The sequence below is a fragment of the Helianthus annuus genome, chromosome 12 (assembly GCF_002127325.2).
Source record: "Helianthus annuus cultivar XRQ/B chromosome 12, HanXRQr2.0-SUNRISE, whole genome shotgun sequence".
In the NCBI taxonomy this organism is placed as follows: domain Eukaryota; kingdom Viridiplantae; phylum Streptophyta; class Magnoliopsida; order Asterales; family Asteraceae; genus Helianthus; species Helianthus annuus.
Window position 1 is genome coordinate 57,677,559 of NC_035444.2, and position 72,089 is coordinate 57,749,647.

The following is a 72,089-nucleotide window of genomic DNA, read 5'->3' on the forward strand; positions in this document are numbered from 1 at the left end:
AAATACGTCAGTTTACACTGGTAAATACAACTTAACTGACTCATTTTGAAAAGAGTTTGAAAATTGATTTGAATGCACTTCGGCAAAAATATTCTTATAACTTGGGACAATTATTTAAAAATAAACTTGTACACAGTTTTACTTATTTGTCGTCCATCAGGGCCGGTTTGTAGGGCCGGTCTAGATTAACTGACACGCCACAGGTATAATACCCACAAGGCTGATTCCTCTAAGTGGGCTACCAGTTTTTACATAATGCATCTGTCAGGTGTACACCTACACCCCGTGCTTAGGTCGTGGCCATTTCTTTGAATGATGCCAAGGATATCCGGGACATGGTCATTTAACCCCCAAAGGCCATACACCAAATAATACATATTAAACGGGTCATGCAAATACATTAATCACAATCCGATTTAAATGACTACACACACCCGACCAAGCGGTACTTTTATAGTACCGTATCCCAAGCCCGTATAGGGAAAATAAGTTAAGAGTATTTACCTGAGCAAAGTATAAATCAAATACAGCAAGTGCAAGTATCTTTTACTGGGCTCCTAATCTGGAACGAAGGTTTTTAATAACCTATTAGAATCCTAACGGGTCTTTAATTAAGCTTAGACTTAGACCGGTTAGTTTTCAAAAAGGGAGACACGGTTCAAACGCATGATAAAGCGAAGACCGGTTTAGAATGTGGTTTTGACCCGACAAGTTTGTATACTTGTTTAATATGGGTAACTTAATGATATTCTGGATTTTGAGACAAAAATGATATGGTTTGACCCGTTTCGGCTATTATATGCAAACTAGTTACATAAACCAATCTGAACGCGAAACATGCGTAACGGGTAACCATAAGAGTCATGAACATGTTCCACAAGTTAATATGTCTTTTATATGCTGTGATATCAGTAGGATATCTTCCATTATGCCCAAAACGAGTTTAAAACCAATTTATGCCCCTATGCCCCATAGGGGTATTTTGGTCAATTTTAAAGGTTATAAAAGAGGTTAAATAGTAATCTGAGTTATAGGTCTGATTAAATCAGTAATTATACTTAATTTAATAAGTCATAACAGTAGGGTATCATATATATGTGAAATTTATTAATTATAACCATACTATGCACCGTAGGGGCATTTTGGTAATTTCACATAAGCCTAAAAGGTCAAAACTGGAAATCTGAGTTTAAAACTTTGGCTTACTGTTAAAATATAAAATTTTACTGAAAATATCGGTAGACATCAACCCTTATATATTTAAACTAGTTTTGATACATACTATGCGTTAAAAACGCTTAAAAAGGCGATTGGGAGCCATTTCCGGGTTTTTAAAGGAAAGCTGATATTTTTATAATTCCAGAAGGCTCAAAATAATTTATTTATCATATTAAACCAGTAGAAAAAGGTTCGGTATCAAAAGGATTTGTAAAACTCATTTTATAGCCCAAAAGGGCAAAACCGGCAATAACCGAATTAAGCTTAGAACTCTAAGTTATGCTCAGCCTAAAAATAATTAAAAATCTCCATAAATCCCAAAATATTATATTACATCAGTGGGTAAGAGTTTGATATCAAAAATTGGGTTATATGCTAATTATGCTATTTAATTACCAAAAAGCTTCTTATTTACGCTAATGAGCATAACTCCTAATCTAAACCTCAAACTGCTGTGAAATTTTATGGAGATGTTTATAAATCAGTAATAAAGGTTTTAGTCTTTTCACATTTTCAAAAATCTTGTTTTAATATCAAAAGGGCATTATGGTCAACATTTAGGCATTATGGAAACATGGAATGAACTCTAATTCTAAAGGACCAAGTAGTATAACTTTAGGAGGTTATACTAACATATAACATGGTCACAAAGGAACCCTAAGGCATAAATAAACTAAGCTAATTCGGTTCAGAACTGAAAGTCAAAGCAAAGGGTCAAACTTTGCGACTTTCGGTTGTGAATCGAGCCTATACTTAGAATTGTCAGGTTGAACATGCTTAGACATGTTCAACTAATATTTACCAAGTTATTAAAGTGACAAAACTGATTTTATAGTTTCTTTATTATTAGTTATGAATTTTATTTAAATACTAACCCGTTTGACTTTTATTTTAATTACTTTGACCCGACAATTAACTATGTAAACGTGGTAATTAGGAGGTGCCCTTTTGAGGATTTAACACCTACCTAATTACGGTCACGTAGCCATGTTCGTTGCAAACCATGGCTCAACCGTTTAAAAGTCAAAGCGTTTATCGAATACGCTTGACTTTTCGGTTTAAAACGCTAAATAATTAAACTAAGCATGAAGGGATACTTACAAAAGGTTTAAGGGCAGAAGATCACTCAAAAGGAGGTTCCCTTGATCAGACTCCTCAAATTTGAGTGTTAGAGAGCAAGAATGAAAGTGAATGAGCAAGGAAGGCCATGAACAAGGGGGTATTTATAGATTTTTGAGAGCCGTTAGGATCGTTCCTTGATAAACGGGATTCGATCTCAGCCCTACAAGTATGCCCCTTGTTTTAGAAAACTATGGGTGCTCCAAAACCAGCCCCTAGAATCAAGTGTGAGAGACAAGAAGCAAAACCAGAGTTGGTTTTCAAATTCTGTTGCTGGGCATTGGCATACGAACCATAAGGGTCTGTATACGGTCCGTAAGGACCATGCCAGCATACAGCATCTTTCACTAATTGTCAATTTTGGCCCCTGCACCTCCAAATGCCATTTCCGACACATCTAAGGCTCGTTAAACCATTTTTAAGGCTCTACAATGATGCCTAAGCATGGGGAACATGAAACATGCCCAAAAACATGCTGGATGTCGGTTCGTTTGGTGGTACGGTCACGTTGTTTGGCTAATTACGACGTAACACGGACGGACGCGAAAAACGATCCAAATTACGCGACGAATGGAATTTTATCAAGACAAACACTAAAATAAAATATTTTAGTGGTTACATAAATTTTTAGGTGTCCAGATATATTCAGAATGCAAGATATGCGCGAAAATGCAAACTTGTGTACTTTTTGACACTTTTAGTCCCTGCATGACGTAAAAGTTTATTTTTGTGCACCAAACACCTCTAAGCCTATATCTAAGCTATATAAAGGTTAAATAGAGTATGTTTAACTCATGGTCATATTCCGGAAGGTCCGATACCCTACGAATTGACATACTTTTGCAGTTTGACGCTTTTAACCCCTCGTATACGAATACTGTCATAACTTTCTCATACTTAATCGAAATCTTGTGAAATTTTTATCACATATTCTAGTGAGCATAATTAATCATTACAAAGCTTCGGATTTGCTAGAAGGTCACTCAGAGGTATACTTTAAATATGTTGACACTTTTAACCCCTGTAGTTTGTAATCTCTCACTTTCTTTCACAATTAGCTTCGTATGATCCATGATTTATTCGTTTAAGGGTACAAACATCATGTAGGGTTATTGAAAGATATATATATTCATTGTTGACACTTTGAATCCTTTCACACACGTAGATTCCTTGTTTGTCAACTTTAATCCCTCTAAATCAATCCTTTACACGTTTTAGGTCCATGACACGTGTTGATATATTATTGGACATGAATTTTCGAGGTGTTACAACTTTACATCTAAGCGTTGCGCTTTAGCCAAAACGCAACGCATATGTGTGTGTAAAAAGCCAACTGGCGTGTGTGAATAACCAAGTCCTTTATATATCCTTCAACTTCTGCTTTTGGCTTAACTTTATTAAATTGGTTTTTTTTTTCACTTAGATGCTTTGTGAAAAGCTTTTTAAATAAAATTTTATCTAAAGTAATAAATTATGAGAAAGATGAAAGATTTTTATCTTTGTTTAATGATGTGCGTGAAGTGTGTTATATTTTTAGATATATATTTAAGCCCTTTTTACACTTTTAGCCAAGTTTTAAATTTATAAAACACGATATTTACTAACACTAAACACACATATGGGCAAGTGCACCCATCGTGGACGTAGTATAGTGTTGGTAAGATACCGAGGTCGTCCAAGGACACAAGAGCTTTTAATACCGGTTTATCCTCAACGTCTAATCAAATCAAAAGGTTAGAAAAAATGATTTAAACTAAGAAAAATAAAAACTAACTAAATGCTGAAAAAATAAAATAAAATAAAAAACAGATAGACAAGATGAATCACTTGGATCCGACACGTGTATTAGTATAACCTTTGATTATTTTCGCACTTTTGCACTTGTTTAAGAGATTATCTTAGTTATTGTAGTAGGCCCCTCTTTTGAAGGCGACGTTACCCTCAACCCAGTAGTTTGAGTCAGCAAGGATACAATCCTAAAGGGTCGGATTATTGAAAGATAATGAATTAAGTTATTAATGCAAATTATGGTAGGCCCCGCTTTTGGCGGTGACGTTACCCTCGGCTAAGTAGTCTGAGTCAGCAGGGATACAGTCCTAAATAGCCGGGTTATAGTATTAATAGTAGTTAACTTATGAGGGGGTCAAAGAGTTTGGATCCCCGCCATCCAATACCTATGGGCATTGAAGGAGATCCTACTAAATTTGACCCAGGTCCCAAGCAGGACCTCTAAACGCTGAACAAGGGCAAGACCCTTACCAAACCGTTCCCTTAACCCCCGACCAGGTAGCCAACATACCTCCATATAGACCGTGGAGATATGAATGGTGAAAATCTTTTATTTTATATAGACAGTAAAATAATGCCAAGACACCACGGACAAACGATAAGGAAAGATCACCTTCAACATAAGTAACTAGTTATTAAAGTCATTAATACAAAACCAAATAAAAAGTGCAAAAGATTAAAAATAAAAAGTATTATACTAAACACTTGTCTTCACCAAGTGATGTAAGAGACTTAGGCAAACATGGCCTTGATTGTCAAGAACTCTTACGATCAATCTTGGATCCCGAGACGACTCACACACTCTATGATGGACAATGGATGATGGTGGTGGATGATGGTGTTATGGTGGTGGTGGGTGGTGGATGAGGTGTGAGAGAGGTGGTGTGCCAAGGGATGAGGGAGAATGAAACCAAGCTCCTCTATTTATAGGCTGGACAGAACGCTGGACACGGCCCCGTGTCCGCTGGACACGGCCCCGTGCCCGTCTGACACTATCTCTCTTCATTAATTGTAATTGCGAATTACAATTAATGCGCCTGCTGTACTTTCAACACGCCCCCGTGCCCGCTGGGCACGGCCCCGTGGTGAGCAATGGAAGCTTCTACTGGTTTGTCTTTTCTGCTGCTTCCTGGGCACGCCCCCGTGTTCGCTGGACACGGGGCGTGTTCAGACTCTGTTTTCTTCTCTTTGTTTTGGGAGGTGCCATTGAGGGTCGGGGCAGTCCACTTTTGTTCCTTTTCTTGTATTTATGGTAGAATTAGTGGTCTTTTTGCTTCTTTTGTGATTTTGAGCTCATTTCATCCTGAAAATACAAAAGGAAGACAAAAACACTCTTTTTCCAACATTAGTACTTAAAAAGGGTTAGTTTTATGCCTTAATTGATGTGTTTTATATGTTGCATTTTACACACATCAAATACCCCCACACTTGAACTTTTGCTTGTCCTCAAGCAAAACTCTTTTAATGTGGCTTACACTCCCAAATGGAATAGGTAGAAGAGAAGTTTTTTTGCTTGTCCTAGAGTGTCGGGAATCCAAGGTTTTTATAGGTTTTATTTTTATTTTATTTACAATCCTATTCGTTATGATTTATTTTGAACTTTTCATAAGATAAACTACTTATTTTGGCATAACATGCCTTATTAAAATTCCATTTATATACACGTTCACATACCTCACGGGAGATCACTCAACACTCGGCCGAAGGTGTATTTTTAAGTGAATCACTCGAGAGCGGCACGGACTTACATTTTCCATAGGCTTGCCAAGCGATCAATCCTCCTCCTTTTTAACTTTTTACCTTTGTAAATATCAAGAGGACTTTTGGGGTGAAGGCTTGGGTTTAAAGGTGGGTGGTTGGTTAGTGGTTAGTAAAAAGGGCGAAAATCGTAACAAGTGTCGGTTTTCATAAAATACTTTATTTTTAGTGACATTTATTTTTGAAGTATTTCTCCAAACAAGCTTTTGTAGCTTTTGTTTGTTTTTGACTTCATTATTCATATATATATATATATATATATATATATATATATATATATATATATATATATATATATATATATATATATTTTCGTCACGTAGAGGGTATGTTTATGAAAAACCGAGCTTGTTACTAAAATAAGGGTGAAAAAAAATGAAAAAGGTTTTTGGTGGGTAAAAAAAAAAATTGTTTTGGGGGTAATGAAATGAAAGGTTTAGGCTCAAAGGGGTTTTTCTAGGGGGATTTTGGGTAGGTAAAAAAAATGAAAAATAATGGTTTTGAAAGAAAAATAGTTAGTCCTAATGCCTCCATCATTTACTTACTTGGGTTTAAGTTGGTAAGGACCGGGAATGTATCGTCGTGGCAAGTTCTAGATTTGTAAAGACCGAGCGGCTATTCACACAAGAAACGAAAAATGAGCATTTAATCTAAATATGTATATTTTTATGCTCAATAAAGGCTCAAAACTCACTTTTGTGGGAATGGGTTTTTTTTTTTTATGTGACCAAGCATATATAATCGAATTTTAGCTAGACTTGTTATACCGTTTCATAATTTTCTTATGTTAGTTCTTTTTATCACGACGCTATCGGTTGTAAATTTGTAAAAATATAACCTTTTTAGAACTTGTTATTCCCAACTTAAACTAAGACAAGTAAATAAAAAATAAAAAAAAATGAAAAAGTTTTTGAAAAAATTTGGGGTGTTTAGCGGTTCCAATAGAGTTTTGTGTAAGGCTTGTTTTAGGATTTTGCAAAATTCCAAGGTTTTAGCATCCCCCCCACACTTAAATTACACATTGTCCTCAATGTGTCCAAAAATAAAGTTTTTGGTTGATTAGAATGTGAAAAAGTGTGCTTAAAAACAAAGATTTATGTTACTGGCACTCTGGACACGGCCCCGTGTTGACCGGGCACGGCCCCGTGGTCAAGTGCCAGTAACAAAAATTATAGAAGTGAAACAGAAGCCTGGACACGGGGGCGTGTCCGCTGAACACGGCCCGTGTCCAGTTACCTGAACTGGGTGATTTCCTGCAGGGGGCTCAGCACGGGGCCGTGTTGGTTGGGCACGGCCCGTGTGGAGCCTTCTGTTATGGAGATTTTTGTCGGTTTGTTCTGTTCTTCTGCATGGTTCCATTTTTTTCTCGTTCCCTTTTTCATCCATTACCACCATGAGTCCATTTTATTCTGCAAAAACTAAAAGATTAAACTAAACTAAGGATAGGTCCGCGGAATGCCTCCGTGGTGCGCCACGTTTATAAGGGTCCTTGGCTAGACCCGATTCCCGGTCACACGTCTTTTGATTGGGGTGCCTTGCCTCCCAAGTTACACCGTCGGAGAGCGGCATCCAAGCTTGAATCAATAACCTTCATGTAGTGGACCGGGTCGTCATCCTCTATTCTCTTCCCAACTCCAAATTTTACCTCATCGTCCCCATATCTCAAAGTTAGCGTCCCGTCATTCATGTCCACCACTGCTTGTGCGGTGGCAAGGAAGGGTCTCCCTAGAATAAGGGGGACCTCGGTGTCTTCTTCCATGTCGAGTATGACAAAGTCAACAGGATAAACAAATCTGCTTACCCTTACCAAGACATTTTCGATGACACCTTGCGGGAATTTGACCGATCGATCAGCGAGTTGTATGCTTATTTTTGTGGGGCTCGTGGTTCCCAAGCCAAGCCTTTTGAACATTGAAGAGGGCATGAGGTTAATGCTAGCTCCTAAGTCGGCCAAGGCATTGCGAACGGGTGATTCCCCTATTGAGCATGGAATTGTGAAACTTCCGGGATCGATCTTCTTTTGTGGTAGTTTATTGAGCACGAGGGCAGAGCATTCTTCGCCTAAATTAACTAATTGCAAATTTTCAATTTTCTTTTTATGTGTAAGGAAGTCCCTCATAAATTTAGAGTATTTGGGCATTTGGGTTAGGACTTCGATAAAAGGAATATTGACATGCAATTGTTTTAGCAAACTTTCGAATTTTGCGAATTGCTCATTGGTTTTTTGACGAATTAACCTACCGGGGTACGGAACTCGAGAGGCCTTGGTAGGCTCTGTTGATGGGGGAGTGTCCTTCTCCTGCAGATGTGTTGGCGTTGATTCTTCCATTGCTGGAGGTACTTCTGCAGGACCTACGGTGCGATTCCGTAGTGTGATGAGGTGAACTTGCGCCTTTGGGTTGGTTTCGGTATTGCTAGGTAATGCGCCTTGTGGTCTTTCGGAAAAATTTTGAGCTAGTTGATTTATTTGTTTTTCTATGTTTTGAATGCTAGCTTGTTGATTCCTAAAATTTGATTCTAATTGTAGGAATCTTTCCGAATTTTTCTTATCAGTGTCGGAGACAAGGCGAGATATGGTATCTTCGAGCCTCTCTCTTCCACTTTGTTGAGTGAAATTTTGCGACTCATTTCTTGATTGCTGAAAGTTTGTTCGTTGCGGTTGTTGGTTACTACTATTGCCGGGCTCCCTCCAACCAAGGTTTGGGTGGTTTCGCCATCCTTGGTTGTAGGTCCCCGTTGGAGGACCCGACGGCCTAGGTCTATTATCAATGTAGTTTACCATTTCTTGTTGATCGTCCGTTTCTTTCATGCAACTCCAATTTTCATGTGACCCACCACACCCTTCACAAGCCATGACCGAGACTGTTTTGGTCATTTCTAATTTTTTTATTTTTGAAGAAAGGGCCTCGATTTGGGCTTGTAAAGAGGTGTTTTCGTCTACCTTATGGGCGCCCGGGGCGATAGATTTATTTCCCCGGGGAGTGTGCCACTGAAAATTGGTTTGAGCAATTTCCTCAATCTGATTATATATTTCGTGTGGGCGACGATTACCTAAAAGTCCCCCGGAGCTAGAATCAAGTGTCTGCCTAGTATGTGGCAACAACCCATTGTAGAAAGTGGATACTTGTTGCCATATTGCGAGGCCGTGATGGGGACACTTGCGTAATAGCTCCTTGAACCTTTCCCAAGTTTCATATAAGGATTCCTCGTCCTCTTGTGAGTATGTGTTAATTTCAGCCATTAATTTAGCAGTTTTAGAAGGAGGGAAATACTTATATAGAAATTTTTGGGCTAGTTCATCCCAGGTGTTTACCGATCCAGCTGGGAGGGTGTTGAGCCAAGCTTTCGCTCGGTCTTTTAGTGAGAATGGAAACATACGAAGGCGGATGGCGTCGTTTGATGCTCCATTGATCCGAAAGGTATCACATATTTCTAAGAAATTAGTTATATGTAGATGGGGATCCTCGTCCGCGAGCCCGTGAAAGGTCGCGGAGTTTTGGAGCATTTGTATCAAGTGCGGTCGAAGTTCGAAGTTATTGGCTTCGACATTCGGTGCATTGATAGCGGCGCCTAGATTACCTACGGTGGGCCGTAAGTAATCCATGAGGGTACGTTGGTCCGCCATTGGGGTTGGATCACCCGAAACCTTCTCTTGGTTTTTGGCTTTTAACCGTTTTCTGAGAAAGCGTTCGGGTTCTTCTAATGGCTCCTTTATGTCTTTATTGGAACTGGAGCTCATACACTATGCGAGGTTGGCGTCGGGTTCCAAGTCCTGTAATAAAAACAGAAAAGAATATCGGTCAGAAGGTTCACCACGGCCCTGTGTCGAGCGAACACGGCCCCGTGGTCGTAGTTACAGTGATTGTTTTTCAGATCCCAGTTACTGGAAGTTGGACACGGCCCCGTGTTGCACCGACACGGCCCCGTGTTCAGCCTTTTGTAACTTGAAAAACAAAAAACTGCCAGTAATGAGGCTGAGCACGGCCCGTGTCCGACCAAGCACGGCCCCGTGCTGAGCTCTGCAGAAGCTGAAAAATCTAAAAAAAAATCCTAAAAATAAAAAAAAAATGATTAGGCCGTTGATTCCTAACTTTCTTAAAATCCTTGTGTCCCCGGCAGCGGCGCCAAAAACTTGATGTGCGTGAAGTGTGTTATATTTTTAGATATATATTTAAGCCCTTTTTACACTTTTAGCCAAGTTTTAAATTTATAAAACACGATATTTACTAACACTAAACACACATATGGGCAAGTGCACCCATCGTGGACGTAGTATAGTGTTGGTAAGATACCGAGGTCGTCCAAGGACACAAGAGCTTTTAATACCGGTTTATCCTCAACGTCTAATCAAATCAAAAGGTTAGAAAAAATGATTTAAACTAAGAAAAATAAAAACTAACTAAATGCTGAAAAAATAAAATAAAATAAAAAACAGATAGACAAGATGAATCACTTGGATCCGACACGTGTATTAGTATAACCTTTGATTATTTTCGCACTTTTGCACTTGTTTAAGAGATTATCTTAGTTATTGTAGTAGGCCCCTCTTTTGAAGGCGACGTTACCCTCAACCCAGTAGTTTGAGTCAGCAAGGATACAATCCTAAAGGGTCGGATTATTGAAAGATAATGAATTAAGTTATTAATGCAAATTATGGTAGGCCCCGCTTTTGGCGGTGACGTTACCCTCGGCTAAGTAGTCTGAGTCAGCAGGGATACAGTCCTAAATAGCCGGGTTATAGTATTAATAGTAGTTAACTTATGAGGGGGTCAAAGAGTTTGGATCCCCGCCATCCAATACCTATGGGCATTGAAGGAGATCCTACTAAATTTGACCCAGGTCCCAAGCAGGACCTCTAAACGCTGAACAAGGGCAAGACCCTTACCAAACCGTTCCCTTAACCCCCGACCAGGTAGCCAACATACCTCCATATAGACCGTGGAGATATGAATGGTGAAAATCTTTTATTTTATATAGACAGTAAAATAATGCCAAGACACCACGGACAAACGATAAGGAAAGATCACCTTCAACATAAGTAACTAGTTATTAAAGTCATTAATACAAAACCAAATAAAAAGTGCAAAAGATTAAAAATAAAAAGTATTATACTAAACACTTGTCTTCACCAAGTGATGTAAGAGACTTAGGCAAACATGGCCTTGATTGTCAAGAACTCTTACGATCAATCTTGGATCCCGAGACGACTCACACACTCTATGATGGACAATGGATGATGGTGGTGGATGATGGTGTTATGGTGGTGGTGGGTGGTGGATGAGGTGTGAGAGAGGTGGTGTGCCAAGGGATGAGGGAGAATGAAACCAAGCTCCTCTATTTATAGGCTGGACAGAACGCTGGACACGGCCCCGTGTCCGCTGGACACGGCCCCGTGCCCGTCTGACACTATCTCTCTTCATTAATTGTAATTGCGAATTACAATTAATGCGCCTGCTGTACTTTCAACACGCCCCCGTGCCCGCTGGGCACGGCCCCGTGGTGAGCAATGGAAGCTTCTACTGGTTTGTCTTTTCTGCTGCTTCCTGGGCACGCCCCCGTGTTCGCTGGACACGGGGCGTGTTCAGACTCTGTTTTCTTCTCTTTGTTTTGGGAGGTGCCATTGAGGGTCCGGGCAGTCCACTTTTGTTCCTTTTCTTGTATTTATGGTAGAATTAGTGGTCTTTTTGCTTCTTTTGTGATTTTGAGCTCATTTCATCCTGAAAATACAAAAGGAAGACAAAAACACTCTTTTTCCAACATTAGTACTTAAAAAGGGTTAGTTTTATGCCTTAATTGATGTGTTTTATATGTTGCATTTTACACACATCATTTAATCAACATAAAACCAATTATTTTAGCATTTAGACTACGTAGTATTACTTCAAATAAAACTCATTGCTATTAATTTAAACAAAACGAATATTTTGTAGTATTTGGACTAGAAAGTGAAAATGTATTTGTTTGTGAGTTGAAGATTTTAAATAAAATAAAATTTTAACCAAGTTATATGTACCGGTTCTAGTATTTTTTTTTCTGTTAAATCAATATATATCTTTTTAGGTTTTTCTTTCGGTTGTTATGAGAAGTGTCATTTCATAACAATCCAAATCAACACTAACTAATTTATGTACGCGTAGCGTGGGGTAATCCGACTAAGTGCTTACTAACAATAGGTAGTTTTTTTTAATTCGTGAAGACAATCATATTTATATTATGCATTTTTTAAATTCTCATAACAATGTTTTTTAATTATTTTATCGTATAGTTTTTTTATTATTAAGTAGTTAATATGTATTAGAAGTTTAGAACATTGAATTTTTGAATACTTATGAGTTATGAGTGAATATGTGATGATTTGATATTGAGATATTTTCTTGAGTTATTCACTTGAGTAAGAATCAGGTAAAAAACTTTGTCATCAACCTGACCCGACACGAATTGGACCGGAAAAAGATGTTATATACCAATAAATAAATGACCTTTAAAAAATTTCCTCCCCCATCAAAAAAAAAAATTCTAGATCCATCACTGGTACCACCTATAAAGTCTACCTTATAACATCGTGATGAACAAAAAGTCGGCTTGTACATTAGGTGCAAGCCTTACCTATGCCTTAAATCATTATTCGTATGTGTTTTGTGCCTCAACAGCATCTTTTGTACATATCACATCATACCTAAGCAAAAGCAAAAAGACTTGCACCTAAGGTCACCTTATGCTTAGACGTGCCTAAAGCGCGCTTTTTAAAACGAATGGTATATAGTACACTCAGAAAACTAGTTATTTTCATATATTTTTTCTATAATATATTTAATTTATATGCTACCTCACATCGCACTATGAATCGGGCCCTACGGATCATGGAGGTGCCAACATTTGCTTTTGTCAAATGATAACTCTTTTGTGACTGTTTATGTAGAAAGTACATTTTTTTGTATAATCTTATGAATTAATGCATGTGAGATAATAATGATAAAGAAATTCTATAAGTACTAGTAACTAAATAACTTAATGGTTTCAATGGCTTTTTTATAAATCTTAAATAATACATTTATTTTCTTATTAAGTAAAATGTCCGGATGTTCCTATAGTTTTGTAAAATAACACGTATGGTCTCCAACTTTTGTAAATTACATCAGTGGTCCATGTGATTTGACAGTATGTTACTCGGATAGTCCTTGGAACGGATGGAGATTAGTTTTCTCCGTTAGATCCATCTGAAATTACTTATTTACCTCTCACTATAAAAATAAAAAACCAATATAGATTATTAAAAGTGTGGGTCCCACCTTATTCACCCCTCCTTTATAAACAACCGGCCACCATCACCATAGCCACCCACCTCCACCTCCACCCTGAACCCTCCACCGGCACACCACCTCCAACATAAACCCACCACCACATTCATCTACAAACACCCTCACCACCGTCTTCATTCGACCACCACAACCACCTCCTTCACTCGACCACCACAACCACCGTATCAAACCCCCAAATTCAAACCCATATCAAATTAATTCTAATCAAACCCATATCAAAGTAATTCCGATCGTTGTAATTCCAAATCAAAGTATCAAATCCCACAAATTCAAACGCAAAATTGAAACCTTGAAACCCCCATATTCAAACCCGGTTTCAAATCTCGACAAACCAGTGGTGCGGGGTTGCCAAATTTGTATTGGTAGTGGTGATGACTAAGGCAGAGATGGTGATTGCCGGATTTAAAGCATGTGGTAGTGGTGGTGTCGTGGGGTAGGTGGGGTAGGTGGTGGCCGGTGGTGGTGTGGGGGTTTGCGTGTGAAAGAGGGTCAGATTGTCTGAGTTTTAGTGTGTGTGTGTGTGTGTGTGTGTGTGTGTGTGTGTGTGTGTGTGTGTTTATATGTTTATATGTATATATACGTGTGTGTGTGTGAGAGAGAGAGAGAGAATTTTTTCTTATATTTTAGGCCATGTTTGGCTTAGCTTTTCAAAACAGCTTATGACTTTATGGAAAAGTTAATAAGGTGATGTTTGTTTTTTTCTGAAAAGCTCTGCGCATGCTCTTCTGTCTGCGCCACGCAGACCAGCCGCAGACATTGCCACGCGCAGACTGTTTGTTTTCCGAAGATGTTTCATTAAAAAAACGTTTGCGCGAGCTGTTCTTGGTGCAGAATTTGCCCAACCACTTCTAAGATTTTCTAAGGTCTGCAGAGGGTTAAACACCACCATTCACCACCACCACCCATCACCATCACCATAGTTCACCACCCACTACCGTCCATCACCACCACCGTCCACCACCACCGCCCACCACCCACCACCGTCCACTACCCACTACCGTCCATCACCACCACCACTGTCTACCACCATCACCGTCCAACACCACCACTACCCACCACCGTCTGTACACCACCACCAGTTTTTTTCTAGAAGTCTGAGTACGATAAAAAACAAACAACCTTCTTCTTGCAGACTGCAGAGGTTTGGTCCACCTCTTCTTCTATAGATGTCTGTAGATGTGGTTCTCAGATTGCAGATATTTTACCTCTTAAAAAACAAACAAGACCTAAGTCACAATGGAGTGACTTATTGACTTTTCCCTTCACATAATAATTTCATGTCAAACACCTTTTAACTTTTCAAAAAGTCAATAAGCTAATAAGTTACTAAAATAGACAATCCCAAACACCTCCTTAATAAAAGGAAAGGATAGTTTTGTAATTTTACATGGACTTAACTGAGAAAATTAACCCTCATCCGCTCTAGGGACTATCCGAATAACAAATTGTCAAAGCACAGGAACCTCCGATGTAATTTCCAAAAGTTAAAGACTATAAGTATTATTTACAAAACTACAGAGAGCATGCAGACATTTTACTCTTTTTTTATATCAAAAGTTCCACTACATAATAGTTTATTTGACGTTTAAAAGAAGGTGAATTAGCGACGTTTAAAAGAAGGTAAATTAGCAATAAAGTGAAGAGTAAGAAAAGGTTTAGTTTGGTAAAACATAGAGTTTACTTAGTTAAAAACATATAATTTAAGATAACTAAAATTCTTATAAATTTTATATTATATCACATAGATTATCCATATTATAGATTTGATTTAGTATTAGATGTTTACATTTTTGTAAAGTGTTAATCCTTAACATTAATAGACGTTAAACATGTATGTTAAGTCAACATGAAGGGGGCATAATACGTTTATAATCACATATCATTTTCCCAAGAGTAAAATGTCGAGTTTAGGCCAGTTTTACCACTTCAATTTAAAAATAAAACGTTGTGTATCTGGGTCCATGAGGTTTCATTTTTTGTTGTCATTTTCGACCAATTGACAAACTGAGTTAGAATTTTCTCTTAACTAATTATACGGGATATAATCTAGTTATATGGGTCATACGAGGTGGTCACCAAATCATATGGCTCATAGCCTCATATGATGTTTTTTATGGATAAGAAAATGACTAACGTTACCATTGGAAGAGTTATATGGCCCGTATAATCATTTTCCGCTGCTATCATAAACCATAAGATGGGTCTGACACCTTAGTGTATACTATTTGGGAATTGGGGTGGTGTTACTAAGGCCGATGGGTATGGGGCTCGTCCCCGGTCCGGCGCCCTCAAAGTGGGTCGTCCTACACCGCCCCCCTAGGCACGTCGGCGGCACCTCCGTCCTCTCCAAGACGTTGGAGACGGACCAAGAGGATGATAATTGTGGGCCCCTCTTCATTAATCATTCCTGGTTTCTCTCTCTCCTCTTAATATATATATTGATTTTTTTATTAAAGTGGGTAGTCCTCCCACACCTTTGGGTAGTCCCCAAGGGGATGCTCCTCCTCCCGTGATGACGTGGCGCCCACGTGACGGGTAGTCTCTAAAAAGACTATCCTCCCCATACCCAATGGTACAAGTAACTAACACCCTAAAATAAACTATAAAGTTATTGATGTGATTGATGACTAATCAATTGAATGAGGTGAAAGTGAAAAAACATATTTAGAATTTGCTATCATTGAATGGTAGCCATGATGATGGGCCCTTTTCGTTTGACGTCTTTCAAAGCATTCATGGGTCCCAAAAGTCATGTCTTTTTTTTTTGGTACGAAACTACATCAATAAGTTGGCTACGATGGATGCTCTTAGAAAAAGAAATATGACCATGGAAGATTCCTCTTGTGTGCTTTGTGGTGAAGTGGACGAGACAGTAGAACATATGTTCATTTCTTGCGGATTTACGTCTACAATTTGGGCTTTAATTAGCATGTGGTGTAAAATCCCGAGTATTTTCGCCTTTACGATAAAAGACCTCCTCGATCTTCATGATCATGTGGGCGGTCCCGAGTGGAAAAGAGCGGCGATTCAAGGCATAATCAGGATCGGGTGTTGGTGTATTTGGAGGGCGAGGAACGATTATAAATTCAACAATAAGGAAATCAAAGTGGAAGGGATTATGAGGGATATAAAAGCGTTGGGTTTCTTTTGGTTTAACACTAGATATAAAAGGAATGTTGTTAGGTGGGAAGATTGGCGTTCTTTTGTAATTTTGTAATTATGTAATTGGTTGTTCTTTGTGGCCGGGCCCCTCGTTTTGAGGTTGGCGGCGTGTTTTAATGAAATTCTCCTTTCAAAAAAAAAACATCAATTTTTTACATGGTAGTATGTAGTACTCAAATGATTTGATACATTACAATTTACAACTTATGTTTCAAGTACTATACTATCACATGTTAAACTGTATTCGGTGCCAGTTGTAAAAACAAAAGCTCAAAACAGGTTGAATGAGCATGGGCGATGTTGTATTGTTGTATCGCATCGTATTGTACGAAAGATTATGCAAGGACCACGTGCCACTCGCGCCTTGTATTTACTTGCTGTGTCACCATCATTGTAGATTGTGACCATGCCCAATAATATCGTCCTTTCAATTTCAAGTCTAAAAAACAAAAGAAAATAATAATAAAAAAACTAGACTAGACAAGACAAAAAATGCTATTAGATCTTAGTGAAGTATATAATGTTTCTTTTTTTTCATAATAAAGCATCATAGGGTTTTTGTTCCACTAGTAGGTTCCAGTTACATGTGATAGAGACGAGTTTGTTATTTGTTAGGCAGTTAAAATCAGTTGCTAGTTGTTTAGACTTTGTGTACTGAAGTGCCACCAAGGGGCGTGATTCATCTCAATCAACACCAAATCGCAACACGTATACAGGATTTGGGTCATTATGCGGCGCTGGTGAGGCGTTACACGGGCACAAAGGGGTTAGGTGTTAGCCTAGTAACGCCTTAACACTGTGTTCCAGAGTTTACTAACGGGAGGAAAGGAAAGGAAACAAAAAGAAAGTAAAAATATTTTGTGTTCCAGAGTTTTATTTAAGGAAGGAAAAGAAAAAAAATAAAACATGTCGTGTTCCCGAGTTTCATTTAAGGAAGGAAAAGAAAGGAAATGACAGGAAAACTAGGCTAAATTCTTTAATTTTTTCTTTCCTTCCGATTTGGGAGGAAACGGTGGGAAAGGCATCTTTCTTTTTCCTTTCTCATCCTTTCCTTTCTCATTTTTGCTTTCTTTTCTTATCCCTTATTAAGTTAACTCGGGAACAGAGCGTAAGGGGCAAAGGGGGAGGCGTGAAGGTGAGTTGTCGGGTTCGGTGGTGGGTGGCGTTGCACACAGCCTTATATTTTGCTAGTTTTATCTTTCATTATTTGCATTTTCTCACCTCATTTCCTTATGGTATGAGGGTTGTTCCTAATCTAACATACTGTTCAAATCAATGTTTTTCAGTTGCACCATACTGTGATTAGCAGTTTTTTCTTAGAAGACGGAGTTTCTCTACTTGTTCATCATCTATCGACTATGTGTCCGAAAGATTCAACAAAATCAGTCTCCAAATCTAGGAAAGTGGCAATGTGGCATTCAATTCCAAGCCCAACAACTTGTATTACATGGCACACCGTTTTCTTTTAAGCCTGGTTTACTTTGGGCCTTCACACATATCTTCATGGTCCAGTTTTCACCATCTGGCACTAGATATGCCACAAAACATGTTCCTTGTTTTAAATTCCCTTTCCTTTTCGATTGAGCGTCCAATGACCAACACCCAAGTTTGTGGTATCCAAACACTGAACACGCTAAACATTAGGATCCCCTTGTTACAGTTTGTTACTTTTATATATATAGCCTAACATATCATTTCTTGTATTCATCAAAGAACTCAATACAAAATACATTTTCTCACTTCAGTTCTTTTAATTTCTTTACCATGGTACAAGTAAGCTCCATTGTATCTTCTAGCAAATGAACAAGTTATGATGTATGCCACTCATAAAGCAAGTAAAAAAAAAGATTCGTTATTCTCTAGGTGAAACTATATGTTGCAAAATTAAAACCCAGTTCTAACATATAAATACTCGATACCCAAATAAGATTATTAGAGAGATTGTGCTTTGTGGGCTGTCTCGAAATACTTTGTTACATGCTAATCGGAGATGTAACCCGTACAACTTTTGATCATTTAGATGTAAACGAACCAGGATTAACAGTCTATAGCCGTACCTTTGTTTCTAACCCTCTCTCCCTCCCTTTTAAGCTGCCTATCCTCAACTAGTTTCTCACCTTTACCACCTGCTTTAGCAACAACACTCAATAAGTTCTTACTTTGTTAACTATTCAAATTTGATCTAGGACAACCACAGATCTCATGGGAAAAAAAGAACACTTAATATACCTCCTCGCTTTTTCAGTTTCTTCCTAAAGCTTCGCTTCCTGCTAAACGCCTTTTCCTGCAAACCCATATGATACCCCTCAATTATAATAACATAAACAATCATGTAGACAGAAACCGGTGTTGTTAGTATTTTGTTGTGGTTATTATCATACACATTATTCCTAATTCAAACATCAAAGCCCAAAAGCATACTTACCACAGGCTGACATAGTTTTCCAGCTTGCCGAACTGCAGCGACAAGATCACGATTTGATTCATTGTACATACTTGTAACTAGTCCAATCTGACCCGCTCTGGCAGTCCGACCCACCCGGTGCAAGAAATCAACCGCAGATGTAGCAAATTCCGCCTGCAATCAAACATCAAGAATCAGAAATGAGAATCATGTCTTTTTTATTTTCCTTTTTAATCTTCAGTGAAATTGAAAATTAACTAACCTAAACTACTCCTAACCTAATCTAGAGAGAGAAAGTATGTTGTGGAAATTATTTGAGCATTCATCTTATTGATTAAATACAAATCACCGCTTATTTATATTGGTTATCTACGACTATTAACAACCTAACTAACTAACCCAATGTAACTTACTATTATTTATCCTAACAATATTCAACAAAGATATGAGAAAAACAAAAACTTCAAACAACCTGTATAACATGTGAAACATTGGGAATATCTGTTCCACGAGCAGCAGCATCGGTGCACACAAAGATTCCACCTTTTTGTTGAAAATCAATTAAATTTCTTGTACGGTCTTCTAAAGAGCTCTCACTGTGATAGCAGTAGCATTCAATACCTGCTCCCCGTAAAACCGTGGCAATAGCTTCAACTGCCTCAACCGTATTTGCAAATACCATTGTTCGACTCAACCCACTATCAGAACTTGATACGCTTGTTTCACATTTATGGTTTACAGCATCTATAAGTACATCCACTTGCGTATCAACTGTAACTTCGATCCACTTTTGCTCTAACCTTGGATTATGGCGATGAAGATAAAGCCCGCTAACCCATGTGGCGTCTGGAAACAACCGTTTCAGTTCACCGCCAGCTGTTCTCTTTCCATTTTCAGGAAGTGTTGCTGCTACAAAAATGTATTGTTTACTGCGTTCATATATCTCTCTCGTCCTTCTCCAGTCTCTTTTCTTCATAACAATTGCTTCAGTTTCTTCAACGGAATCCCCAGAATCAGCCTCGTCCACAATCTCGTCTTCATCTTCCATCTCTTGATGGTTTTCTATATCCACTGGGATACTGGATTCAGACTCCATATCCAATGACTTCTCAGGAGAAGCATTTTTAGCCCGTGACAACACTTTTTCATCAAAACGGAACATGTTTATGAGACGAATAACTTGGTTTTGAAAACTCCCACAAAGAAGCATGTCCGCTTCATCAAAAACCTATATATTATTTACAGACTTTAAAACACTTGTTTACAGTTACATGACATTGCAGCAGGTAGCTAGATGAATCATTACCACATGTTTAACATCACGAATAAACTCAGCACGACGCCGCCTCTCAGGATCAATTGCATGAAGGTAATTCAAAAGAGCAGCAGGCGTCGACACAATTATGTTTGGCTTATTAACCGGCCATCCCTACAATCAACGACAATCAAACAAGACCGATACTAGCTTAACGTATCGAACAACAGTAGCACAGATTACAATTACCTGTCGTCCGCAGACGGCTGCAACTCGAAGAAGTGGTTCTCCGTTATCATCGCAAATACAACTGGCCATCCGAACTACTTGCTCGCATAACATGACATTAGGGCAAAGAACCAGAGATATACGATGAGGTTGATTCACTTGTTCATCAGAAATACTATCGACTGAATCATTTGTTGATGTTGTAGTTGTAGATAAATGGTTATGAAACAATGGAACAAGATAACCATGTGTTTTACCACTACCAGTCTCTGCTGCAACAACAACATCATTTCCAACAAGTATAGAAGGTATAGAAGCAGCCTGAAGTGAAACCAGACATAAATTAATAATAATAATAATAATAATAATAATAATAAAGAAATAAAATTGAAGAGTAATTGTTACCTGAATGAGAGAGGGACGATTGAGACCTATGGCAGTAAGAGCACGAGATAATTTATCAGTAATACCTAACGAACTCCAAGAAACAGTTTGATCGGCGAAGAAGGTGTCGGTTTCCTTCTCAGCGGCGGCAGCGACGGCGGTGGAAAGTGCTCTAATTCGGGCGCGTGAACGGTGATGGAATCTAGAGATGAGGGGTGAGAATGAAGCCGGTGATGATAAATTGAAGGGTATGAGGAGGAATTTGGGATTGCAGAAAGTGAGAATTGGAAGGGAACGTTGGAGAATCATTAGATTTACGTGTTGATTTGCAATCAAGAAATTCAGATCAGTGAGGGTGTTGTTGGCAGAGATTATCAAACCTCTGCAGGCTCTGCAAGAAGAAGACTGTTTTTTAACTTCTACAAACTTTAATCATACTACATACACCAAACTTTAATCAAACAATTCATCAAGAATTTTTGACAAACGATTACATGAAAATTATAAAAGAACAAACAATTAAACTAAAAACAAACAATAAAAAAACAATTTTTTGACAAAAAATATAAAAGAACTTGCCTGTGAAGGTTGACTGGAGGTGGAGGTCGCCGGAGGTGGAGGTCGGCTGGAGGTGGAGGTGCGGCTGGAGGTGGAGGTCGCCTGGAGGTGGGGGTGGAGCAGGTGACGGCTTTGGAGTTTGTGTTTTGAAAGAGAGGAGGAGTTTGAAGAGGTTGAAGATGAGATTACGTTTTAGGGGTTTTGTTGGGGTTTTGTGTGACTAGTGAACATATAAACTAAGGGTACTTATTTGCAAATTCAACCTAACCTTAAGGTGTTACATCTTGTTAGCAGCTTTTTCAGGGGCTGGTTCTAAAAAAGAAACAAACTTCATTACATATCAGCAGTGATGGGTCCAAAAGGCTAGACCTTTAACACTACATAACATCATACGAGCATACGAGCGTGGAGGCCTAAACCACGCCGTTACATCACCTCGTGACCAGCATTGGTGAAGGGGGTCGTAGAAATCTCACTGGCGTGGAGGCAACGGTCTAGGCGACGTGGAGGCTTGTGGGTTTTTTATTGATTTTTTTTTGTTTTTTATATATAAAATAAATATAAAAAGTGTATGCCACATGTCACACCACGCCACCCTTCCAAGCCTCATCTCACCCCACGCTTTTTGGCACCACGCCACCTTTCTGACAGGTGCTGATGTAGGTGTCACATGACGCTTCATGCTCTCCCACACCGTATAATCTAACAAAAACTAGGATTTCAAGAAATCATCTGGACCCTTAAACAGGTTGAATTTAGGGAACCAGCGAGTACGGAGAGGATCAGAAAGGTTGTTGATGGAAGTGAAACTTTAACTACAAAATAAATTTCTTAGTTATATTATCAATTACATCATTTACTTTTACTTTTGATTAAATAACTAACATACATCTGAAAGTCACCAATAGTGACAATAACAACAGCATCACTTGTTCCTTTATCTTTAAATAAGGTCACAAGCATAACTGAATATCACTTGCACCATAGACAACATTGGGTGTGAGTATAAATATATATAGTTGCTTGAAACTATGAACAATTGGGTTAAAGAGTGAATCCTGTTAGCTTCATTGACTTTGACTTTCAGTTTCGCCAATCTCGACCTCCTCCTCTTGCACCTCACCAACTATAAAAACAGTAAATATAAGCAGATATTTGATTATTTACATTAAATATCTAAAATGTCTTTCAACATTGACTTAGATGTGATAACAAAATAGGTAGTTTTCAGAGAGGAGTGGTCACCTGCAAGAACTACAGCTAAGTTTGCCTGAGCATCAGCCTCTGAGTTTTTGTCCTGTGAGAATATATATATAAAAATTTCACAACCGGGATGAATACGAAACACATTTAAAAAAAAAAATCATACCCTTAAGACATGATTGATCTGAAAAAACATAAACTCATCCTTCAATCTCTTTGCTTCCTCATACCACTTGATTATATTCTTATTCCTCACCTTCCATAGCCCTTGAATCTGTACCAAACGTCCAAACATGTTTTCCCTTTATAATCCAACAACCATTTTTTTCTGCAATAAAACAGTAAAAGAAATGACGGCAAAAACCTGCATGCAGACAAGTTTAGAGTCACCAACAACACGTATACTTGTGAAACCTTTGCTAAGAGCATATCTCAGCCCTAAAATCATTGCTCGATATTCTGCAACATTATTAGTCGCCACACCCAAACCTTCACGCAGTCTATAAATCTACAAAATAAGTAAAAGTTACAACAGTTGACAGTCACATAAGACTATGTGTAATGGAATAACTAAACCACCCAAAAGTGTTGCCATGTCAGCGCCACATAGGCAAAGGGCAATAGCTAAACCACTTAGTAACTAGGTGTAGTGGAATAATTCACGCCCGTCATTCCAATGGCGCTGGGAGCCATTGGTGCCACCAATAACAACCCACGATGGTGTTTAACTCCCACCATGTTGATTTGGCATGGGGGCGTTAATGGACTACACTAAACATAGCCAAATATAAAGAAGAAAGCCCGAGATAATATATACCAAACTTCCGTCAGGAGTTCGAAGCACGGCTCCCGCCCCTGACTGTCCTGGATTCCCTTTACACGCACCATCGAACTCAAGAACACAAGCATGCTGCCAATCATTAGCAAAAGTAAAATCATCAACATTAAACATTGTGATATGATATACCAATTTCCAACTTACCCCAGTTTGTGACCACAAATCTTTTTCAGGTTGGTCTATTGAAACATGTGGATGCTGCACAGCACAGCACAGAAACACAAGTCTTCAACTTTAAACAATTACAATAACAATAACAAACATTCCTTTAAGTATATAGAACCTGGAAAGGACAGGGCACAAGGGTACCGAACAATTCGTGTCTCAAATCTACTGCTCTGATGGAATAAAGAGCGTTTTTAAGCCCACAAGACTCCAAATAGGCCTCACATTCTTTGGACATTGTATAGCCTTTATATACACTAACAGGAGGATCACATACCTATTTAAACCAATTATATTCTTATTGTGTCTGGATAATTAATATATTGATTCACAGACAGGGATAAGAAAGTATACCGAAGATCCAACTTGAGCCTGACAATCAATTAAGTTGTTGTAGACACCAACGAGATCCCCTTTCCGGACAACAAAGAAACCGTCATCCATTTTTGAATCGGATTTCTTCGTCTTCGCGGCGGTTTTAAGAGAACACCGAGTGCCAAATCTCGTCATCAATGGAAAGCCGTAATTATTTATGGTTTTGACTGCCGAACGATTCGTGGTGAAATTGGTGATTCCATAAGATAAAAACCTCACGCTCATTCTTGAAAGTAGTGACTTCATTTCTGCAACTATCAATGAAATAACGGTTCCATCATTTTGAGATTTCTTCTTCAAATTCGGGTAGACCACACCACAGGATCAGGATTTCTTTTCTTGGGGGTTTTAGGTTCTGTGATAGATAAAGTAATTACAAAAAACGGCCCTTCATCTATCCGTTAGTAGTCATTTTTGCCCCCCGTAAGTGTCGAGTTTGAACTTTGAAGAAACAAGTGGTAGTCCGTGGGTGATGTGTAAAGTGACTAGGAGCACGTAATCGGTGTGAGGATCGGCTTAGAATCACTCATTTCGGCTCGAGAAAGAAGATCACAAATATATTATGTTGAGAAATAAGAATTCCATGAGCGTGAGAAAGAACCTCAACACCAAGAAAGTAGGATAAATGAACAAGATCTTTGAGAGAGAATTTGGTAGCTAGGGAGTTTGAAATATGAATATGTTTCATTGATTCAATTCCTTCATTGGATAAACTGCATTGGATGGAGTTTGTGAGCTGCTAAGATTGCTTTAGTTGTGATGTGTACTTAACAGAGTTAATGGAAGTACATAACAGAGTTAACAGAAGTTAGAAGTCTGTTAGTAGTTAAGTCAAAAATAGTCAAACTTGTATGTTGTATGAATTGATAGTCTATAAGTACAAAGCTATAATGTGAATAAGATTATCAATTGAAATAACAACATTTTCCTTCCAAATTCTCTCCCAACAAACTCTTAACCAATTCTCAAGAACCCTAGCAATTAGGTTCTTCAGAACACTAATTCAGCTCAACCATAGAAGATTCAATCTTGAGTTGTATCAATCTGAGACCATATCATTGGTATTAGAGCTCTAAATCCTCGGAATCAAAGCAATTCAACATCACAAACATGATAAATCAAATAGAAATAGACCATATCATATAGAAGTGGAATGGATGGATGAAATTTTTGAGGAAGAGGATAATCAAATAGAAATAGAAAGCACCCAAATTTCACTTAATGCAATGGAAGGTAGTGACATGTATAGGTACATAAGAGTTGCTGGCTATGATTTACATGTGTTAATGGATACCGGTAGTTCTCTTTTGGATATTACTTTGGCTAAGCAGATGCGGTGTAAAATGACTCAAGGTCCTGCCATTTTGGTTAAAGTGGCTAATGGTCATGAAGAACAGTGGCGTCTCTGAAAATTCATATGCCCTGTTCGAACTCGAAAAATATGCCCTTATGCCTTAATGATAAACAATGCAATTACGAAAATAACAAAATCATAGTATTCAATAACCAATGCAATTACGAAAAATGAGAAAATTATATTATTCAAATGAGTTACATTACATACCGTAATAACTAATAAACTAATAGGTAACAATTCTTCATAGCAAATTGATGGATCAACTCTTCACAATTTATATTATCTAAGATTTCGTTTTCAATTAGTACAATGGACAAAAAGAGGGAAAAAAGTTGGTTCAATTTTCCAAGGGTAGTTTAAAAACATAACTCATTAGAGATGGGAGTTGCCTATGCTGCAAGTTTATGCTATTGAGGGTCAAACGACTTCCCCCATTTCTATTACCTTGCAAGATTTTGAACAATCAACAATCCAAACTCAAGAGTTACAAGTCTTATTAGGGGGTACGGGGCGCCCCGTGATAAGCCCCCATCACTCGTGAAATTATAACGCACACCGCTGCCACCATACTCCATCATGCGTGAACTTTATAAAGCGTGATATTTATCACGCGTGATAACTTGAAAAAGTTGTTGAATGTTAGAGAGAATGTGAGGGAAAATTGTTGGGTGTGGTGACTGGTGAGTGATGAGCATTCCCACTAAAATCTACCACTAGTGATGGAATAAAGCTCGATGACACGGCGAAAATTGATTGGAAGTTGTGAGTGGTAAGTGATGGGCGCCCCTATCCCCCTTAGAAGCTTATAAGGATGGTTTTTTTATGGATTTGCAGAAATTACCAACTTCTAGAGATCAATTTGACCACAAAGTTCCTTTAAAGCATGGTACAGATGGTATCAATTTGAGTCAACTACACTGGAGTCAAATGAATTAACATAAGACGGTGGACGGGAAGGACACGAATGTCCTTTTGATCGTAGCTTAGTTGTTACATTTAATGTTGTTGAAACTGAACACTTTTAACAAGCAAGTACCTGATTTGTCCCTCACCAGATTATAGCTAGATCAATAATTGGCTTTGAAATGACCAATCTACCCATTGACAGCTTGAATTAAGCTGTCTCAATCTCTATATGGCCTAGTTTACTCGTCGCTATATTCATAGATGTCAATCGTTTTCATCTATTTTGTTGTACCAAATGCATAACCAATGGTACTTCTGACCCAACTACCCTTGACACCCTAGTTTTCCATATCATCCCTTTTTTTGCAAAAATGACCAATTTATGTAAATATAAATGCAAACTTTATAAAATAAAAAAAAAAAGAACCTTTTTCAAATCAAACCAAAAACCGAATTTGTTATTCAGTGTGGTTCTTCTCGGTTGCGATCTAGTTTGATTTTTGGTTTATTCAGTTTCAACCCGAATAATAAACAACCTAAAATGAGTTGTGTTTTTGCGTTTTCACAATAATATGGTGGACTTATGAAAAAAAAAATTGCAACTTTAGAACTCATAACATGTATTCTCAAGATTAATATACATATTACAAATCAAAGTGTTAATTGCTTTTTTTTTTTTTTTTTTTGAATTTACATATTGATTCTTGATGATCCACTCTTGAACCCAATTTGTTTCAAATGAGTTGACAAACAAAAATCTTCAAGTACCGATCATCATATATATGCATCAACTTGTAGCCTCGGAGATACTTTGCAAAGACGGTCGCCATGATTTTGATCTTGAAGCAGCCAATATCGATGATGAAGATCCAGACCTTTGCCTGAACATTCTTTCATGTCCCTCCACCTAAACATATAATTAACATACACCAAATTAAAACATAAATATATATAGTTTTAATTACTTTCGTTAAATGGGATTTAATTGAACATATAATGATATAAATACCTGATTAGTGTTATCTACCGTTGCCTCATGATCACCACTTGAACTTTCATTATCTTCCGGCGGTTTGTTCTTCATCTTTGCATGTTTTTTAGCTCGTACAACCTTCATAACCTCTACATATATATGTACCAACCATTATTATATTTATATGTAATAATAATCTGAAAAACTACAAGTAATTGCCAATTAATATATTGCAAGTTTGAGACTAACCATGAGTAGTAATAAGACGATAAGCTCGACCAAGAACAAGGGTGTCACTTGGGCGGAGAAGCTTGACACGCGTAAACCGGACGGTTTTACCATCTTCATCGTCACCGGAAGGAAGTGGAATAATGAGGGAAACATAATGCCCAGGGTTTATTTTCATGACGTCACTTGCAGTGATAGACCAATACATTCTTTCTATCTTGCCATTTGGATGTTGTATGACTAATGCAGCTGCATCTACTGCTTGACAGTTTCCCATTTTAGTTTCTAGTTGCTCAGTTTGATGAAGATAAATTAAGAAGAAGAAGAAGAAGAAGGGGTGTGGAAGGAAGATGGGAAGAAAGGGAGATGAAGTAAGCAAGCAATGGTCTATTTTCTCTATAGTGCTCTTCACCACCCCTCCCTTATCTATACATTTGAGCCCTTCACATTTTACACCCTTAGGCCTTAGTTAAATTTTTTGCATGTGATATAAACCAGTAAATATAATAATTCCTTAAAAAAAACAACCTAAAAGAATTTGGAAGGTTAATATATACTTGTTGAAGGCTATATACAATCACAACTTATATAAGACAAGTCTCATACCTTTTAATAGTTTTAGTCCATAACTTTTCACTAAAAAATATTGTCACATCACGGTTATATTGAGAGAGTGTTAATATCACTAAGGTATGTAATGGGGCCATAAGAGTTTATTTTTTTTAAAGAATGATGAGGTGGAGGCTTGTGATTGGGTAATAAAATTAAATCAACAAACACATAGCCTCTCACGTCGTTACCCACTAACGCATAGAACACACCCCACCATGGCGATGTTCCACGTCCTTTGGGTTGATGTGGCGGAGGGCGTGATGGTCTAATAACAGACACCGTTCTTATATATATTTGAAATTTTTTTATCTTTTCTCTTTCATTTTATAGAAAATTTCCAAAAGAAAAATTGTATTTATCGTGTCAATATTTGATTTAATGTACGTCACGTAATCTTAATATTTCTATCATTTTCGTGGCATGTATGATCATTAATAGAGGTACAATTAAGGGTGAGTTGAACATCACATAAATGTTAATCACGCGTACTAAATTAATGTCCCAAGACATACATGTATATTATTTTTAAGTATATATAGGACACCTATTCTGAATTTTCTTTTTAATTAAGAATTAATAACTCTTAATATATCCAACTCAACTCATTATGCTTTGATTTAGAGTTAGTTTTAGCTAACCTTTTCTACAAATTTAAAGAAAAATCTTTTGATTATAGGTCAGATAAGTTTTAGCTAACCTTTTCTACAAATTTAAAGAAAATTCTTTTGATTATAGGTCAGATATATAGGTCTCACAACTAAAATATATTCTGTTATTTTAATAAAGAGTATTGCAAGGCCGAGTATTTTGTAATCTTTGAAAAGAAATCGATTAATTTTTGGGCTTATGATCATAATTTACTTCAAGAGTTCAAGTACACTGAAATCTTGAAAGGAAGTGAAGTAATTATGGTTGGTATTATAAAAATATGAAGTAAACTGCCAAAATGGTCCTTAAGCTTTGGTTACTTTTGTCACTTTAAACCAAAACTTAAACCTTTTGAATCTGGGTCCCTGTGGTTTCAATTTTGTTGTCGTTTTCATTCAAAATCAAAATCTTGTCAGATTTTTCATTTAACATCCAACTTTTTTGGTCTTTTTCACCCTTTTAATGAAGGACAAAATGGTCTTTTAACGTTTTATAATAACAAACTAAAAAAATCTAACCATTTTGCCCTTCATTAAAAGGGAGGAAAAAGATAAAAAAAGTTGGATGTTAACTGAAAAGTTTGACCAGATTTTGCTTTTAGGTGAAAATGGTAACAAAATTGAAACCATAAGGACCCAAATTCAAAAGATTTGAGTTTTAGATTAAAATGATAAAAATGACTAAACCTCATTGACCATTTTAACAGTTTACTCTAAAAATATGTATAAAGGTTTTACTATATGTGATTTTATGTTACTATCATATAGATTTGACTTTTTTTTTCTGAAAGGCAAATTTCTTACTAAATCACACCACAAATTCATCATGCTTAGAATTAGGGTTGCAAAAAAATCCGAGCGGCTTGCGAGCTACTCGAGATCGGCTCGAGAAAAAGCTCGAAACGAGCCGAGCCTTATCGAGCCCGAGCCGAGCTTGAGCCTCAAAACAAAGCTCGTTTGTTTATCGAGCCCGAGCTCGAGCCTAACATGTGAAGCTCGTTAGGCTCGTTGAGCCTTATCGAGCCTTAGTGTAAACGAGCCGAGCTTATTTAAACTTGTTTACAAGCTGACCTCGAACCTAAAAATAGGCTTATTTAGTAAACGAGCCCGAGCCCGAGCTTTACTTATCGAGCTTGAAAGCCTAAAAAGTCTATTAGTTATATTATTTTTATTTAATATACTAATTAATAGATAATAAACAAGCCGAGCTCGAGCTTGATAAAATACAAACGAGCCGAGCTCGAGCTTTGAAAACAAAGCTCGAATCGAGTCGAGCTCGAGCCCGAGCTCTCATAAGTTAATCGAGCTCGAGCTCGAGCCTGGCCAAGCTTGGGCTCGGCTCAGCTCGTTTGCACCCCTACTTAGAATCGAATCTAGAACTTACCCTTAAGAGACTTTTGTCTCTGCCACCACCGGACTATAGCCCAAATGGCGTCATATAAGCATGATAGTTCCACTTTTTTAAACTTGTTAAATGTGAGTAATGATTCCATAAAAAAATTAAATAAAAGAAAAAAAATAAAAAAAAACGAGTATAAAATGTGTGAATGTGATTTATCAAAAATAAGAGTGAACAACCACTCCTCTACTCATCACACCCTAAAATGCCCCATCAAGTGGTGTTTCACACCGTTTTAGGACTGATTTATCACGAGATGTGAGCCCGTTACAGATAGTTTAAAAGTTTGAGACTTTTATTGATGATATAATATAAAAATAGGTATTTATTACTTTTTCAAATAAGTGACTTAAAAACTTTTAGTATACGTGGACATTTTATTTTAATAATAAGTTTGTGAACAAAAGAGGTCTCATTCAAAGAAGGCAATCTCTCAATTCTTTAGTAGGCCCCCTCTCCTCTGTATTTAACTATTTCTTGCCCATACATAATTTCAAGATTAAAACGAACACATTATGATACATCTATAATGAACATATAAAAAATTGAGAGATTGTCTTTTTTATACTTTTATCTTGAAAGTCAAATTACCGAATATAATTTTAATATAATCACATACTCTCATATATCATCTATAACGTGGCTATTATTAGGGAATGTCAATAGACTATGATTATGTTAAGTTGGTAAAAGGATTTTATACACCATCAAAATTTTATACGCAACCAACATATGATTATATGATTTATAGTATTCTAGACTTTATCGCATCCCGTAAAGCATATACAACCTATGTCTTATAATGTTATATAGTTGTGTTGTTAAAAATAATTAGATAAAACATCGTAGAGGCCATGTGAGGTTTTAGGTTCCACATATTGATTTTGGAAGAGGGTCTTTGTGGGAGACTATAATTGTGTTGTAGGACACCAATTAAAGTGAAGTATTTAATTAACAAATTTGATCATGTAACATAATAATCATCCAAACCATATATGTTAGAAATATGATTGTTAAAAACCAAAATCATATCTGGTTGTAGGGATACCATTCATACCAATTAACATTATTGAGGGCCTTGATTTGTAACATCCACATACCATATCAAATTTCCCAACCACTCCATACATTTTTTACACTAGCTAGTAGCTATCATTCATATGTAAACTAACAAACAATATTTAAAAGGTGTATGTACGATCTTTCATAAGAATCTAAATATAAGAATCTAAGTGGGTATCAGTAATTATTTATTTATTTTTATTTGGAAAAAACATAAGACTAAGACGTTATGATGCTGATGGTGGTGTCAGCAACGATAATAGATGGTTATTACAAACAATAGTCGTGACTGGTGGTGAATGATAATTACGAGTTGATTCGAATAAAGATATGTGCAATTTCTCGTACACAAACCAACCCATATTTTGATGTAAATATATTAAAAAATGCCATCTTGAGGAATAATATCATGATAAGATTTTGTATTGATTTTACATAATTAGAAATTAATTTTTTTGAACATCCCATATAATAATTGGTGTGAGACATCTTGTAAAGCAACATTTGAATTATATACATGAACTGAATAATTGAAAACCTTGTTTATTAAAATTCAATTATCTGTAATATTAAGTTTCTCTTTCAAACATAGTCTTATAATTTACAAGATTTTTTTTATTTATATATATGGTGTCACTTTTAAATTCTATTATTGGTTTGGTAAAGACGTATGTATGAATAAATCGATAGGGACAAAAGAAAGGGCCATCTTGCATGCCACCCTCCTAATAAGTAATATCACATCACTTCTTGCCTTTTTCCTAAATTATTTTTAAAAATACATATACATATATATATATGTATATATTATTAACTTTTCCCAGAGATAATATCTAGATTTCTAATTCAAACTCAAAAGTGGCATGTATGATGTAAGTCATGGTAAGCAAATTTAATATCTAGATTTCTGATTCAAGAAACAAGGTTGATCAAGATTCAAAATAAAGATCAAACAATGTGTATGCAAAGTAAACAAAGACGCCGATTTTGGATCAAACCGAAGGGAAGAACTTGTTGAGATTAAAGGGCAAAGAGTAGAATTCTTCGCTTCTTGCGTCGGTTTTATACGATCTGTATTTGTCCCACCAATGCATTCCTCTGTCCTTCCTTGTTGCAGTATCTTTCTGCCTTAATGTTACATCCAGAAACATTGCCAATAAACCGCCCACAAATGCTTCAGAAGAGAACGGTACATTTACCATATCGTTCCACTGAACAAACAAAAAAAAAACAGTGATAAATTTACATATTTACCCACTTCATATTTAGGTGAAAATTGGTAACTTACCCATCTAGCTTTTGTGTGGACAGGACCATAACTCCTGATAGCAGTGTACTCGTTGAAGTATTGTGGTATCGATAACCCCATGAAAATCGAGAATCCAAGAATAAATTTTACTCTGAAACTGTTTAGATTACAAAACTGTAGAAACCCAAGACCCGCTGAGCCTGTTTTCATGCAAGAAAATCATCCTTGTGAACGAATTCACGGAATCAAATACATAAATGAAACTACCAAAAAGCTTAGTTTAATGCATACCCACATACGCGAAGAACAGACAATACAATCCCGCTACGATAGGTGCTGGAATTGATGCAAATACAGCCCCGAATTTTCCTGCATCGGATCATACGAAAATTAAGAAAAAGAATATTCAAACAAAAACATGTAGAAGAAAATGTTGACTATTAGTTATTACCAAGAATGGAAAAAAATATCATGAAACCAGCAGAGATCTGCACGACCCTTCTGCTACCAACACGTGTTAAACCGAGCAAACCCGCATTTTCACTGCATACATTCGGGAACGGTTTACTTAGGAAACAAACTAAAGGGGGCAATTTCGACTCATTTACTTAGGAACGGTTTAATTTGGGTTATGGTTTACTCTAATGGGTTGAATTAATAAAATTATCTGAAACGGAAACAGATCAAACGGATTGAAAGTTGACAAAAGCGTATATTTTTAGCTTACATCCTCCAAATTCGTTTTATTTTACAATACTAGATTATTATTGTAACAATATTAAACGGATTTCCTACTTATAAAAAGTGGGCATAAATTGTCTGTCAACCCGACCCCCCTGACTCATCCATTTTGCCACCTCAAAAGCAACCCATAAACACAGCTTACACGGATACAGATGAGCCATTTCCTGTCCCAAAGATACCCGAAAGCAGAATGCCAACTCCCTTCAAAAAAAAAAAAAAAAAAAAAAAAAAAAAAAAAAAAAAAAAAACTAATCAGTTATAATCCCAAAACCGATATAAAAATCGGAAATAAGAAAAAGCATATTCAATTAAACGGGCACACCAATACCTGCCAACCAATGCCACGGCTAAGAACCGAATGTGGCATAGGAGTTGCACTTGCATACCTAGCTACTGCAATGAGCGCACCAGTAGACTGGCGAACGATTAAACAAATAGTTAATAATTTAAAAAAAAAAAAGATAAAGCGGTTTTCTTGTAAAAGAAGAGCATAAACAGTAAATAACCTCGACTAGAGCAACAAACGAAGCAGCCATCATAGCAAAAGCTTCTCCAGCGTCAAATGTTGGAGCTCCCCATTGAAACGGATAAGGAACACGTATCCTATAAAGCAACTTTTTTTCTATTAATAATGTAGAATGTAACCGATATAAAAACAACAATTGACAGACAAGATATACCAAGGAGCAGCGCCTATGATTCCAGCACGGTCAGTTCTACAACTTTGTTGAGTTTTGTCAGATGCGTTCTTGTATGCCCCAGCAACAGTGAGTAAGTGAGCGTATATCCACACAATTACCACCGAGAATAAAACAGCAAATCGGTCATATACTTGGCTTTTTCCCTTCATAAGAGTGGGTATGTACTGCAATAAACGTCATCATCGTTTAACATTAGTGTCACATGACCAACTTTTTGGAGTATAATAGAGGTGGAAAAACGGGCTGGTTGAGTGGGTTGGGTCACATGTCAGAATGGGTTTGGGCCTAACAAGTCAAACTGAGTATGAGTTGATATGGGTCAAGTTGGGCCAACCCGCAAGCACCTTTTCTTTCTTTTCTTAAGCTTTATAGACAGTTAATGCATAAACTCCTAAAAGATTATTAAATACTATATTATTATGATCATAATTAAACTTCGAAATATGATTATTTGGGAAGTTTTGCTTGTTTCGTACACACTTTGTGTGGTTTTCAACCCGTTTGACCCATCTCCACTGTAACAAAGATTATCCATTTTGACCCATTAGAGACAAAGTACAACCCAAGTTATATAAAAAAAAAAACCTCGTTTTGAACACACTTCGAGTTACTCTCAACCAGTTTGACCCGTTACCCAAATGGACCTGTTATACCCATAACGAATAGAAATTTTCCACTTGTAGAATATCATGGTTTGAAAAAACGTTTGAGGTGTGCGCCTCGAGGCGAAACGTCCAAAAAACGAGTCTGAGGCGCGCCTCATGGTGTTTTTAATGTACATGCGCCTCAGAGGGGCTGAGGCGCTAAAAAAGCTGCGCCTCAGGTGCGCCTCAGGGGATTTTGATAGCTGTTTTTGATGTTTTTGACTTTTTGTGTCAATTTCAAGCATTTTATGTCTTTTTAAGTGTGTTTTTGATGATTGTTAAGAAACATTACCTGTGAGAAAATTAGCAGCATAATGATCTGTGGCAATCCAATCTCAACACATTTAGCAACCTATAGAACATTAAGCAACTATATAAAACTAATATTTTTGGCATAATTAGCATCATTCTGTATAAATACCCCCTTATATGCAGATAATATATATACACACATATTTATATATGCATACCAAGGGAAAACCAAACTCATATAATCCATAACCGGTTAGAGCCACCAATGGAACTGCAGACAATGGACTCATGAATCTGAAATCGTAAAAACCGAAAATTTCCAACCAATTAAATTCTGAATAGTAAAAGATAGAATGTGTAACAGGATTCAAAACTAACCGTGTGATATTACGCCAAAGTCCACTAAAACCAAGCACAATTTGAAGAGTTGAAGCAACAATAAGAGCTCCTTGAGTCCCTCTCATAATCCTCTCAAATTTCTGTATAATCGTCAACGTGTGTGAGTGAATTGGATTTAACATTAAACGAAACACTATAAGTTTCATAAAAGGTTGATGTGTAAGTGTGTAACCACCTCTTGAGGATCCACGATGTCGCTATATCGACCAGCCAAAATGATTGAAATAGTAGTAGGCACGAAAGTGTATGACCCCCCAACGACAGCTGGCAACCGTGTCCCAAAAAGTGTTTGTGTCAATGTGTTCAAACCAGCAACAAACAGTAGTGTTTGAATCATCTTTGCTTTTTCTTCCTAAAATAGACAAATAAACCAACCAACCAACCCATGTATCTGAATTAAATCAACAAACAAAAAACTAAGAAATAAAAAAGAATATGAGTTTTCAAGATTTAGTGGAAACCGGAAAGACTTACATTCCCACCACCCATTTGAGGAACAAGAGTTGTTGGAATGAGAACTGTTGTTCCAAGCATCACAAGATAATGTTGGAAACCTAAGAGTATTGCCTCAGCTGCGTTAAAATGATTCCTTTTTAATATATGATTGTCGAATAAACCAAACAAACTAAAGGATCAAGATTGAAGACAAAAGGTCATTTTGGAAACTTTATCATGGTTAGATCAAGCAAGAATTCATATGAAAAGACACTACAATAAATCTTAACTCAATAGGGTTGATCAAAACCAATAGAAACAACAACTATACCCAGTAAACATAGTGCTATGCAAAGAATCCAAACAGCAAAACAATAAAGAATACTAAAATATAGTAATAGTAATCTACCAATAGAGTTGTAATATTTACTGATACGAACTGATAAAACATCATAGTGACACAAACACATGAAGCACGTAACATGCAAAGCGCACCAAAAGGATAAGAAAACTAAGCCCCTAACTCAAAGCTACGATGAGAAAAGTGTACCCTTCTCCCTCTTAAGAGTCCTTAACCTTAATCCTATGCCTCGACAAAATCCTATCCTCAACCATGTCTTTAAAGACATGCAAGTCTAGCAAATCCTGCCTAATCTGCTCATCTCAAGTCAGTTTGCTTCTGCCTCCACTGTGATGGTTTCCACGGCTCTCACCGGCACCGTCGTCTACCTCCTCTTCACATGCACAAACCATCTCAATCTCCCTTAGCTTGTCATATCCAATATACTAGTCACCCCTAACTTTTCTTTTTTCAAAAAAAAAAAACTCATTTCTTAACCCGCCCAACCTAACATGTCCACAAATAAAAAAAGTTACTACACAAATTTAGACTGTATACATGAAGGTTGTATTTTTTATTTTTTATTTATTTTGAACAGTCAGACATGAGGGTTTTTACTGATGAAAAATGTTACTACACATATCTAGACTGTAGACATGAAGGCTTTTACCAATGACAACCCCAATGAATTAACACAAAAAGATGGCATAAAGTTAGGATAACAACAACAATTTACAGCAAAAGCAGGCAGTAAAAGAAACAAATATGTATGTATGGGTGTAAAGAGTGAGTAAACTTAATTACGCCATGGTGGTGGACTTGTAATGCAGTAAGAGACATTAGGAAGCTGATCTTTAGCAGGGTGTGGCTGCTGATCATCCTGTTTAGGTGGTGGTGCTGCTCCTCCTGCCATACCTCTGTTTTCCCTTTTAACTTCAACAAAATCCCCAAATCTTTACACTTGATTTCAACAATAATCTTGAATCTTTATGTAAAAAGTATGAACCTTTGATAACTGAAACCAAACCCCTGTGATAAAAATGCAAACTTTTGTTCCTTGAATCAAGTCTTGAAGATGTTTTTAAAAAATCAAAAGCAAGAAAGAAAGAAAGAAAGGAAAAGGGGGGTGTGAAAGTGAAAGTGAAAGTGGAACAGAATCAAGAAAGAGGGAACAGAGAAAATGAAAATACAAGAAATTGTTTCTTTATGAGGGGAATCTTTGTGGAGTGAATGAATGTGTTTAGGGTTTTTCCTTAAAGGAAAAGGTGACAGCAGCAGCATCTCTATCTTCTTCTTCTTTCTCTCATCTCTGCACCCATGCACTACCAACCCATTTACTTGTACTAGTAACTTAACAAGGTGGGGTTTCATGCTCAAAACTATAGTATAAATATAAATTTAAAATACTAATAATATGTTTGTCTTTTTTCAAGTTTGAACTAATATTATTGAAAAAAATAAGAAGGTTCATCCAAATTAGGGGTGTTTACGAATAAGTATCGAGAAAAGGTAAACCAAACTTATCAACACTTGCAAGTCACTTCAATCTTATCTAAACCAAATTTGTGTATGTACTTGTATATAAAAAAGGTAATCTGCCAAATAATATGGTGAGAAAATATAGAAAGTGGTTTTTTTCTTAGGCCAAACATGATTTACAAGATAACACAACCACGAACTAATTTTTATTTGCGTATCACCTCATACGGTAGATGATAGTGTAGAAAAACAAACTCAGTTGATATGCTACTCGAACAATATTCGGTAGTTATATTATGGCACGCATATTGTTAAAAAAAGCATGCTGTAACCCCTCCCACCATACATGACTCTGATTCGTGTTTCATCATTTCATGTTTGCATCGTTTACAAAATGTTTGATCTACGTGTGTTAGAGTTCAGAGAACCAAGAAATTCTCATAACTTCATTTTTACCTTCTTGAAGCAAGTCGAAATTGAAGAAAGCAATCTTTGGTGCCTCTTAAAAAACCTTTGACCACGATTTAAAGAGAAATATACATGCAGCTCACACAATTGGCAGAAGATTGAAACAGCACATTTGCGATTGCTCCAATTACTTCCTGGCAATCTTTATACACAAGGACAATTATGACGCCCGAGTTTATTGACAAAAGGAACAAACATGCCCCCTTCTACTAACGAGACTAAACACTACTTTTCACCTTGATAGGAAATTGATACGGTATTGTAGTTCAAATATCTGTTGTTACACAATCATGTATCACGTAAGTCATAAATGTTGATATAAAATAGTTATGTATCAGGGGCGAAGGATATTTGATACCCAGGGGTGCACTGCCCCCCCCCCCCACCACACACACACACAATGTTTCGGTTAGAAGTATAAAATTTTTGATTTTTCGTCTAAATGTTTTAAAATTATAAAGGATCGTCACTCAATTATTTTGCCTAAATATTTATATAATATATAAATTGGGTCCTATAATTATCTGCCCCTTCACCCGAAATTTTTAGTCAAGCTCTATGATCTTGTGATACAAATACCATAATGTGCAACATACTTTCATATTTTGTGGTACAATTATAGATAGGGGCAGGGGCGGACCTACATTACAAGGAACGGGGTCCCTGGACCCCAATCTTTTTTTAAAAAGTAATAGAAACGATATATAAAATTGTCTATGGACCCCATAAAATAATTTAGTTGGACCCCATAACAATGAAAGTCAGCCTAGTGCAGTGGTAAAACCCCTTGTTTTCACACAAATGGTCACGGGTTCAATACCTGTTTCTCCGTTTTTTTGTCTTTTTTTTTCTTTTTTTTTGTACCCCATTGTCCAAAAATCCTGGGCCCACCACTGAATAGGGGCTTGCGGCGTTATTATTTAAATGTGGCTGCCGTTAGAAAGAGAATAAGATTCAAAGCAAAAGGTTTGCATGAGTGGGGGAGTAGTGCTTTCACCTCTAGAGATAATTAAATATTCTTAATAGATTATTATTGTACCATTTAAAATACAACTTTCGTCTTTTCTTAACTTGAAAGCTATAATGTGTTTTTTTCTTAAATGCATTGGTGTATGATTAGAAAGAAATAAAATGTAGCGATATACATTTCTACAGAATTCTTCAAACAAATTCACAAAATTCTGATGTAGTTGTATAGAACCTAAAATGCATCAATCAGCATCCCACGTGCACATCATCATCCTTGGTCACCATATGCCATGCCACGTTGGCATTAAAGGGGCGCCATGAGAAGGGGCGTTGCCTTGTTAGCTGTCGTTGAGCCAAAGATAAAAGAAACAATTTTCTTTAGCCAATTGCTATCAAAATTACATATCACCCACCTTTTTTTTATTTGATTTGTTTTATGCAAAACACTACATACTTTTGAGGGTTTAGTTAGTTAAAGCCTCACAACCTACGTGATCATAAACCTTTTCACTTTTTAGTCAAACAACTATTGAAGCCGCTATTAGACATTTGGACTCGCTATTGTTTCACAACCACTGATGAATGTGTCGTTATATTGTTACTCTAGGAACATTGTGGGAATTCGTTAGACGGATTTAACATTACCGAAAATCAAATAAGAAAAGTTTTGTCAATGAAAGAATTACAACAATTTTTATTATAGTATATTGACAGAAAATAGTTATTTGTATAGGGGTTCAAAAATAAATCCCTGGATTGATATAACTTATAAGGACGACCCATAATGCGAGCCTTGTACATTCGAGTTTGATCAACTCAAGGTTGATGATTTACTAAGATATTATTTTGTTATTGATTATATCTTTAAATAGTATTAAGTAAGGATTAAATCATAAGATATTGCAGCATAACTCAATATTTAAATGTTGTGGTCGTCTTTACTATGTTAATGAACCGATTTCGTAGATCATTTGATATATTTGGTATAATTGTGTTTCCACGTTGAGTCAGTTATCAACAATTGTGTATTTCTTGTCCTCTCGTCTCCAGTTCGTTTTGGTGAACAATTCGGCTTTCCTGATGTCAAGCTCAAAAGTTGTAAAATGTTTTATAAACTATAATTTCCTATACTTATTAAAATATGGACTATAAATAGTAATTTTATCATAAAATGTTAGATGTTCTTAAGTTTTAATTCCATCCATTCCACTTTAAATAATTAGTTTCATTTAATTTGATTTTCTTTGTAACAGCTTGCATATGTAAACTTTCTAAAAATGCATCAATGTATGGGCGCGTTTAATTCTTTTTTCTCTAACATTCAAGTATTAATTTTGATATGATATAAACTGAACCGAATTCCCAACATATCACACAGAAGAATCCCACTAATACATAGCAAATGTTATAAAACACAACCCAATTCAACCTTTACAGTTTAAACCGGTAGGATTCTCCACCGCTTCGCGGCAGGCTTTAGGTCGTATCGATTGGGTCATTATAGTACCAGTACGATACCGACGCTCAGCATAGCAATCGAAACATGTTTTACATCAATTGAAAACCATAAGAACAAATACCCGTACCAATATTGGTGTTGCTTAATCGGTATCGGTTCGGTTTGTTACGATACTGGTATGGTGTCTGCACTCAATATAGCTTACGATATAAAAAAATAGTTTATTGCGAATACAATTATGTTGGAAGATTTTAAATGGACATGTTAAGAAAACCATAAAAAACGAATACGGTACCGACGCCGATGTTTGGTAGGTATAAGTTTGGTATGTGACGATAAAAAAACTATTAATTGTATTTGACCCGTCCGAATAGAACTTTCATCGAATCGTAGATAATAAAACGTTATATTATATTAATAACAAAATGAAAAGGGTAATCAATATCATTTTATAGAAAAATAAAAATAAACCGATACCGATCCCAATGTTGGACGGTATCAATAATACTAAAGAAATCACTAAAAAGTTTAAAAAAAAAAATATTTAAGGATGGAAGTAAATATAATAATAATATTAAAATAATAAAAACATATTTAAAAAAATGTTTTAAGCTATATGTCTGGTCCAATAAGTTTTTTCTATGCATATGGGCTTATAGTGTCTCTAATATATGTCTGGCCCAATAAGGTTTTTCGATGCATATGTGCTTTATATGTCTCTAAGGGCAAGCCCATCTTTAACAATGCTACTAACCGTCGTTGATTTCTATTAAGCAGCGTGTAATGTTTACTTCAGAGGTACATAATGACTCAAATCAAGTTTTTATTTTATTTTTCATAACAACCAATTAATCGAAAAGTGAAAAAAATGCATTGTAAATAACAAATAATATGGCATTATTTTGTATATTTACACAGTCAACAATCCATAAAGAACCAAAAGTTTTACATTATTAAAGCACTAGTATTAAGCCCCTGCGTTGCAGCGGTTGTTGTAAAACTGTGCGTTGCAGCGGTTGTTGTAAAACTGTGTCAAGTAGTACCAATGCTATACTACTGTCAGCGACCACCAACACAGGAAAAGCTCGTAAAAACAAATTAAATAAAAACGAAAAAAAATAACACCGAGCGAAAAGCAGACGTAAAATCTTTGAATCACGAACGCTCGTTGCAGAGAAATTAAACCGAAACGTAAAACATAGAAAAAAATAACCAAGTCATTCCAGGACCCGCGCTTTGGTCGAACTTGTTAAACGGAGAAAAATAGATGTGCTGCGACGGGCCAGTCAAACGGGAAAAAATGTACGAAAAAATGTTGAACCCCACACGCACGTTGTGGTGCATTAACTCACAAAATTTAGAACGAAACGAACAACTTGGGCAAGATGATAAGTATGGTGTTGAAAATAAAAAAGAGTTGGATTTAAATTGCAAAAGATGAAAAACTTTGGGTTAAAAGTAAAAACTCAAAGGGTCTAAATTGCAAAATTAAAGTTATTTATTGATCTAACTTATAATAAAAAAAACTCCAAATAATGAAACGTGACATTCTCTCCTTCAACTTCATAAATTTTATTTATAATTATTTAATAAATTTCTTTTAATATTAATATTAATAACTAATATATAGATATCATTTATTTTTATCCTTATCTTTATCTAAAGGGTCTAAATTGCAAAATTAAAGTTATTTATTAATTTTAGATAAAGATAAGGATAAAAATAAATGATATGTATATATTAGTTATTAATATTAATATTAAAAGAAATTTATTAAATAATTATAAATAAAATTTATGAAGTTGAAGAAGAGAATGCCACGTGTCATTATTTGGAGTTTTTTAGGATAAAAATAAATGATATCTATATTAAATAATTATAAATAAAATTTATGAAGTTGAAGGAGAGAATGCCACGTGTCATTATTTGAAGTTTTTTATTATAAGTTAGATGTAGTAATTACATGTAAATAAAAGCAATATCCCTGACACATGGACAAAACCTATGGCTCCGACACCTTGTAACAGTCTAAGTAAATTATGTCAGGATATTGTCTGCTTTATCCCCGATAGGTTGCCCATCCAGGAACTCACGATTTTGTTTTCACCCAATGAATTATCGCACAACAAAACCTATCCTGGTATAGAAGGTTTCCAACCTCTTAAAATAAAACTTCTTTCTCCCCCACAATTCTTTCTCCCCCACAACCAATGTGTGAGTTACATCAGTTGATGGGAAAAACGAATCCTTTTCAAGCAAGACACGTTTTTCCTGGGCGATCATTCGTCAGGTGAAAACAAAAGAGTGGGTTCCAAGATGGTCAATTCATCAGGGCAAAACATACAATATTCTGATATATTATTACAAAGATCGTAACACCCTATCAATAATTAGATTATAACTTTTTTTGCAACGACCCATAAACGATTGCAACTTTTGAGACCCGTTTGCGATTGTAGACAGCCGGTAGCAAAGTTTGCGATGATACTTAATTAAAACTCAAGTTATTTATTTTTTATTTTTTTACCATCATCTTATCACTATCATGTATGATGATTCTAAGCATAATTATATCATCAATTTCATCATATTATTAAAACGCATTTATCTAAGTGTGGTAAATCATCTAAACTGTGACAACCCGAACTTCCGAGGTTAGTTTGTAATCTCGATTCCGCGCTATTTCTCCTTCATGATCTTTGCTTTGTTAAACGGGTTGAACATGTAACCTAGTCCGGCCCATACGAATCAAATCATATAAGTTGTTGGGCTTATCTTTGGCCCACGCGACTTGATAACAAACTATCGGCCCATTTATGATTATGGTTACTTAATCAGCCCACATGATTATGTCTACTTAATGTATCAGCCCACTTAATGTACATACATATCGCATAACATATGTATCGCATATATACAGTTCACTTGGGCTTGAGCCCATGACCGGCTAGGCAAACCACCGGCCCAGCATCTTATTAGCTGGTTTAGAAAGGTGACCGGCCCAATCTCGATAACAAACGTAATGTGACCGGCCCAGCATCTTATCAGGTTGTTTAGGAAAGGTAGGGGCATACGTAATGTACTCAATATCAAATTCAATCTAGTTTAAAAACCATAACAAACTCCATATCTCTCTCTCTCTCAAATCTACCTACGGCAAACGGCAAACAGGAGATAACCCCTCCCCATCATCTTCGAGACATCAACTGTCGGTTAGTTTAATCGCCATACTCCTTGTGATTACGTAATTGTTAGTTGCTTTGTGTGATGATGTTTTATGGTGATATAATGATCGATATAATCAGATGTGATTGTATGTGAAATTGGGTGATATGTGATTAATAATCAAACTTGATGTAACAGTGGCTTAGATAGAGATTGGCGGCCATGTGGGTGTATGTATTGTGATGATGATTTTTCAATTAATGCTTTCATCCAAAGTTGCATGCATGTCAAACTGATGTTGAGATGATGATTTTATAATTCCCTCACCTGTGTATGGCTGCCAAATTTTGTCCCTCATATCCACGTGATTGATTCTGTTGTTGACTATTGGGTCCCTCTTTCCAACCGTCCATCTATATGTGTGTGTGTATTGTTTGATAGTGTAGTAATAGTTATCATATACGTGTGGGTCATTGGAATTGGCGGCCTATTTGAGGTGTTAATCAGCTATTGGACCGAATGAAGGCCCAATGGGGTGGTCCATAAAATAAATGGTCTAATGGGTATGAATAGGCATTAACAGTTTAAGCCATGTGCATGTGTGTGTGCTGTATCGAAATTGTCGGCCATTAGACTTTTAATTCAATATTGTTTCGATATGTGATCTTATTGCTAGATGTGAATGTGTAACCTTACATGACTTACTGTGTGCAAAACATATGATCTGGATGACTAGGTTATGAGTTATTGTTATGGCATGCATGCGTTACATGTACAGTAAATGTGTTTTGTGTGATCAATGTACACATGAGTTACTTTGAAATGAAAACTGTGGTTCATATGCACGTAAAACTAACTGATATCGTAACCCCTTTAGGACGTACTTGATTAACTGGTAGACTCGTAGATAACCCTACCGAGCAAACCCAAGGTGAGTTCACTGCACTTTTCTCAAGCATGCGTCCCGGTGGTTTGGGACAACTGGTAAATATTTGGAAGGGAAAACATTGGGTAAATAACTTAATCGGTTTTGGTTATTGCCTGGAGGGCAATGGGGGTGATTAGTTGATAGCGCTATTAGGTGGGAAACCTCACACCGGGCCGTAAGGACGGGCGTGAACTAATTATCTGGATAGAGCTATGGTTGTTAGAGGCACACTCCTCGGATACATATGGGCACACTCCCTAGGGTATCTAACGATGGCAACATAGCGAACAAGGGGTAACCACTCCCCGGATACTTATGGGCACACTCCCTAGGGTATCTAACATGAGCAACATCAAAACATCGATGCATACAACATCTTAACAACAAACAACATATCGTTTTGTAAACTGTTTTACTCACATGACTGGTAACGCAACTTGGTAAACAAACACAAACCTTGAACTCACCAGCGTAGTCTGACACACTTGTTTACATGCTTGTAGGTGATTACTGAAGGAACTTGGGAGCTTGCTGTCTGATGCTGCTGGAGTGGTCGTGGTCATAATAAACCGTTATCTTAATTTGCTTTTGATACATTACACATTGATACTTTTATGCTTCCGCTCAGTACTTGGTTTTGATTTAACTTTCCAGACGTTACATTAATTTCAATTGGGTATTTTATTTTAGTATAACTTGTGTTTGATATGATTGGTGGCTCTTGGTTGAATCGTTACACCTCCATCAGGGACACGCCCTAGGTGGTAATCTGGGGGTGTGACAGTTTGGTATCAGAGCCACTGGTTATAGAGAACTCGGTTTTAAAAATGTTTTCATAAAACCAGACTATAACCGAATTGATCCAAACGATGACCATGACACTCAGCTTCAGACTGCAAGGTTCGTTCCTCCTTAGCTTATGCTTTATATGCCTAGTAAACGTAACTATATATATAGCATGCACGATACGACATGGTAGGCATCATAACACATTGTTAGTGCAACATAACACTTGTATCTAGTAAACTTTAATCTTGTTGGCAGTGCTTATTTTTGTGTTGATTGGAGTGGGAGAAACTTCAAACATAAGTTAAGAAGCATTGAGAGGAGCATGCAAACCGCTTTATTATCATGGGTGCACACATAATAATAACGCGTGGTGCATGCAAATCCCAATGAGGCTTAACGAGTGTAAGAAGGGTTCTTCCCTGTTTGTGTATGAACATGGTAGTTAATCGTTCTCGACGTGACAAACCTGAACACTTTCCTCGTTTTCGACCCCTAAATTAGTTCATTTCCATATATAGAAACATGAGTGGACGAGGAAACGGACGTAGCAACTATTGATTGAAACCTTGTGTGCTTAAACCTCTCGCTGGCCTTTGTACTATCCGGTGCCTATGGGTTGATGCAATGCCTCTATCGGTTGATGCGACACTCTTGTAAGTTTTGACATGGTCGTTGACATGGACTTGGTTATCTAGGTATCAAGCGGAAAATTCTCTGCAAACGGAAAATCGTGCGTCCCCTCTCCCCAGTGGGGAATCCGTATCAGTTTAAGATCATCGTAGTGGTGCCGTTGTTGGCATTGTCACAGTCGTGAAAGCCCAGAAGTGTCTACGGAAGGGCTACCCTGCCATACTAGCTCTTGTCACCGATTTGCCGCTTTAAGGAAGGAAGATCGAGTGTCTTCCACTTATCCATGAATTTTCTGACATGCCTCCTGAAGAGTGAGCTGGCTTACTTCCACATCGTTAGGCGGAATTTCAGATTGACCTTATGCAATTTCAGATTAGTTTGAACTTAAACCTAAACGTGTGTTAACCTTATTAAGTATGAACCTTTGTTATACGTAACTTTTGTTAAACGTTACATGTTAATATATTTGGGCCACCGCACTTGTTTTTTTTTTTGAGTATTTGGGCCACCACACATTAATGATCCAGCCCAGGTTATTTATGCATGCTATCCATTACCCTTCGGCCCACCCATCCCCCTTTCATTGGCTTGGCCCAACATTAAACCTTTTTGTATACGTATACTGATTAGGTATTGATATTTAATAATCCCTAATTTACCAAAACAAACTCTATCTTTCTCAATCTTGGACGGTAGCCTCATCTCTCTCGAAACCCCCCCTGAGGTCGACGACAACATCAAGAAAAGCCAGCCTAGTCGTAACCCTTTCTTGCGTGTTAACGGGTCGCCTTGTGTCGTTTGTCGGGTTAGTGTTCCATCATAGTTAACTATTATTGATTGACGCATGATATGTGTATTTAATTGTGTTATACATGGTGTATGCGTGATTTGTGTTCTGTTATCATGGGAGTATGTCGCTTGATGAATGAGAATCATGATGTTTTAGGGCATAGAACTCAGTAATCATTAAATGTTATTGTGTGACTGGTTTTGGTTAGTAATTCTTGATTCTTGCCTGCAATATTCATCGTTGTATGGTATTGTTCATATGTGATATTGAAGGTGTGATTTTCATATATGATTGATTAATCGTGTGATAATATGTGAATCCTTGTGCATTGATTGAATAGGGTTAGTTGTCGTGGTTAGTAATCTGATTTCTTGATCTTGCTTTATATGCATATCATGTTCCGATAACCCTTGCATGATTTTGTTGTATATGTGCTTTGAAACCACCCACAGCCATGAGGAATTTATAAGATGATCTTATGTGATATGATGACTGATCTAATGTGTCATGCGTATGGAATTGGTGTAACTGGTCTTGTGAGGAACCGGTTAGAATATATGCGAAAGTAAATGGTGATCTTAAGTTTGGTTCGTGAATTATAAGATAGTTGTTTTGATACTGGATGTTATGATCGTATGCTTGGTATAATAAACAGAAATCCCTTAGGTTTGCTAAATACTATCACAGCTGCGTCGTAGGATTTTCGAGGGTTTCGCAACTTCAACCTCCTTAGCATAGCGGGGAGCTGTGAATCCCTGAGTAATAAGACCGATCACAAGGGTTTTCAGTGCGCCCTTGTTTCAATAGAGCTAATCATGTGAAGGCATCGCTAGAATGGAACTTCCGAACGAACACGGGATTAGGAGGACTATACCCACGCATCCCTGTAGACGAACCTTATCACTTTCACTTGTCACCGCCGCTAGAAGTGAAGCAGTCACAGTTACACGCGTATGTCGTTTTGCAACACTAACCTTTACCCACCAAACTCTGTTTTGGACAAATGATACACTCGCGCGACCGCAATGTGACGAACCTCCCTGTTGTGCCATGCCGCCATGCACCACTACTGGAAATTTCTTCTAGACAACAAATTTGCTGGCCAAATCCTTCGGATGTTTAATGGACCCCTGTTTCGCTAGATTCTTGGTACGAACCTCATTAATCCCCTGTTTCATTGATTGGCAACTGATATAACAAAACGCTAACCATCATACCATGATTTTCACCGATCACAAGATTAGCCCCCCAGGCGTTGTAAAGTATCAATAGATCGAGTTCGTCGGAACTCACTTCAAGCCATTGTCTTAGACCAATTTTCGGGATGAAAATTCTTTCAAGTAGGAGATGTTGTGACACCCCGCGAAAACGCTTAACAAACTAGCTTCCTCAGCGACTGTTTGCTAAATTTCGGGACGAAATTTCCTTCAAGTTGGGGATGATGTCACACCTGAGCAAAATCCGCAGCAATCTTGATTTCCTCACTTCACTCCTCAATGCTTACTTGCCAATTTCGGGACGAAATTTCTTTCAAGTTGGGGATGATGTGACAACCCGAACTTCCGAGGTTAGTTTGTAATCTCGATTCCGCGCTATTTCTCCTTCATGATCTTTGCTTTGTTAAACGGGTTGAACATGTAACCTAGTCCGGCCCATACGAATCAAATCATATAAGTTGTTGGGCTTATCTTTGGCCCACGCGACTTGATAACAAACTATCGGCCCATTTATGATTATGGTTACTTAATCAGCCCACATGATTATGTCTACTTAATGTATCAGCCCACTTAATGTACATACATATCGCATAACATATGTATCGCATATATACAGTTCACTTGGGCTTGAGCCCATGACCGGCTAGGCAAACCACCGGCCCAGCATCTTATTAGCTGGTTTAGAAAGGTGACCGGCCCAATCTCGATAACAAACGTAATGTGACCGGCCCAGCATCTTATCAGGTTGTTTAGGAAAGGTAGGGGCATACGTAATGTACTCAATATCAAATTCAATCTAGTTTAAAAACCATAACAAACTCCATATCTCTCTCTCTCTCAAATCTACCTACGGCAAACGGCAAACAGGAGATAACCCCTCCCCATCATCTTCGAGACATCAACTGTCGGTTAGTTTAATCGCCATACTCCTTGTGATTACGTAATTGTTAGTTGCTTTGTGTGATGATGTTTTATGGTGATATAATGATCGATATAATCAGATGTGATTGTATGTGAAATTGGGTGATATGTGATTAATAATCAAACTTGATGTAACAGTGGCTTAGATAGAGATTGGCGGCCATGTGGGTGTATGTATTGTGATGATGATTTTTCAATTAATGCTTTCATCCAAAGTTGCATGCATGTCAAACTGATGTTGAGATGATGATTTTATAATTCCCTCACCTGTGTATGGCTGCCAAATTTTGTCCCTCATATCCACGTGATTGATTCTGTTGTTGACTATTGGGTCCCTCTTTCCAACCGTCCATCTATATGTGTGTGTGTATTGTTTGATAGTGTAGTAATAGTTATCATATACGTGTGGGTCATTGGAATTGGCGGCCTATTTGAGGTGTTAATCAGCTATTGGACCGAATGAAGGCCCAATGGGGTGGTCCATAAAATAAATGGTCTAATGGGTATGAATAGGCATTAACAGTTTAAGCCATGTGCATGTGTGTGTGCTGTATCGAAATTGTCGGCCATTAGACTTTTAATTCAATATTGTTTCGATATGTGATCTTATTGCTAGATGTGAATGTGTAACCTTACATGACTTACTGTGTGCAAAACATATGATCTGGATGACTAGGTTATGAGTTATTGTTATGGCATGCATGCGTTACATGTACAGTAAATGTGTTTTGTGTGATCAATGTACACATGAGTTACTTTGAAATGAAAACTGTGGTTCATATGCACGTAAAACTAACTGATATCGTAACCCCTTTAGGACGTACTTGATTAACTGGTAGACTCGTAGATAACCCTACCGAGCAAACCCAAGGTGAGTTCACTGCACTTTTCTCAAGCATGCGTCCCGGTGGTTTGGGACAACTGGTAAATATTTGGAAGGGAAAACATTGGGTAAATAACTTAATCGGTTTTGGTTATTGCCTGGAGGGCAATGGGGGTGATTAGTTGATAGCGCTATTAGGTGGGAAACCTCACACCGGGCCGTAAGGACGGGCGTGAACTAATTATCTGGATAGAGCTATGGTTGTTAGAGGCACACTCCTCGGATACATATGGGCACACTCCCTAGGGTATCTAACGATGGCAACATAGCGAACAAGGGGTAACCACTCCCCGGATACTTATGGGCACACTCCCTAGGGTATCTAACATGAGCAACATCAAAACATCGATGCATACAACATCTTAACAACAAACAACATATCGTTTTGTAAACTGTTTTACTCACATGACTGGTAACGCAACTTGGTAAACAAACACAAACCTTGAACTCACCAGCGTAGTCTGACACACTTGTTTACATGCTTGTAGGTGATTACTGAAGGAACTTGGGAGCTTGCTGTCTGATGCTGCTGGAGTGGTCGTGGTCATAATAAACCGTTATCTTAATTTGCTTTTGATACATTACACATTGATACTTTTATGCTTCCGCTCAGTACTTGGTTTTGATTTAACTTTCCAGACGTTACATTAATTTCAATTGGGTATTTTATTTTAGTATAACTTGTGTTTGATATGATTGGTGGCTCTTGGTTGAATCGTTACACCTCCATCAGGGACACGCCCTAGGTGGTAATCTGGGGGTGTGACAGTTTGGTATCAGAGCCACTGGTTATAGAGAACTCGGTTTTAAAAATGTTTTCATAAAACCAGACTATAACCGAATTGATCCAAACGATGACCATGACACTCAGCTTCAGACTGCAAGGTTCGTTCCTCCTTAGCTTATGCTTTATATGCCTAGTAAACGTAACTATATATATAGCATGCACGATACGACATGGTAGGCATCATAACACATTGTTAGTGCAACATAACACTTGTATCTAGTAAACTTTAATCTTGTTGGCAGTGCTTATTTTTGTGTTGATTGGAGTGGGAGAAACTTCAAACATAAGTTAAGAAGCATTGAGAGGAGCATGCAAACCGCTTTATTATCATGGGTGCACACATAATAATAACGCGTGGTGCATGCAAATCCCAATGAGGCTTAACGAGTGTAAGAAGGGTTCTTCCCTGTTTGTGTATGAACATGGTAGTTAATCGTTCTCGACGTGACAAACCTGAACACTTTCCTCGTTTTCGACCCCTAAATTAGTTCATTTCCATATATAGAAACATGAGTGGACGAGGAAACGGACGTAGCAACTATTGATTGAAACCTTGTGTGCTTAAACCTCTCGCTGGCCTTTGTACTATCCGGTGCCTATGGGTTGATGCAATGCCTCTATCGGTTGATGCGACACTCTTGTAAGTTTTGACATGGTCGTTGACATGGACTTGGTTATCTAGGTATCAAGCGGAAAATTCTCTGCAAACGGAAAATCGTGCGTCCCCTCTCCCCAGTGGGGAATCCGTATCAGTTTAAGATCATCGTAGTGGTGCCGTTGTTGGCATTGTCACAGTCGTGAAAGCCCAGAAGTGTCTACGGAAGGGCTACCCTGCCATACTAGCTCTTGTCACCGATTTGCCGCTTTAAGGAAGGAAGATCGAGTGTCTTCCACTTATCCATGAATTTTCTGACATGCCTCCTGAAGAGTGAGCTGGCTTACTTCCACATCGTTAGGCGGAATTTCAGATTGACCTTATGCAATTTCAGATTAGTTTGAACTTAAACCTAAACGTGTGTTAACCTTATTAAGTATGAACCTTTGTTATACGTAACTTTTGTTAAACGTTACATGTTAATATATTTGGGCCACCGCACTTGTTTTTTTTTTAGTATTTGGGCCACCACACATTAATGATCCAGCCCAGGTTATTTATGCATGCTATCCATTACCCTTCGGCCCACCCATCCCCCTTTCATTGGCTTGGCCCAACATTAAACCTTTTTGTATACGTATACTGATTAGGTATTGATATTTAATAATCCCTAATTTACCAAAACAAACTCTATCTTTCTCAATCTTGGACGGTAGCCTCATCTCTCTCGAAACCCCCCCCCTGAGGTCGACGACAACATCAAGAAAAGCCAGCCTAGTCGTAACCCTTTCTTGCGTGTTAACGGGTCGCCTTGTGTCGTTTGTCGGGTTAGTGTTCCATCATAGTTAACTATTATTGATTGACGCATGATATGTGTATTTAATTGTGTTATACATGGTGTATGCGTGATTTGTGTTCTGTTATCATGGGAGTATGTCGCTTGATGAATGAGAATCATGATGTTTTAGGGCATAGAACTCAGTAATCATTAAATGTTATTGTGTGACTGGTTTTGGTTAGTAATTCTTGATTCTTGCCTGCAATATTCATCGTTGTATGGTATTGTTCATATGTGATATTGAAGGTGTGATTTTCATATATGATTGATTAATCGTGTGATAATATGTGAATCCTTGTGCATTGATTGAAGGGTTAGTTGTCGTGGTTAGTAATCTGATTTCTTGATCTTGCTTTATATGCATATCATGTTCCGATAACCCTTGCATGATTTGTTGTATATGTGCTTTGAAACCACCCACAGCCATGAGGAATTTATAAGATGATCTTATGTGATATGATGACTGATCTAATGTGTCATGCGTATGGAATTGGTGTAACTGGTCTTGTGAGGAACCGGTTAGAATATATGCGAAAGTAAATGGTGATCTTAAGTTTGGTTCGTGAATTATAAGATAGTTGTTTTGATACTGGATGTTATGATCGTATGCTTGGTATAATAAACAGAAATCCCTTAGGTTTGCTAAATACTATCACAGCTGCGTCGTAGGATTTTCGAGGGTTTCGCAACTTCAACCTCCTTAGCATAGCGGGGAGCTGTGAATCCCTGAGTAATAAGACCGATCACAAGGGTTTTCAGTGCGCCCTTGTTTCAATAGAGCTAATCATGTGAAGGCATCGCTAGAATGGAACTTCCGAACGAACACGGGATTAGGAGGACTATACCCACGCATCCCTGTAGACGAACCTTATCACTTTCACTTGTCACCGCCGCTAGAAGTGAAGCAGTCACAGTTACACGCGTATGTCGTTTTGCAACACTAACCTTTACCCACCAAACTCTGTTTTGGACAAATGATACACTCGCGCGACCGCAATGTGACGAACCTCCCTGTTGTGCCATGCCGCCATGCACCACTACTGGAAATTTCTTCTAGACAACAAATTTGCTGGCCAAATCCTTCGGATGTTTAATGGACCCCTGTTTCGCTAGATTCTTGGTACGAACCTCATTAATCCCCTGTTTCATTGATTGGCAACTGATATAACAAAACGCTAACCATCATACCATGATTTTCACCGATCACAAGATTAGCCCCCCAGGCGTTGTAAAGTATCAATAGATCGAGTTCGTCGGAACTCACTTCAAGCCATTGTCTTAGACCAATTTTCGGGATGAAAATTCTTTCAAGTAGGAGATGTTGTGACACCCCGCGAAAACGCTTAACAAACTAGCTTCCTCAGCGACTGTTTGCTAAATTTCGGGACGAAATTTCCTTCAAGTTGGGGATGATGTCACACCTGAGCAAAATCCGCAGCAATCTTGATTTCCTCACTTCACTCCTCAATGCTTACTTGCCAATTTCGGGACGAAATTTCTTTCAAGTTGGGGATGATGTGACAACCCGAACTTCCGAGGTTAGTTTGTAATCTCGATTCCGCGCTATTTCTCCTTCATGATCTTTGCTTTGTTAAACGGGTTGAACATGTAACCTAGTCCGGCCCATACGAATCAAATCATATAAGTTGTTGGGCTTATCTTTGGCCCACGCGACTTGATAACAAACTATCGGCCCATTTATGATTATGGTTACTTAATCAGCCCACATGATTATGTCTACTTAATGTATCAGCCCACTTAATGTACATACATATCGCATAACATATGTATCGCATATATACAGTTCACTTGGGCTTGAGCCCATGACCGGCTAGGCAAACCACCGGCCCAGCATCTTATTAGCTGGTTTAGAAAGGTGACCGGCCCAATCTCGATAACAAACGTAATGTGACCGGCCCAGCATCTTATCAGGTTGTTTAGGAAAGGTAGGGGCATACGTAATGTACTCAATATCAAATTCAATCTAGTTTAAAAACCATAACAAACTCCATATCTCTCTCTCTCTCAAATCTACCTACGGCAAACGGCAAACAGGAGATAACCCCTCCCCATCATCTTCGAGACATCAACTGTCGGTTAGTTTAATCGCCATACTCCTTGTGATTACGTAATTGTTAGTTGCTTTGTGTGATGATGTTTTATGGTGATATAATGATCGATATAATCAGATGTGATTGTATGTGAAATTGGGTGATATGTGATTAATAATCAAACTTGATGTAACAGTGGCTTAGATAGAGATTGGCGGCCATGTGGGTGTATGTATTGTGATGATGATTTTTCAATTAATGCTTTCATCCAAAGTTGCATGCATGTCAAACTGATGTTGAGATGATGATTTTATAATTCCCTCACCTGTGTATGGCTGCCAAATTTTGTCCCTCATATCCACGTGATTGATTCTGTTGTTGACTATTGGGTCCCTCTTTCCAACCGTCCATCTATATGTGTGTGTGTATTGTTTGATAGTGTAGTAATAGTTATCATATACGTGTGGGTCATTGGAATTGGCGGCCTATTTGAGGTGTTAATCAGCTATTGGACCGAATGAAGGCCCAATGGGGTGGTCCATAAAATAAATGGTCTAATGGGTATGAATAGGCATTAACAGTTTAAGCCATGTGCATGTGTGTGTGCTGTATCGAAATTGTCGGCCATTAGACTTTTAATTCAATATTGTTTCGATATGTGATCTTATTGCTAGATGTGAATGTGTAACCTTACATGACTTACTGTGTGCAAAACATATGATCTGGATGACTAGGTTATGAGTTATTGTTATGGCATGCATGCGTTACATGTACAGTAAATGTGTTTTGTGTGATCAATGTACACATGAGTTACTTTGAAATGAAAACTGTGGTTCATATGCACGTAAAACTAACTGATATCGTAACCCCTTTAGGACGTACTTGATTAACTGGTAGACTCGTAGATAACCCTACCGAGCAAACCCAAGGTGAGTTCACTGCACTTTTCTCAAGCATGCGTCCCGGTGGTTTGGGACAACTGGTAAATATTTGGAAGGGAAAACATTGGGTAAATAACTTAATCGGTTTTGGTTATTGCCTGGAGGGCAATGGGGGTGATTAGTTGATAGCGCTATTAGGTGGGAAACCTCACACCGGGCCGTAAGGACGGGCGTGAACTAATTATCTGGATAGAGCTATGGTTGTTAGAGGCACACTCCTCGGATACATATGGGCACACTCCCTAGGGTATCTAACGATGGCAACATAGCGAACAAGGGGTAACCACTCCCCGGATACTTATGGGCACACTCCCTAGGGTATCTAACATGAGCAACATCAAAACATCGATGCATACAACATCTTAACAACAAACAACATATCGTTTTGTAAACTGTTTTACTCACATGACTGGTAACGCAACTTGGTAAACAAACACAAACCTTGAACTCACCAGCGTAGTCTGACACACTTGTTTACATGCTTGTAGGTGATTACTGAAGGAACTTGGGAGCTTGCTGTCTGATGCTGCTGGAGTGGTCGTGGTCATAATAAACCGTTATCTTAATTTGCTTTTGATACATTACACATTGATACTTTTATGCTTCCGCTCAGTACTTGGTTTTGATTTAACTTTCCAGACGTTACATTAATTTCAATTGGGTATTTTATTTTAGTATAACTTGTGTTTGATATGATTGGTGGCTCTTGGTTGAATCGTTACACCTCCATCAGGGACACGCCCTAGGTGGTAATCTGGGGGTGTGACATAAACACTCAAATCATAACAATATATGTATAATTTTCACTTAGGGTTTTGTTCCTAAGCAAGTATACATCTCTAATCCAGCCATAACCTCTAGGATTCATGTATAAATCGCAACTTGTGATGTTCATCAAATTTCACAACTTCAACAAACATCAAAATTCTACATACCTAATGATCGCCTAGCTTGGGCAATCGCTAATACGTGTTTGTACACTGATTTCGGGCTCGAATCGACCTTCAATTTGATGATTCTTGATGAGCAAGGGTTTGCCCCTTGTTCCTCCAGTTGTACTCGACCACGCACACCCACTTAGTGTGTGTGTTTTGAGTTTTGATCCTAATTAATCGGGTGACACTCTCACTAAAACACTAGCTAGACGACTATTCGTAAAATGCCACTCCAAGATTGGAGTCTCCGATGGAGCCTCCATCTGCAGGGGTGTGTCAAGGATAGTGTGAGGATCTCCCCATGAATCAATCTTCTCCACGAAGTTATTTTACCATAATTAGCTAGTCAAAGAGTAATCTTATTGCATAATTCCCTCCTGTAATATCTTCTTGTACAACCTTTATAACTAGTATTTTTATATCGTGCGTTGCGGCGAAACCGAGCAAATAATAAAGCAAAACAAACGTGATTTGAAAATAAAGCATGTTGTTTAGAAAGTCAAACCATTAGAACGATTTAATTTATCATCGTACCGTTTTATGATACCAAATAAATACTTTATTTTGAGTATAACCTCGTTTTAACAAAACTTATAATGGAATGTCAGGGAAAGAAATCAAGCACAACTACGTACTTAAGTTTTTAGAAAAAAGTTATAAATGTAACTTATTAAAGAAGTATCAAATTAATCGATAATTAATATATGTTCAAAAAAAGAAAAAAAAGCCAATTATTAAAAAAAGGGAAAAGGAAATATATATATTAAAAAATATATGTTATTAAAAGTAAATATAATAATAAACTATTATAATATATTAAATAATAAAATAATAAAAAACTATATATTATTATAAAAATAAAGTTACTATTTATCATCCCTCGAAATCAATATATATATATATATATATATATAGGGAGAAGATCATGCGAGAACCACCTCTTATTGTGAGAACCGCGAGAACCAATGTGAACACACCAAAAATGCCTAAAAATAGCTAAAAATCACACAAAAATTTTTTTTTGAATTTTTTAATATTTTTTATAAAAAAAATCGCTACTTTTCGAAACCAAAAAATTTTTTTTTTTTATTTTTTAGATTTTTTTAGGTTTTTTGGGGGTTTAGTTTTTAGCATTTTAGCTTGGGGGGCGCGGGGGGGGGGGGGGTTAAGTTTTTTTTTTTTAGCATTTAGCTTGGGAGGGGGGTTAGGTTTTTTTTGGGGGAGGGGGGGTTAGGTTTTTTTTTTAGGGTGGAGGGGTTTAGGGTTTTTTTTTTTTTGGGGGGGGGGGGTGGGGGTTAGGTTTTTTTTTAGGTTTTTTTTAGCTATTTTAGGTTGTGTTCACATTGGTTCTCAAGGTTCTCACAATAAGGGTGGTTCTCGCATGAGCCCCTCCCTATATATATATATATATATATATATATATATATATATATATATATATATATATATATATATATATATATATATATATATATATATATATATATATATATATATATAGGGTAGGGTTCATGAGTGAACAATGATTTATTTGTGAACAAAATGAACTTATCATGACCATTGATTTTGTAGATCTAAATTTTTTCTTTAGTGAAAAGATTGTAATTATCTTTTGTAACTTACATGTATTTTAATAGACAAAAGGGTATAATTGTATATTTCTATCTTCATTTAATTAATTAATTTTTTCTCTCTCCTGATTTCTCTTTCCAATTAAAAGAATATTTAATTACATTCTTTATATTTTTTCTCTCACATATTACCTAACTTAATATTACATAATTTAAAAAAAAATACAAACATTATCAAATATTGTTCCATCTAGAACACAATTAAAAATATTTAATTATATTCTCTATACATATATGTATTAGATCAATGTTTGATGAAAAGATGTATAGTGGAAACAATATGTAGTAATACACAAGTGTATAAGTCTGCTATATTTCGACATGTATACACTATGTACTTGAATAATACACTGGTGTATACGTCTGGTATATACTGACTCGTACACACATATGTACTTGAATAATACACAAGTGTATAAATCTGGTTTATAGCGACCCGTGGAAATAAGATGTAATAATACACAAGTGTATTAAAAATCAATTTAATTAGGTTTAATATTTAATTTTAAAAGGAACATAACAATTTATATAAAAAAATTAGTCATTCAATCTCTTATAATGAATAATTAAAATAATAGAGAAATAATTAAAAATGAGAGAGAGAGAGAGTCAAGAGAGGAGAAAATTAAGGGATTTTAATTAAAAGTACTTGGCTAATGTCAATCTTACCCTTTTAATCTAAAAAATGATCAAGGGTCAAGATTAGTTCACTTAGTTCACTCTCAAAAAGTTGTTCACTCATGATCCTAATCCTATATATATATATATATATATATATATATATATATATATATATAGGGTTAGGTTCATTTGTGAACCTCCCCTTATTTGTGAACTTAATGAACATATCTTGACCCTTGATTTAGTTTTAAGATTATAAGGGTAGGATTGTAATTAGTAATTTAAACTTGATTTTTTATTTAATTATAATCCAAATTTGAGTTTAATTTTACCAGATCAGTAACTGCTTCCTACTTTCTTGCAACTCAATTAAAGGAAGGCATAATCAATTTTTGAATTCAGAATTTGTAACAATAATAAGCTTGAAATGTATTTTATTTTCATAAATCTTAACTAGTTACGTAACTTTAAAGTTTACCAATTTATTGTTCTTGACATTCAATGTATATTATTTTGTTTAATACATATATGTAATGTATTAATTTCATCACAAACATAACTTCATAAAAGTGGACCATCCAAACATGCCATTATATGAGATAAATTGTAACTTTGGTAGTAAATTATATGTTACACGTATGTACCCATTCTAAATTGTTTTTTTTTTCTTTTTTGTTCTGGACATCCCACTTATACATTATACTTGCAATACACATATGTATAAAATGTGCTTTCATCATCCACACAAGTTCATAAAAGAGAAACATCCAAACTCGTCATAAAATACGATAAGTTGTATTCAAGTTATAGGCAGCAACTGAAAACAACAAAATCCATAAATTTAACCACCAAAATAATGGTCGTAATCATACTACACTAAATATCCGAATAAAGCATCCCAAATCTACCGTAAACGATTTCCACCAAAACAATTAGAAAGGCAAATCGCAAGTGTAAACACCAAACCAAATAGTTCACAAACTTCTTCATAAGTTGTGTTATTTCGGTTTTCGTTTTGGACTCATCAGTTGGGAATCGAGCGTCCCAACGCCCTTCAACGATCCCATCCAGGTTTCCATGTGGTGCATCGCATATACACTGCAATCAACATAATTTCCTACAGTCCCCCAACTAATATCCCAACGTACATGCTAGACAACTTCAATCTCATAGCAACGAGGATGTCCCACACGCTTCAGGTACTTTACCACCACATCTTTCTACACACAAATAATACGGTAAATTGTATCAGTAGCTGTATCATTATAGACGTTTCTAGATAAAGTACACTTATGTATAAGACGTCTATATAACGACAATTGTGAAGTATATGACAGTCAATACACATGTGTATCCGTAAAGTACACTTGTTTACAAGACATGTAAAATATACATGTGTATCCGTAAAGTACACTTATGTACAATACATCTATATAACGTTAATTCCGAAGTATATGACAGTCAATACACATGTGTATCCGTAAAGTACACTTAATCAACAACATAGGTTTTAAAACACAGACCTCTTGTTCAATTAGATGAACCATGCATTAAAGAACAAAATGGTCAAAATCGGAATAAAACTACCACATGCGTTACAAAGTGTCTCAATTTATTATATAATTTCCTCAAATCGCTAGAATATTATACTTTTATTTGTATTTGCATCTTCGACGACAGTAGGCTTATTGTCAAGATCAACAATCAAATGAATTCCTTCACCAAATGTAACCTGAACATTATTTTTTTTCGAAATCCATCTAATCACCTGAATCAAATTAGTATAGTTAAATAAACGGCTTTCACAACTTTTAAAATTATACACAACTCTTTCATGGTTAAAAAATGCAGTTGTACAACGATAATATACAACTGTTTCACAACCAACTTCAAGTTTAATATTATACACTATTAATACACATACGTATAATAGCACGAAAATACACATGTGTAAAAAACTGTATACATATGTGTAAATGCCAGCAATTGTACTGATCTTCTCAAAGTATGTAATCAGCAACACTATTTCAATCACTACCTAAAACCCCCAATAGTAGTCAACTACACATGTGCTGATACATCCTCTAATAATGTTTTTTTTTTTCAAACGGTACACCATGAACTACGATTAGAACAAGTAGGCATGCCCCTGTGTCGCAAAACAGAGTATAATTATGACATTCATTGTTAGAACCCTAAATTACCTTACACTATTGTTATAATCTGAACTAAACTTCAATTAAACAGACAAATCATATGGACTAAAAGCTACAAAAACCAACCTACTATAACAACTACGACTCTTTATACACACATTCAAATAAAACCCTAGATTTTAAATGCAGGAATTCAAGGAAGAAACACACAAAATATACACAATCGGAATGCTCGGTATACTATAAACAACATTACCTTGCTATGAATCAAGAAGATTAAATCACACTACCAGATTTCGATGTTCAACAGGCCGGAAGAAAATTTTATACGTCGCCTTTTAATCTTCTAGAGAGAGAAAGGGATTGGTATATATAAAGAATATTGATTTGATCTCCTGTAACTGTTTTTTTTTTAAACTTATCTCCTATAAAGAATTACAAGAATGCCCTTATTCGGTTATTTCAAATCAATTTATTGTTTTATTTAATTTAAAAACCATTTAAATCCTATAATCAAGATCTCATCATCCAACGGTCAGGATCTGTTCGTTTTTGTTCGCATTTTAAACACTGTTCACTCTTGATCCCTACCCTATATATATATATATATATATATATATATATATAGGGAGCCGCTAAAATAAGAACCGTGAGAACCACTCTCCACCAATCACATTCAGCCAACAAAAAGGGTAATTTGGTCATTTACCCCATATGTCATATCCATCCTCTCTCCTCTTTTTAATGCAGACTCTCCTCTTTTTTCTATTTAAAAGTTGCAGACTCTCACTCACCATTACCGGTCCATTTTTAAAACCCACCCCAAATGTCTTCCGATCTCGACGCCACCGCCACCCCAAATGCCTCCACCGCCACCGCCATCGCCGGTGGTTGTACCAGCCTCCGCCACACCCTAACTACGAATCTCTCTCTCTCTCTCTCTCTTCTGCGACCCCTCTCTCCGTTCACCACCTCCTCCGCCCTTGTTCTCCTTCCTTCTCCGGCCACAACTCCGGCGGAGCTAACAACATCTCCAGTAAACTTCTCTCTATTTTGCTTCACCACCACCCGGCTACCCCCTCTTCCTCACCCCTCTCTCTACTCTCTCTCTCTCTCTCATCGTTTCACCGTCAACCTTTAGGGGGGTTTTGCTCAGATCTGAACTGGTGCGGCGGCAGTGGTGTACGGTAGGGTGTGACGGCAGGGTTTAGGGCAGGAGAAAGAAAATGGGGGGGGGGGGGGGTTGTAGTGGTGGTCGATTGTGCGACTTGGGGTTTCAGTGGTGGAGGTGGTTGCTTCGTGAGCGACGGCGGTGTGAACGGGGTTGGCGGTGAACGATGGTGAGGGGGTGGGTGAAGGGGGGTGGTCGATTGTGCGATTGAAGTATGGTTTGTTGCAGGTGGGGTTTCATACCACTTTTGATTTTGAATTATGGTTTCTTGAATTTTTGGTTTGTTGCAGGTGGGGTTTCATACCACTTGTTGCAGGTCGATTGAAGTATGGTGTCTTGAATTTTTTTATCTTGAATCATGTATAAATTTTTTGATTTTGAATCTGTGATGGGGTTTCATACCACTTGATTTTGAAGTGTGGTTTGTTGCAGGTGGGGAATCAATTGTCTGTTGATATTGAGTTTTTTAACTGTGGGTTTTTGGGGTGGCGATGATGCAAAAAAAAAAACTAGATTTTTGATGACGATGGCGCGGCAATGATGGTGGAGGGTAGGTTTTTGAACCCGCAACCCCACTTTGCAGCCTTTTAATTATCGGAAAAAATCTGAGCCAAACCCTTTTTTTTCGAGATACACTTTTGTTTTTTTGTTGTTGTTGGTTTTTTATATTCTTTTCCCCCGTCGATGACGATAAAAATCTATCCAAGACACCTACCGACTTTGCGATTTATGGATGCGTTCGTCTTTGCGTAAACAAGTTTTCGTGTAAAAAAGTTTTTGTGGAAAAAAAGTTCAACCGTAAACTTTTACGTAAAATGTTAAAAGTTTAACGTAAAACTTAAAAAAGTAACACGTAAAAATTTTAACGTAAAAATTAAAACGTAAAATTTAAAAACATAAAAAGTTTAACGTAAAACGTAAAATGTTTTACATAAAACGCAAAACGTAAAACCGAAAGAAACGTTAATGTAAAAAACCGGGGCGTAAAATGTAAAAAAACCGACGTGAAAAAGCCGGGGTTAAAAACGAGGCGTGAAAAAGCGGGGTTAAAAAAACGAGGCGTGAAAAAACGGCGTGTTAAAGGCATGTAAAAAAAACGAGACGTGAAAAAAAGAGGCGTGAAAAAGCCGGGGTTAAAAACGTAAAAAGGCATGTAAAAAACGGCGTGTTAAAAAACGGCACGTTAAAAAAACGGCGCGTAAAAAACGGCGCGTAAAAAATGGCGTTAAAAAACGGCGTTAAAAAAACGGCGCGTAAAAAAATGGCGCGTAAAAAAACGGCGTTAAAAAAACGGCGAGTTAAAAACGGCGGTAAAAAACGGCGCGTCAAAAAAACATAAAACGTAAAAAGTTTAACGTAAAACTTAAATTGTAAAAAGTATAAAAAATATTTAAAAAAAATCTGAATTTAAAAATGTTTTTAATAAAAAAAACTATGTTTAAAAAATCAAAATCTAATATAATAATACAATAAAGTAATAAAAAACAATAAAGACAAAAAGACAAAATAGAATGATTTTACTTAAATACCCTTTTCAATTAAAATATTAAAGACATAATAAGACAAAAAAGACTTAATATTATTTTTAAATACTTTTAATCTCATACATCCATCATCTTGATCTAATGGCTAGAAAGTGGTTCGCGCAGTTCTTACAACTGGAGGTGGTTTTCATTTTAGCGGTCCCCTATATATATATATATATATATATATATATATATATATATATATATATATATATATATATATATATATAGGTAAAGAGTAAAATACAAATGCGCTTATCGTAGGATACGTACGCGATCATCCCAGCCGTTCGATCAGATGCAGATCTGGTGCGAATTCAATACATATCGCATGTGAAAAATGGTTAGCATGGGGTAGTGTGAAAAATGGCATGGGGTGTGTAGATGGACAAAATCGCATGTGGAAGATTTGAATATCGCATGTGAAAAAATGGCATGGTGTGTGTAGAATCGCATGTTGAAGATTGAATATCGCATGTGAAAAAATGGCTAGCATGGGGTAATGTGAAAAAAAGCATGGGGTGTGTAGAATCGCATGTGGAAAATTGAATATCGCATGTGAAAAAATGGCATGGGGTAATGTGAAAAATGGCATGGGGTGTGTAGAATCGCATGTGGAAAATTGAATATCGCATGTGAAAAAATGGCTAGCATGGGGTAATGTGAAAAATGGCATGGGGTGTGTAGAATCGCATGTGGAAAATTGAATATCGCATGTGAAAAATCTGTGTGTGTGTTACTGTTCATCTTCTTCGATTGTTGGTCGATCATTGTCAGTCTTCTTCCATTTGACCCTTACAACTCCCAAATTAGTAGTTCTTATTATCGATATCGCACTAAAAGGAACGAAGGGAGGTTGGGGAAGAAGATTTTCAGGTTTTTGAATTTGATTTAGGGTTTGATTTTGATCTATCATCGGTCAATTAGAGAGATTTATGACCTCGCAATGATGTTTAACCTTCCTGGTATGATTTAGATATATTAAAATGATTAATTTAATCATTTTAATTAGTTTCGCTCGCGTTTGATCGATTGAAGATCGTACGGCTGAGGGCATCGCGTACATAATGTAGGATAAGAGGTATTGTACGTTAACCGGCCTCTATATATAGTATATACTAGTAATTTTACCCGCCGCGCGTTGCGGCGGCGTACCCGACTTGTTCCACCTAAATTTAAGATGAAACGTACGGTAATTGAAATTTACACGGTCGAATGAAAACGTATTATATTTTACCCAAGCAAAATCTATGTCGAAATGTACACCAACTCAAAATGTGCATATGTGGCTACCAAGCAAAATTTACATCGAAAGTTAGACCAAATTAAAGCTAAAGAGAACGTACATATCACCAATGCAGCGGGTTTAAACACAACCAACTCAAATTAATACCGTTGAATCGAAACGGTCCATCTTTGAAAAATATCTTTGCTAATACCACCTGAAAAATATACATTCTTTTACCATGTAAATAAAATAACCAAAATGCAATGTCAACATATGTATTATGTACATTAGTATATATTATAAACAATACCTTTGTGTAGAGGGGCATGTTCAGTTATTATATACATGGTGACTTATCATCGATTAATGAAACAGAATCATAATAAATAACAGTTACAATTGTCCCAAATAAAATAAAACCTTCTAAATATTTTATACTACTATACCACACTTGTTAAATGGTTTATTTCAAACTGTCACAACAGGAAAAAAATAATGAATGATGTAAACCTATACCTCATCAATGAGACCCTTTTCAAAATTAGTCCAAACTTAATTAGGGGCTATTTAAGTTGTTTTAAAAAGTTCTCAGTGAGTCAAAAAATTGCAGGTAAATAGGAGCCTTGAGAACTCTTATTAAATTTTAGCTTGGGTAAACTTTTGTGGTGTTTAATTCAAATGTGAATATATGTTGGGACTCATATCCATTAATATGATTATACTGCACTTGCAAGTAAGATTAACGAAAAAACACTAACCATTAGTAGATTGTGTATTTGTTCAAAATCTTCAACATTACTTTCTTTTGGCACAGGCGTGATAAAGTCAATGATTCCCACAATTTTACTCCCAGCACCCAGGTCATAAAACACAGGCAAAACTAACTACCCCTTGCCTCCTACGTCTATAGAATGTTGATCTTCTTGATTAAGCACATGATGTATTGTCTGATGGTCTGTGATCATTTTTTTAGTTGCCCGACCAAGTAACCAATTGGCCACCCTTGTTTCTAATCCAACAAAAGGATAATTACTTTCGCATGTCCTCCTATAATCCTGCAGAAGTCCTTCATGATCTCGAGTTAATACTTAATATATAGGTTTGATATGTCAAGATTAGGGGTGTGAATTTCTAACACGACCCGAAAACCCGACACGAACCTAACACGAAATCCGCGGGTTTAGGTTTAGTCTAAACGGGTTCGGGTCAGTTTCAGGTTGAACCCGCGAACCCGTTTAGGTTAACAGGTCGGGTTCGGGTCAACCTAGTCGGGTTGGCGGGTTGACCCGTTTAACACATTTATACTATATTATAATTTTTTACAATATATTTTGTCATAAATTAAATGGGGAATGTATTTTATGCCATGATTATAACTTAAAAAGAGAAATTAACATAGATTTTATAATTTAAATATAATATTATTATATACATTTGTATTTTTGAGTAAATTTTAATTTTAATATATTAATTTCAGAAAAAAGTTAAAAAATTTGGGTTGAACGGGTCGTGTTCGGGTCAACCCACGAAATTTTGGGTCGTATTCGGGTTCACATGTATGATACGATTTTCGGGTTCGGGTCGAGTTTAAGTTCGTGTAAAATTTTCGGGTTCGGGTCAGGTTAAACCCGCCAACCTGCGAACACGACCCATTTAGCACCCTTAGTCAAGATAAGATTGCATCCAATGCCCTCAGAATTAGAAGGTGTGTTGCATGGCCAAAACTGAAATAACCCTGGTTCTTCACGGAAATTTAATTTGCTAAACACTTCTATGAAAATGGAATTTGTTGTTGGAATGGTCAGTAATATGCCGACTATAATAACAATGAATAGCTTTGCCATAATATTGAAATTGTTCCTTGAATTTATAGATTCCATGGTAATGTACTTGCAAACAACAGCATTGTCTAGATCACGACAGAGCAAAGGATATAATTTTAGCAGTTCCAAAAATCAAAAACTACTTCAAAAAAGCAAACCCAACTCGATTGTTAAAAATTGTTCTTAGTAGGTTAGCTGAACCCCTCACCTCATCATGGCTCAACCCCTTCTATTTTTACATTGTGTCTTCTTAAGACTAAAGTGAACTCTTAAGACTGAAGTGAATGATCGAACTACATTACATTACTGTAGAACAAACATACCTTAAGACTGTGTAGTGTGCTAGCGCCTGCCGCCTGCTGCCACCTCACCTATTCAAGATGCCACACACCGCGCTTGGGGACGTTATTGTGGGGTGGGGGTGTTGCGGCTTTAACGGGCGTGAAAGGCTTGGGGTGTGGGGCCAACTCACAATCAAATCATGTTTCTCACACTACTTAAACTATTACTTCTGAGGAAAAAAGTTAGTAAGAAGTTGAGAGCTCCCCTTAAACGACTACACAGAGTGTAAGAAACTACATAAATAGACCTAATCTGTGCCAGGTTTCATCTTTCAAACTTGTTTTGTAAATAATTTCTTTTATCTTCACTGTTCAGTTCTTTGTTCGACGATTAAACCCCTAAATTAGCGACCTCACGGCATACAAACGTTCCCTTCATGATTTTCGATAAGAAACCTTAAATTAACGTCCCCAAAGCTTCAAGAATAAACCTTAACCCTAGAAACAACAGGATGACATATCATGATCGTAGTATAATTACTCCATAAAAACCAAAACTAAGCTATAACTGAGCATTTGGGTATCAGTTACTAACTAAAACTAACCTTACTTGGATGCTCGATGTTAATGAGTAATATGTAGAGCCGGAGAGTGAAATTGATGTCAGGGCAACAAATTGATGCAGAATAAGAAGAATCAAATTGTCGCTTAGATTTCATAGCCGACATAAGATCTATATATATCGAAAAGAATATCGTGCTGCTTCCATGGAAGAAACCTAGATATTTGATTATTTGAAAGCCAAGAATGAAACACAGTGAAGAACAAAGGGGGAAGCGCTGGAGGGCAGTTTTGTCTTTTGTCGGTGTCACCGACCTTTCTCTTTAAGAGTATATAAATATATATATATATATAGGATAAGGATCATGTGAGAAGTGATAGGCTAGTTGAGAAACTTGAGAAGCATTCTGGACCACACATTTTTCTAAGCCTTTCGTAATATACACATATGTATAGTTTAAAATTGACTATATACATATGTGTATAACTCAATATACATATATGTATATAGTCAATTTTAAACTATACATATGTGTATATTACGAAAGGCTTAGAAAAATGTGTGGTCCAGAATGCTTCTCAAGTTTCTCATATAGGATGGACTTCTCTTAGGATCCCTACCCTATATATATATATATATATATATATATATATATATATATATATATATATATTTATATATACTAGTGGGGTGCCCGCGCGTTGCGGCGGGGACCACAATACTTCCGTTGATGATTTTTAGGGTGTGCACAACTTGTTCGGGTGAGTTTGGTTTTAACCATAACCAAAACCAAAACCAAAACTTGCGATTAAGATATTTCAAAAATCGAACCGCCATTTATGCTTTACTTATTTACTTAATCATGAGCTATTCCGAACCGGTGCAAATTGGTAATCTGCATTTTCTTAATAAAATACAATACACACAATACTTTATCTAAACAAATATAAGATGTTAAATTATAGGATATTACACTTTTGAGATCTAAGTTACAATATCTTCATCAACAAAGCGGCATTTCTCTAAGTCATGAAATATATATAATATTTGCAGCAAAACCTAAACTAATTGCTTCTAATCCAATTGCTTCTGGTCCATGTATGATCCAACAGTGATCGGCTCAAAAGTGATCACCTTTACATATTCCAACTTCCTTTGCATAAAACCTGATTTGTATGATCACAAATTAAGAAACTCAAGGTGAAGGTGTTTTTGATGGTTTAAGATGAATTGTCTATCGGTAAATCTCAGGGGGGTACGGGATTCCCGTAAAGTTGACTGGGTGAGGGGCATTTTAACTTCATACGGAGTTCACTTTCTGGCGATTCAAGAAACTAAGCTAGGTCCTTCGGCAAATTTTATGTTCAATGGCTTCTGGGGTCGATCGGCCTTTAACCTGGAAACTGTGAGCGCAGAAGGGAGATCGGGGGGTCTTGCTTGTCTCTGGAATCCGGGTATGTTTGTATGTGAAAATGTTATTAAGGATCGACAGTTCTTAGTTCTATCTGGGTCGTTGTCTCAATTAGGGGTCAAGATAAATCTGGTGAATGTCTATGCGTCAAATGAAGCTCAGTTAGGAGGTTGTTATGGGATAGGTTGCTCGGGATTAAAAATTCGATCCAGGGGTTGTGGGTCTTCATGGGAGATTTTAATGAAGTTCGGGAGGAGTCGGAAAGGTTCAATTCTGATTTCTCTGCTTCAAATGCTGAGTCATTCAATCATTTTATTCTGTCCGCGGGTCTAACTGAGTATCAAATGGGTGGGGGGAGATTTACTTACATTTCTGATCGTGGTGATAAATAAGTAAGTTGGACCGGTTTCTTATGTGCCTTGGCTTTATGGAGAAATGGCCGACTGCATCGGTATTGGCACTCAACCGCGAAGTATCGGACCATAGACCCCTAATGTTAACTACTACCCCATCGGATTTTGGTCATATCCCATTCCGGTGCTTTAACTCTTGGATGGAGATCCCCGGTTTTCTCGACCTCATGAAACAATGGTGCCTTGAATTCTCGTTTAATGGGCCAGCGGATCTGGCTCTTTCGGTTAAGCTTAGGTGGCTGAAGAATAAGATAATGGTTAAAGGTAGAACGGGTGAGAACGGAAGGGGCATATCTTAGTAATAAAAATCGCATCAGTACCCTGGAAAAGTTGGCTGAAACTCGTGCTTTGGATGAAGGGGAGTTATCTGAAAGGGCTGAATGTGTCAATAATGTATTGGAAGTGGATCGGAGGAAACTATTAGATAGTAGACAAAAATCCTGAGCAAGGTGGGCTTTGGAAGGAGATGAAAACTCTGCTTTTTTCCACAATATTATTAACTCCAATATTAGCAATAATTGCATAAACGGTCTCATGATCGATGGCGTATGGAGCTCGGACCCGGTGGCCATTAAAGAGGCGTTCTTCGAATTTTTTTCTAAAACAATTCTCGGAACCTTTAAACGTTAGGCCGCCCATCAGCAGTCTTGGGCTCACCCCCCTCTCGGCTGCTGAAGCGGATGCCATTATTCAGCCTTTTTCGGTTAATGAGATTAAAGAAGCAATCTGGGAATGTGTGGGAGATCGGGCTCCGGGCCCGGATGGCTTCAACTTTAAGTTCATCAAGAGTAATTGGGATAGTTTTCAAGGAGACTTTATCCGGTTGTTCAATGAATTCTATTCTAATGGCTCCATTAACCGGTGTTGTTCTTCATCTTTCATTGCCCTTATACCGAAAGTCAAGGATCCTACGACCCCATCAAATTTCCGCCCTATTAGTTTGATCGGGGTTGTCAATAAAGCTATCTCGAAGGTGCTGGTGAATAGGCTCAGGAGAGTGATTGGAAACCTCGTGTCTGAGGTACAATCTGCTTTCTTGTCCGGAAGGAATATCTCGGATGGTCCTTTGATCTGAACGAAATGATAGCTTGGATGAAAAAAGCTAAGAAATCGGGCATGATCTTGAAGATTGACATTAATAAAGCTTACGACTCTCTTAATTGGAACTTCCTAGACACGGTCATGTCTCATATGAATTTTCCGCAACGTTGGAGAGGATGGATCATGGCTACGCTTACTTCTTCGAAGGCGTCTGTATTAGTAAATGGGTCCCCAACGATGGAGTTCGAATGTTCACGTGGGTTACGACAAGGCGATCCCCTATCTCCTTTCCTATTCGTTATAGCAATGGAGGCCCTTACGGGGATGATGAAGAAGGCCGTGTCGAACGGAGTTTTCAAAGGATTAAGGTGTACAAATAATGGTCCTTTGGTATCTCATCTTATTTATGCGGACGACGTTGTCTTCATTGGGGAGTGGTCTTGTGATAATGTAATCAACTTGCGCAGGATTTTGAGATGCTTCCATATGGTCTCTGGCTTGAAGGTTAATCTTGCAAAGTGTTCCTTGTATGGGATCGGGATAGATGAGGCGGAGGTACAGTCCATGGCAAGTTTTTTGGGTTGTAAAACAGGCTCATTTTCGTTCAAACACTTGGGCTTAGTAGTCGGGGCTAACATGAATCTTGTGAGAAATTGGAAGCCCGTCATTGACATATTCAAAAACCGCTTATCGTTGTGGAAAGCGAAACATCTTTCCTATGGTGGTAGAATCACTTTGCTGAAATCTGTTTTGAATTCGCTACCTACTTACTTCTTCTCCTTGTATAAAGCTCCGTTGAAAGTCATAGAAATCCTAGAAAGGTTAAGGAGGAGTTTCTTCTGGGGAGGATCGGATGACAACTCCTACATGAGCTGGATGGCATGGGAAAAAGTTATTGCGCCTATTGAATACGGGGGCTTAGGTTTCGGTTCACTTCGGGACGCTAACCTCGCCATGCTATCTAAGTGGTGGTGGAGGTTTAAAACCGATAAGGATGGTCTTTGGAGAAGAGTTATTTGGTCAATTCATCATAATAATAGATCGTGGACTCCTATTCCGGTGAAAGTTTCAATGGCAGGCCTGTGGAAACATATCGTCAGCATTCAAGAGCCCCTCTTGCAACTCGGTATTAATCTTAGTGATTCAATTTGGTGTAAAGTGGGATGTGGTTCAAAGGCTGAATTTTGGTTCGATAATTGGTTGGGTGTTCAGCCATTATACCTCCATTGTCCTCTTCTTTTTACTCTTGAAAAAAATAAAAGATGCTTCGTATCGGATCGGGTTCAATGGGGGACTGATTCGGTCAGCTTTTCGTGGGAATGGAACCGAGATGGGATGAGTGACCAAGAGGAGGAAGAGCTATTGGATCTGTCTCTAAAATTGTGCGACTTCATCGTTGGCGGCGGTCCGGATTGTTGGAGCTGGAAACATGATAATTCGGAATCGTTCTCGGTCGCTAGTATCAAAAAAGTTTCAGCGATTGCAGTAAGGTCAGTCCCGAATTATATGTTTTTTTGGAATAATTTTGTCCCGAAAAAGGTTGGGGTTGTACCGTGGAGGGCGATTTCGGAGAAACTACCAACGAGGGTCGCTTTGGCTGCTAGGAACGTTAATATTGGAGACACTAAGTGTCTATTGTGTGGCGTATATGAAGAGACAAGTGAACACCTTTTTGTTGACTGCCAGTTTGCCCAAACGGTATGGCTAGTGATTGAACAATGGTGTAAAATTCCGCCTATGTTTGCTTTTAGCTTGAAGGACGTTTTGGGTCATCATAATATGCTGCAAGGATGTAAAAAGAAGAAAAAAGTCTTTAATGCTATCGCCCAGGTGGTATTGTGGAGCATTTGGAGGATGCGGAATGAGGTGTTGTATGGCCGTGGCTCTCCAAGCATTTCGAAGGTAGTAGAGGAAGCAAAAGCCATGGTCTATCATTGGATAAAGAATCGGTCGAGATCACTACATTGGACTTGGGAGGAATGGCGTAATTTTTCTTTGGTTATGTAATGTAATTAGTCTATGCTAGCTTGTTTTGGTTGATTTGGTGGTTGTTTGTACATTTGGTGTCTAGCTCCTTGCTAGTTGGTTTTAATAAAATTCTGTTGGCCGTTCAAAAAAAACAAATTAAGAAACTCATAACATAACACATATACATATGTTTTATGCACATAAAACAATGTACCAGCAAATCAATATATTCTTTTTGAACATTTTAAAAAACCAAGTTCTGTTATATATATTAACACATATGTATTATAATATGTGTATGAAAAGCAAGTTTCTGGCTATATTCATGATTCTAATATATAAGATCACAAAACGAACCGATCATCTTCTTTGTTTAATGTTTTTGATAACGAGAATGTACCTTCGCAACTCTAGTAAGTTTTCTTCCCAAAGAACCGAAACGTCGCAGCAATCAGTGTTCACCCTCAAACACAAAAAGAAAACGCAAATTGATTTACGTATGTCTGGTGTATTGTTTCTAGCAATCGAATCAAGACTCGGATTTCTTACCTTAGAAGCCATCTACGAATTGGTTCAGAGCAGTAACATGGAACTTCTGAACTGGGGAGAATAAGGGCGACGACGATGATGGTGGCTTCTGCAACTACTATCAGCAGATGTAACTCGGAGTGAAACGGGGGCGGTGGTGGT

The 72,089-nt window shown here is 37.1% G+C and overlaps 5 protein-coding genes across 8 annotated transcripts; 1 reads left to right on the forward strand and 4 right to left on the reverse strand.

Moving 5' to 3' along the window:
* The first annotated feature begins 15,999 nt into the window (after positions 1-15,999).
* Positions 16,000-16,419, forward strand: LOC118485047. The gene has a single exon (XM_035981273.1). It carries the CDS (start codon positions 16,000-16,002, stop codon positions 16,417-16,419), a length of 420 nt encoding a protein of 139 aa, XP_035837166.1.
* Positions 16,420-18,129: 1,710 nt separating this feature from the next.
* Positions 18,130-21,460, reverse strand: LOC110895027 (DEAD-box ATP-dependent RNA helicase 22). 4 transcript variants are annotated; one of them, XM_022142286.2, is made up of 8 exons: positions 21,215-21,459; positions 20,657-21,026; positions 20,273-20,572; positions 20,075-20,197; positions 19,241-19,996; positions 18,790-18,942; positions 18,594-18,648; positions 18,130-18,490 (listed from the first exon to the last, which is right to left on the reverse strand). In XM_022142286.2, the coding sequence occupies exons 2-8, from the start codon at positions 20,942-20,944 to the stop codon at positions 18,402-18,404; spliced, it is 1,764 nt and encodes a 587-aa protein (XP_021997978.1). In that variant the 5' UTR covers positions 20,945-21,026; positions 21,215-21,459; the 3' UTR covers positions 18,130-18,401. The 4 variants fall into 4 exon arrangements, with proteins under 4 accessions (XP_021997978.1, XP_035836470.1, XP_035836468.1 ...); XM_035980577.1 differs by having other exon boundaries at positions 21,211-21,459; XM_035980575.1 differs by having other exon boundaries at positions 18,239-18,493; positions 21,215-21,460.
* A 537-nt stretch (positions 21,461-21,997) lies between these two features.
* LOC110895028 lies at positions 21,998-24,479 on the reverse strand. The gene is made up of 8 exons (XM_022142287.2): positions 23,754-24,479; positions 23,518-23,676; positions 23,379-23,432; positions 23,214-23,306; positions 22,761-22,904; positions 22,563-22,670; positions 22,439-22,490; positions 21,998-22,319 (listed from the first exon to the last, which is right to left on the reverse strand). The coding sequence occupies exons 1-8, from the start codon at positions 24,018-24,020 to the stop codon at positions 22,261-22,263; spliced, it is 936 nt and encodes a 311-aa protein (XP_021997979.1). The 5' UTR covers positions 24,021-24,479; the 3' UTR covers positions 21,998-22,260.
* A 2,136-nt stretch (positions 24,480-26,615) lies between these two features.
* On the reverse strand, positions 26,616-27,683 carry LOC110895026. The gene is made up of 3 exons (XM_022142285.2): positions 27,260-27,683; positions 27,047-27,159; positions 26,616-26,944 (listed from the first exon to the last, which is right to left on the reverse strand). The coding sequence occupies exons 1-3, from the start codon at positions 27,513-27,515 to the stop codon at positions 26,825-26,827; spliced, it is 489 nt and encodes a 162-aa protein (XP_021997977.1). The 5' UTR covers positions 27,516-27,683; the 3' UTR covers positions 26,616-26,824.
* A 4,141-nt stretch (positions 27,684-31,824) lies between these two features.
* LOC110895025 (nucleobase-ascorbate transporter 6) lies at positions 31,825-37,078 on the reverse strand. The gene is made up of 14 exons (XM_022142283.2): positions 36,527-37,078; positions 35,422-35,519; positions 35,123-35,299; positions 34,927-35,027; positions 34,767-34,842; positions 34,589-34,648; positions 33,632-33,816; positions 33,458-33,554; positions 33,280-33,366; positions 33,094-33,152; positions 32,659-32,750; positions 32,499-32,576; positions 32,247-32,407; positions 31,825-32,169 (listed from the first exon to the last, which is right to left on the reverse strand). Exons 1-14 carry the CDS (start codon positions 36,633-36,635, stop codon positions 31,951-31,953), a joined length of 1,599 nt encoding a protein of 532 aa, XP_021997975.1. The 5' UTR covers positions 36,636-37,078; the 3' UTR covers positions 31,825-31,950.
* Between the last annotated feature and the right edge of the window lie 35,011 nt (positions 37,079-72,089).

What these genes read in the sequence shown, in the direction of transcription:
- LOC118485047 (XM_035981273.1), top strand. Translation starts at nt 16,000, where the DNA reads ATGGATGCTCTTAGAAAAAGAAATATGACCATGGAAGATTCCTCTTGT.
- LOC110895027 (XM_035980575.1), bottom strand. Translation starts at nt 20,944, where the DNA reads ATGATTCTCCAACGTTCCCTTCCAATTCTCACTTTCTGCAATCCCAAA. An exon ending in ATCGTCCCTCTCTCATTCAG is followed by an intron (nt 20,573 to 20,656) that starts GTAACAATTACT and finishes GTTTCACTTCAG; the next exon opens with GCTGCTTCTATACCTTCTAT. An exon ending in GAAAACTATGTCAGCCTGTG is followed by an intron (nt 18,649 to 18,789) that starts GTAAGTATGCTT and finishes ATGGGTTTGCAG; the next exon opens with GAAAAGGCGTTTAGCAGGAA.
- LOC110895028 (XM_022142287.2), bottom strand. Translation starts at nt 24,020, where the DNA reads ATGAAGTCACTACTTTCAAGAATGAGCGTGAGGTTTTTATCTTATGGA. An exon ending in AGGCTCAAGTTGGATCTTCG is followed by an intron (nt 23,677 to 23,753) that starts GTATACTTTCTT and finishes TGGTTTAAATAG; the next exon opens with GTATGTGATCCTCCTGTTAG. An exon ending in AGATCAATCATGTCTTAAGG is followed by an intron (nt 22,491 to 22,562) that starts GTATGATTTTTT and finishes ATATTCTCACAG; the next exon opens with GACAAAAACTCAGAGGCTGA.
- LOC110895026 (XM_022142285.2), bottom strand. Translation starts at nt 27,515, where the DNA reads ATGGGAAACTGTCAAGCAGTAGATGCAGCTGCATTAGTCATACAACAT. An exon ending in TCGTCTTATTACTACTCATG is followed by an intron (nt 27,160 to 27,259) that starts GTTAGTCTCAAA and finishes ATATATATGTAG; the next exon opens with AGGTTATGAAGGTTGTACGA. An exon ending in CGGTAGATAACACTAATCAG is followed by an intron (nt 26,945 to 27,046) that starts GTATTTATATCA and finishes TTATATGTTTAG; the next exon opens with GTGGAGGGACATGAAAGAAT.
- LOC110895025 (XM_022142283.2), bottom strand. Translation starts at nt 36,635, where the DNA reads ATGGCAGGAGGAGCAGCACCACCACCTAAACAGGATGATCAGCAGCCA. An exon ending in CTTTGGCGTAATATCACACG is followed by an intron (nt 34,843 to 34,926) that starts GTTAGTTTTGAA and finishes TTACGATTTCAG; the next exon opens with ATTCATGAGTCCATTGTCTG. An exon ending in ATGAGTTTGGTTTTCCCTTG is followed by an intron (nt 34,649 to 34,766) that starts GTATGCATATAT and finishes AATGTTCTATAG; the next exon opens with GTTGCTAAATGTGTTGAGAT.